Consider the following 72089-nt stretch of genomic DNA (forward strand, 5'->3'; position numbering starts at 1 on the left):
TTGGGATTTTTTTGGTTGACAACTGCATGAAGAACTTTTCTATATACCAGGGTTCAGATATGACCAGACTGCAAGGATAGAAGGAACAAACTGAAAAGAAACGCTAAATACTATGATGACACAAACTTTCTGGGATGCTGACCGTAATTCTCTCCACCAGTGACTTAGCGGTTATAGAAAATTCACATTAGGAAGTATTGCCAACACTAAGTTTTCAAAAAGTGCCAGTCCCAATGTAAAGAAGCAATTTTCCAGTCTCTTGGCATTTTACTGAGCAACAGCAAACCCGAATTTGGCACAAGACGGGCTGACTCAATGCTGCAGCAGTGAATCTATTTCAGTGCATTTAATGTATATTCATATTTTTGTAGTTGCTTGAAGTAGCTGCACTTCCTTCGCTAGCAGCAAATTTCATGGTATACCCTTTCACGTCACATCCCTCAGAACCCCATTCACCAGAATCTATGGCTGTCCTACAAACACTCTGTCCTTAAAACCCTTATCTTTCAAACTCGGTTTCAAATGAAAGAGAAGGTTCCGGAAAAGTCCCGGTACCCAACACGAGAGCGATTCGGAAATGAGCAGAATCTCAGAGTCACTTTGGCCAGAGATCCAAACCCCCCCCGCCGCCGCCGCTCCCTTCCTCCGAGACCGCGGCAGCGGCACCAACGGCCGAGACAGGCCGCCTGACGGGGGTGGAGCTCGCGCTCTAACGGCCTCCCCGCCCTCCCGGGGCATTCTGGGACTTGTAGTCTTCCCCCACTGGGGCGGGGCCAGTGCCCTGAGCGCGCGCTGCTTGAAAGCCCCGAGCGGCTGCCACGCGCCACGACCGAGTGGAGCGGAGCGCAGTCGGCGCGCGGGCCTCCTCTTCCTCCCCCAGCGAGGTACTGGCGCGCGGCGTTCCGCGGCGGTTGATGATCGTGTTCCCCCTTCCCCCAGCCCCTCTCTCGCTCTCTTCCCCGCGCACTGGCGGCCCGGGCCGAGGTAGAGGCGGCGGCGGCGGCGCCATGGGGGAGATGGCCCCAGGCGGGGAGCGCTGCCTTAGACCCTCTCACCCTCGGACAGCTACAATTGCCGGTGTCGGTACGTACGTGCCTTGAGGAACGGCGCGTGGGGTGTCGCTGAGGCCCCGCCGGCCCCTGAGCCCCTGACTGAGGCGGGTGGAGGGGGCCGTGCCCGGCGCCCCTTGCGCTCCTTCCCGGCCCTGCTGTCTGTCGGGGAGTGTGCGCGGGTCCTGCTCCCCCCGTGCTGCGGGCCCGCCGACGGTGGGGAGCCCCGTCCCCGCGGGCTGCACGCACCGCCGGCTTAAAAGTTTTGCATCTCTTTGGACGGCGGGAAGGAGCTCCGGCTGCGCACGGGTCATGGTGGCACTAGCAGGAGCTTCTCGTAGTTCTCTGGTTCAGCCCTGCACCCTGTTTTCAACCTGACCTGGCGTTCCTTGTGCAAAGATCGACGCTCAACTTTGTGCTCACGCTTTTCCTTTTCCCGACTGCAGTTTAAGCAACATCATGGGGATTCAGGGCCTACTGCAATTTATCAAGGAGGCTGCTGAACCTACCCACGTGAAGAAATACAAAGGGCAGATGGTAGCTGTGGACACCTACTGCTGGCTGCACAAAGGCGCTTATGCTTGTGCTGAAAAGCTGGCCCGAGGAGAGCCAACAGATCTGTAAGTCTTTGTTACGTTGCCCTCTCGGCCCTCTTACAAATTCAAGTTTTGTTAGCTTGACACTTCTTGAGCTAAAAAAATAGGTTAAAGCAGTTTCACTTCTTACTGTTGCTTCTGAATTCTCAGTCCCAGTTGTACTTTTTGGAAATTGAAATGTTGGCTATAAGTAAATAGCTTTCCAACTGTGCAAAATAAATATTGAAGTATATATTGGGGGGAAAAAGCTCTCTAAAATATTTTCTGTTAAAACACCAACGGTTAGGTGCAGTTTTTTCCAGCTTGTCTCGCTCTGAATTATAATCTAATCCCCCTGATGAGATTCAGTAGATGCCATTCATATGTTTCAAATTTAGTATTATTTTCAGGAGCCTTGTTTGTATGAAGTGATAGTTTGTAAATACTGCTGTGACAAGTTATAATGATACTGAAGAATTCTGACAGATGTGTTGTGCTCTGAATAAGATGTAAGTTTGTTTGCTTAAAATACTATATTTTTAGTAACAGCAGCTTTTCTAATGTAACATGGATTTTTCAATTACACAGTTATATTCCTAAAGTAGAAAACAAACAGAAATTGTGGTCGTATTTCAAGTTCAGTTTTGGAGCTTAGATCAGATTTCCGTAAGTTCTTGCCCATCTCTGGAAAACTGGGCTGAACTCTTGTTTTAGCTTGAATATAGTTTTCAATTTAGCTTAATCTTTATCTTTTCGGAAATAAAGCTACAGTGATTAGTCTAGATCAAACGTCACTCAGGAAATTTTGATTAAATTTTTGATTGGAGGCAAGAAAGTGTTGGTGGTTTGCAAATGGGTTCAAATCTTTAGTTCCTGCTTCTGTTGGTGTGAAGAACTGTGGAGTTTCACCCAACCCTGCTAACCTCCCTTTGAAGGTAGTGGATATCCCTCAGAGTCCTGAGAATAGGATACACTTCAGTTGAGAAAGAAATTGACTGCCAGCAGAAACACTAATAGTTATAGGAAACTTTGGAATGCTTGAATTTAACTACATGGATACTTTATGACCAGGTCTTGTTTCCATACACATATGATTACTATCTTAGACTGGCACTTTAACTATAGTGTACAGAGTCCTTTCACACTTTAAAATTGATCTGAATTGAGCTATTATATAGCTACAATCCTATTCACTCCTGTCTTTCAAAAATCATCGTTATCTTTTGGTTTATAATTTGTAGCTCTAAATCCAGTTTCTTCAGTGCTCATATCTTTAGATTCTAAGTGCTCCTAAGTCCCACTCTCCCTCCTCTCCCAGTTCCCTGACAGAAAGGTTGTTCTCCCTGTTTTAAATGGTGTCCTTAAAAGCAAAAGAGAAAACAAACTTGATTTTTTTTTCTCTTTTTTAATTCATTGAATGTCATTGTAATACACTTAGTGTTTACAGCAGCTATTAGATTTTAGTTCTGCACTGCTGATGAAATGATCCCATACAGATCTGTAGAAATAACAGGTGAAGAGATCAGAAGTCTGAGGGAAAAGTCTGGAATTCCCTACAAATATTTTATTAAGGATGGGCTTGGAAGGCAGTGCAGGATTGCCTCCTGGTCCATACACCATTGTCACTGTTAGTACAGTTTGGGGAGCAATCCTGTCCTTTGGAATATTTTTAGTATGGAAACGTATGTGCATGTCTGTCCATAGCATGTATCCACCATCTGGAGGGAAGAGTGGATAGTTCCACAGAGAGAGGTTTAATACCCCATTGCTCCTCCAACTCGACAAAAGTGCATTTAGTCTGCTTTTCATGAGGCTTTGGGGAAAGATAATGAACAGTGCTCATCTGTCTCCTTTTTCCCTGGCCAGGAATTGCTGAAACTAAAAAGATGATCCATGTTTTGACTAGTAAAGTTTTTGACAGTATTGAATCCTAGTGTATCAAAATCAAACTGAATTGTACTCGAGTTCTTATTTTATTTTGTGTAGGATTAGGGAGCAGTGAGTCCAGTTCTGAGTTGGGAGGCGGAGCATTTCTCTTGTTTAAAAACAAACAAACAACAACAAAAAAACCTCAAAAATGGCATTCAAGTGTTTTTATTCTTTTTGTGATGCTGGGAAAATACATAGCCCGTTAAGATCCTTGAACAGTAGTTAATCCTAAACTTACAGTTCTCCTTTCCTGCAAACAGAAAATATGCAATAGACTTGTGCTTAACAATAAAAGTTTTCTTTTCTTTCTTTTGTTATTGTTGATACAGTTATGTAGCTTTCTGTATGAAACTTGTTGATATGCTCCTCTCATTTGGAATTAAACCAATTTTGGTGTTTGATGGATGCACCCTACCATCTAAGAAGGAAGTGGAAAAGGCCCGACGAGAGTAAGTACTGAACTGTATTTATTTGCAGGCAATGCAGTATGTTTAACATTACAATTCATTTTCGAAGTTGAAAAACCTCAAACTTCAGCTAGGTAGTAATCTCTGGTAAATTTTCCTGCAATGTAGGTTATTACATTTAATTTACATTTAAAAATCATACAAACCTCTTCTTAGAGGTTTTATTCCAAAAATAGAAATGCACTTCATAAATGAAAGCACTTTTATAGAGGAAGGAAGTAAACCTCTGAGCGTTAGTTCCTGTAATGTATTAAAGACTGTTACCTACCCTTGTGACCTCTGGACAAAAATATTTCTTCCCAATATGATTTTATTTAAATATAACACCACCTTCCTCATCTTTCTCTACAAACAATGAGATAAACTTGTTTCAGGTTTGGATTCAAGTCCCTATATAATGGGACTTCTCACTGAAGCAGTGAGAATTTTTAACTAGTGTTTTTTATTTATAAATTCTCATGGGACATATGCTTCCTTTCACGTGGAGCGAACAATTTCCGGTATTTGAAATGAAGTAAATGATGCCTTCTGTCCTCTAAACCAATAAGCCTCTAAGGTCAGATACACCCAAATTCCATTAAATCTATTTTACTGCAACCTGAGAGTGGGTTCATCTCCTCTTTTACACTGCTGATTTCAGTTCCTGTGTTGTCACTGTTTTCTGAGAAAACATTATAAATTTCAACATGTCAATCTCATTGTCCTTGTCAATACAATGACTTAGTTATTCTTATATTTATAAAAATTGCACAGTAGAACAGATTTGGGAAATGTTCATTCTGTGTCCAGCTCTGGAGCCCTCAGCACAGGAAAGACATGGACCTGTTGGAGCAGGTGCAGAGGAGGGCCACAAAAATGCTCAGAGGGATGGAACACCTCTCCTGTGAAAAAAGGCTGAGAGAGTTGGGGTTGTTCAGCCTGGAGAAGAGAAGGCTCCAGGGGGACCTTACTGCAGCCTTCCAGTACTTAAAGGGGGCTTATAAGAAAGGTGGGGACAGACTTTTTAGCAGGGCCTGTTGTGACAGGACAAAGGGTAATGGTTTTAAACTAAAAGAGGGTAGATTTAGACTAGCTGTAAGGAAGCACTGTTTCACCATGAGAGTGGTGAAACCCTGGCACAGGTTTCCCAGAGAGGTTTTGGATGCCCCATCTCTGGAAATATTCAGGGTCAGGTTGGACGGGGCTCTGAGCAACCTGATCTAGTTGAAGACGTCCCTGGTCATTGCAGGGGGCTTGGACTAGATGACCTTTAAAGGTTCCTTCCAACCCAAAGAGTCTATGATTCTATGAAATCTGCAAAATAATTATTTCTTGCCCTTTCCTACCTGTCTCTCTTAGTCCTTTCTGCTACTTGTTCTTTTAAGTGCAAAATAATCTGAAATTGGTGGATGTTTTTGTTTACCTTTCAGGAAGCGTCAAGCCAGTCTTCTGAAGGGGAAACAACTGTTGCAGGAAGGGAGACTGTCAGAAGCTAGGGAATGTTTTGGGCGCAGCATAAATGTTACCCATGTTATGGCTCATGAAGTTATTAAAGTAAGTTGTCAATGCTGTTGATACTGACAGTTTTAAAAAAAATCTACGCAATAGGTAGCGTGTCTTACTCTGCTTTTGTATGGCTACATCACTACCTCTTCTGTGTAGGCAAGGAATATATTCCCCTCTTCTTAGCCCCTAATTGTCCTGCATATATTGGATTATGTTAGGCACAGTTAACAAACTTTAACTTCACTTGAAGTTTATTATGCCCAGTCGTATAAATAATGATCATGTGTCAATTGAATTGCATATCTCCTTACTGCTATGAACTGACTCTAACACCAACAGTTTTACTTTTGCTGCACAAAAACTAAACACAGTTGGTTATTTTTTTTTTTTCTCTTCCGCTAGTTCCTAAGAATAGAGCACAGAAAAAATTTTGGCTGCTTAAAAATGTTTCTAGTAGCTTTTTACTATCTTTCCACTGCTGTCACAGGATCTTTATCAAGAGTATTACATTTGTTCTAGTGCTGTTTTCCTTTGTCCAGAATATACCTTGCATGAGTTTGAAGCTGGCATCTGTGGTCACATGCAGTGAGCATAGTGTTACGGGTCAACACAGGAAAGGTTGGTTTTGTAAACTAGTCTATACAGGTCTAAACTGCTTGAAACTTTGAGTTTTGAGTATGAAATATTGGGCTATAATGGGGGGGGGTGTTGATTAAAAAGATCACAGTTACAGTTTTTTAAGGCAGAGGTTGTTATGCTTTCAGATGTCTTAAGGTAATTGTCGAAAACTGATGCAAAGCACTTGTATGCTGCTTCTTTATGTACAGGCTGCACGAGGCCGGGGAGTTGATTGCATTGTTGCTCCTTACGAAGCTGATGCTCAGTTGGCTTATCTCAATAAGACCGGCATGGTTCAAGCTATAATTACAGAAGACTCTGATCTTTTAGCTTTTGGATGTAAAAAGGTATGGAAGAAAATACTAATAGCCTTTACCTCTGCTGATATCTTAAAAGCAGAGTTGAAGTTTCCAAATGTGTTTGATGTATGGATTTACTCTTCTACAGTAAGTGGGGGAAACAAGAGAGATGAGAATAGCACTCAGCCTCTGTTGTTTCCACCAAGCGCAACAAACTAGCTATATGGGTGAAAGTTATTGTTTTAACTTCCTCTTAATTCCCAGGTGTTTCTGAAAATTGACAAGTTTGGAAATGGACTAGAGATAGATCAAGCTCGACTAGGAAACTGCAAGCAGCTTGGAAATGTGTTTACAGAAGAGAAATTCCGCTACATGTGTATTCTTTCTGGTTGTGACTACCTCCCATCAATTCACGGAATTGGGTTAGCTAAAGCGTGCAAGTTACTAAAATTAGCCAACAATCCAGATATTATAAAGGTAAACCTGGTTTTGCTTTGTGTGTGGGCTTTTGGGAGCCCATATCAGTATATATGAAATTAACACTGAATTAAAAATATAAGGGTTTCTTTACTTTCTCCATTTTGAGAAGAATAACAGTAGTGATTTTCACCTGTGCTTTAGATTAGCTCAGCATCTTTCTTACTCAAGTGTTGAAGCTATTATGTATTTAATAAAATACACTGAACTAAACTTAAATAAAGAATTATTCTAATCCTTTAAGGGTATATTCTATTTGAGGAAAGACTTGATTTTTTTGTAAGGCTCTGGATTTTTTTTTTTTCCCCTTCATAATGAATCTGCAAAATCAGAAGAGCAGGTAGTTAGAACTGATAATTGAACTCTGTCACTTTTGCATAAGTGCATTTTTGTCTGTGTGGGGGAGGGACCAGGATTGGGAATCTTATCTGATTCCCTTTTTGCATCTGATTACATAGATATGGGTACAGGCATTTATATATTAAAAACATTATGGAAGAAAAGTTTGGTATGGTGCAAAACAAAAAAATAAGGTAGGTCATTTTTTTCTTATCCAATGTATGAAATGAAAACATTAGGAAATACAGAGGCTAAGAGAATGGGAAAAACTTCTGTGTGGATAGTAGAGGAGAGGAGAGGTTTTTTTAAGAGCTAATAAGAAAAATATCTTATGTGGCTGTCCTTGGAGGCAGGTAAATCTAATCCAGAAAAACATTTAAATATGCAGTCTAATTAACTTTACTGTACAGTCTTCTTTCTTAAGTTACTTGTATGCTTTAGTATCTTTTCTCTCACAGGCTGATTTTTATGATTCTTACTTTTAAAATGTTTTGTATTATGTAAAGCAGGCATCAAAGCAACTGGTTTGGGTGGCTTTTGCAGAAGTGAAGAGGGAACTTTGAACTTTTCCTATATGAACCATGACTTTCTTTTTGAAAGATTAAATGTATCTTTTTGAGCAAAATATCAGGATTTAATAATTTGAAAAACTTTTCACTTAGTAATTTGTCATGTGATTCAACAATATTCTCTTCCGACAGCGTTGGAAAGTCACGAGTGAGTCAAAAGATATGAAGGAGTCCAACAGTGCCTGTTCAAACTCTTACTACTTAAATACAGGCAAAATTTACTCATTGCATTAGGATGCATGGCCAATACATGGCTGATGTTTTATTTAGAGAGGAGAAACTCTCGCCTCTAGCGGTACGATAAACTTGGTCTTCGAAAGAACGTAATCTGCCTTCTGTGAAACTGGAAGAGCATAGAGGTCAATGAATTATGAGGAACTTCTTTGAGTGGTGCAGTAACAATGTATAGGAGGAGCTACCAGATCAATATGTAGTCTTTGGTGATGAGTAAAGGCAGGGGGAGAAGTCTGATTAGTTTTGCTTTTTTTCTTTCCTAAAAACACCCATGTATTGCTTATCTGTTCTGGTAATATGAATGATAAAATTTTATATTAGTTTTAACAAATATACTTTAAGGAGATGCTCTGTTTTTCTGTTGGGATTTTGTGTTTATTTACTGGACAAGAAGCATTTAAAAAAAGTTGAATTGTGTTACTTATGTGATTGTGAACAACTTGAGAATGGGAAAAGAACATATAAAACTTCTTTTTTCCTTCCCCTGTTTAAGTTGAATCTGCTTGTTGTAACAGGACACACATTCTACATTTAATTACAAGCAAAGATACTTAACAATTGAAATGTATTTAACCTTTTGTGTAACCTGTTTAAATGAAACAATTAAGCAATTTTTTTTTTTGCAGGTTATTAAGAAAATGGGGCAGTACTTGAAGATGAATATAACAGTACCAGAAGAATACATACAGGGTTTTACACGAGCCAATAATACATTCCTTTATCAGTTAGTTTTTGATCCTGTCAACAGAAAATTAGTTCCTCTGAATGCATATGGGGATGATATTGATCCAGAAACTCTAATTTATGCAGGACGGTATCCTTTGTGTTATAACAGCAAAGTGGGGAAATAAGAGTGAGCAGATGTGGTGTCTTATACTTTTCGTTGCATCTGTGGTGCACTTGCAATGAAAAATATATCTGCTATTGACTAAAGCCTGGCTTTTCTGCAATCTTAGAAAGGTTTTTAATTTTCTTTTGGTCTGATTTTAATTAATAAAAAAATATGCAGGGAGTAATGGAGTGACCTATCATTGACATATTGTTTTAGGCAGAAGTTATTGATTTATTTTTTTCTGCTTAGAAAACAACTCATTGTGTTCTAAAACAACTTAACATACGGGTTATATTTAAATTCTTTGAATCACTTTTCAACTGCCTTTAATTTCTGCCTCTGAAGTGTGTTATAATCTCTGTAATTCTTGCAATCTGTGTTCAACTCATTCCCTTAATCTAAGCATTTCATGTTCTACCAGGTATCTCTTCCTATAGAAGTAGTATCAATTTGCCACATTTGTGCAGTGTAAATTTCAGCATGGAAGATTAGGAAAATGAGGAAAGGCAACTGTTGAAGTAGTTACTAGCTTTGTATGTTCCTCAATCCACCTAATCTCTGGCATTTCCAGAAATTAGGAAGGAGAAAGATAACAACTTTCCTGCTTGTGATTGAAGGTTTTCCTTTTGACTTTTGTGATTTGCCAAGCACTGCAGTTCTATTATAATTGCTGTTGCATTAGACTGAGACATGAGTAGTAGTATTAATGCTTTTGGTTAATATTCTAGCAATGCTTTTTAGCACGAGAATGAGAAACAGCTAACTTTTCATGCTACAGTTCTCTAAATATAATCTAATATTCAGATATTTTCCTTTAATATGATGGAAACAGACATTTTGGTGATGGTACTGCTTTTCAAATTGCCATTGGCAACATTGATGTTGATACAATGAAACAAATTGATAATTATAACCCAGACACTGCACAGGTAACATCTTTTTTCTGAAGTTATATATTAAGATTTTGATGTGGGTCTAAACTTTCATGGAAAAATATGATTGAATGTTATCTGCAGCTGACTTGGCAGTGAAAGCTATTCTGCTATTACAGAGACTTTATGTTCCCACACATATATTTCTCATTCTTTGTACAGGTAAAATCTACTTTTCATGGTATTTGGCTTTAATGTTTGTTTTTCTTTCAGACTTTTTTGATAGGTTCTTAATACTATTGACAGAAGTAACTGATTTAAAAAAAAACTCTCACAGATTTTGATTTCTTCCAAGTATATAACTCTGAGGAAAGCATTTTCCCAAATCAGGTTTTCTGAATAGAAACAAAATTTAAACTCTTAATTTTGTCTGAGATGAGCAGTTAGTCACTGCTCCATATTGGAATGAAGAAGTCATGGCACCACAAAAGAAAAAGAATTTGTATGAACAGTGTGAGAAATGTGGGAATGAAAAAGATGTTTATGTAAAGTATGCCACTAGTTGTGCAAATGTCAAAATGCCCTTATAAAGCAGGAAATCATATGTAGAAGGTAAAACTATAAACCTATATCTTGGGTTTTTTAAATTTTTTTTCTGTAGCCTGTGCAGCAGAGAAGTTGTGGCTGGAATGACAGACTTGCTAATCATGTAAATAGCATTTGGAGCAGAGACTACAAGCTTGGCCCTAATGCAGATACGGTTCCTCATAAAATGCATTTACTAGAGAAACCAACAACCAAAGGAATGGAGAAGATAATTAGTGTTAAAGGGCTAAAACTTCCAGACAAAGAGCTCTTGGCAAAAAGGCCAAGGAGTGGTATGTTTTTATTAAAATAAGTGTATAAATAACAGTAGAAGGCTGTGGGGAAAGAAAGGATTTTATCTTGTGTTGATGGCATGAGATTTTAGAGGCCTAGGTCTAACTTTTATTGTCTGTATTCTGTTTTCAACAAACTGCAAGGCTAATGAGCCATAATATTAAAGCCTACGTAACAATTAAGGGTGGCAGCAAACTTGATTTTAACTTCCTTTAATTTGCTATAAAACTTTGTTTTCAGTTATAAGTTGTCATGTTTAATACCTTCTGTTCTTTTTTTAGATACTTTTGTTTTAATTGCCATCTTATAATGGCTTGTGAAGAAATGAAAATAGCCTATTTCTCCTAGAGTTGATATTTAGCCAGACAGAAAATTTAAAGAATGTTTTCTGTACTCTTCTAACACTATGCTGCCTGTATCCCTTGTATAGATATTCTTTACTCCAACTTCCTCACTTTCTCTACTAAATCTGCTATCTTGTCTTATACACCACCTAAGTTATATGTGCTGAAAATAAACTGTGGGCTTTTAATAGAAGGATTACTTCTTTGTTCCCATTGTGCTTTATCTGATGTGTTAAGTATTTTCTCTTCCTCTGCTTCCTTTGCTTTCTGATTATGCTACTAGGGCTCCTCTTTTGCCTTTTGCTCCTGATATCTTCCTAGTCCCTGGTTTATCAAAATTTGTAGCTAGTTTAGCAGCTTGCCTTTAAGTCAAATTTAGTTCTGCTTTCAAAGTGTTTAAAAAACAAAACCAAGAAATAAGCATCATGTTTCAGCTGTTCTGCCTTCACTCCCTCTACTTTTTCATAGAAAGTTACTTTTAAGGCCATGTACTAGAAAACAGCTGTGTTTAAACTTCTAAACTGTAATGTCAAGAATGTTCCTACCAGACCTTACTAATGTTTTTAAGCCTGTGAGAGTAAATATGTAATGCTCAATTCTCTCATAACTGGTTAATTCTAGAATATGCTTCTACAGTGATGCTTAAATTGTCTTTAGATTTAGAAGAAATCTCAGATGGAGATCTGTTGAACCAATATTCATTTTCAAAAGCAAAAAAATTCAAGAAGGAGAGTGATCATGATGGTCAAGCACAAAAGAGTGTCTCAGCAATACAAAGCCTTGATTCTTCAGGGAATTCTGTCACTCAAAGCTCTAACTCCATTCCCAGAGTTAGAAATAAATTTGCTTCCTTTCTACAAAGGAAAAACAAAGAGAAGGATGCTGTAATTGTTCCAGGAACAAGAAGCAGGTATGCTTGCATCATGTGTTTTAACAAGTAGCAAAATACTGTTCGCTGTCCTGATTGCTGAAATAACCTGAATACTGAAAATGAGACAAATGCTACCTCACACTTTCTTATGCAATTGTATCAATACGCGTGTAGTCCTGAGCTGAGATGGAGAACCCTTTGTGCTAGGCTATGTATGTGTGACATAGATAAATAATGTTAATTCTTTTACTGCAGAAATGAAGACCTTGAGACTATTCAATACAGTCTAGCCTCTGGGCATCAAAATTAACTGGCAGTTGGCCATATTTTTTTTCCATACCTCAATAAAAAAAAAGTAGCTGTTTTGTACCAAATATGTAAGCAGTTAGTGAATATATTGACTTATGTTGACAGGGCTTTTTGGTTTTTTCAGTAAAGCCAAACCTGGTCATACTGTATGACAAATACCTATTGTTATCCCATCCCATTCAGTTGAGGCTCCTGATCTCTGCAGCAGCACTTTAAGAAGAAGGATTTTGGGTTTGTTTGGCTTTTTTTTTAATTGCCTGTGTGTTATGGGTTTTTTGGTCGCAGCTACTTGAATTGGTTTTACAAAGCATTATCACAATTATGTCTTTTACTGTGTAATTTTTATCTTAAATAACTTGAATATCTTTGAGAACTGTAATTTTACAGAACAGTCTTAATACTGATGTTCTCTAGCTTTAACATGCACCTTCCTGAGCTGAAAGATTTGTTATGTTGCATCAAAAATTAAGAGTTGTCAATGATGGTAGGTTACTGATGCTTAGTTTCTTAAAAAGCTCTGACTTGTACGTACTCTTAGGAGCTGCTGCTATAGCACGGAAAAGAACTAGATAGGTTCTAGTTTCTTTGATAAGAGGCGCTGAAGTGTTCACTACAGTTTAGTTTTATGATAATGAATATATCCTTAAATTTTTTGGGATTCCTAGATGTTTTTCTTTTTCAGATGAATACCCTTATTAGTATTTCAATCAATGAATGACATATTTACAGATGCTTTTTCTTCCCCCGCCCCCCCTATCTTTTACTGTTATCTGTTAAGTGCCTCCCAGAGGGACTAAGACTTTGCCCATTGTCAAAATAATTCCTGTCTGCAAGTGCACTTCAAAAAAACTGATGGATAGAGACAACTACTGGATTTTGGAGATGACATACTCATTTGCAGTATATTTCTTCTCCCTTGCCTTCACCTTTTTTACTTTTTTAGGTTCTTCTGCAATGATGCAATTATAATTGACAGTAGAGCGAAGAAGGATGACAGTGATCTAACTCAAGATGCTAAGCAGGATTGCCAGGAACAGGAAGCAAAACCTGTAGCAGAAGATGTTTCTTGGTTTTCAGAAACTGAAAAATCAACAAGGACTATTTCTACACCTCCTGGAGAAACACAGAAAAACTGCTTCCGGTGGTTTAGCAGCCTTGTAAATAATTCAGGAAACCCTCGTCTATCTCATACTATATTTTCACAGCAGTTTCAGCAACAGAGAAGCAACTGTGTGGTATCCCAGGAAGATCAGATTAATAGGGTACAAATAGAGAGTGGGGCAGTGTGTGGAGGATTGGAGGAAGAATCCTCCCCCTTAACAGAACTACAACAGTCATCACAGTCTCAAAGGTCATGTGAGCCATCAGAATGCAGTTTGGAGTCTTCAGAAGTACGGCGAGTGTCTAACAACAGTTCTGATGCAGAAGTAAGAAAATTAAACATTGTTTCAGCCTTTGTTTTCACTTTAAATTATGATAAATTATTTAAACTAGGCAGCAAATTCTTCTCTTCAAAAGTATACCCTGCAGATTATGTAGCTTGTGCTAACAAAACTTGTCAATGCTTAACGTAGTTTTGTAGAATGGATTTACTTTCTAGATTAAATCAAGTCTGTTCTCTGGTTTTAGTTTGTCTTCAGTCGTTCCCCTGCTACCCCTACAGTGGGTCATAAACACCTTGGTAGGCTAGCTTTTGTTCTCTGCTTTTGTTAGTCCCTGAAGAAATCCTTTCAGAAAGTATATGTGTGTCACCGTGGTGTTGCTTGCTGAAAATAAGTCCAGGTTTTTGTATAAGTTCTTAGAATTCCTGAGAACATTATACCTTGTATATATGTAGATATAAAAATATACATTGGGACTGCTTCCCCTGCCCCCCCAAAAAAAAAACACAAACAAACCACAAACCAACCTGTTTTAAAACCAAATTAATCTTTTCTTCATGAAGGAATCTGACTCCAATTCAAAACTGGCTAATCATCAATGTACTCCATCTCCAGTGTTTTCTGCTAGTCAAACTGACAGACAAAATATGATCATAAAGACCAAGGTAAGAATTGTCTAACTATACTAAACTCTGAAATTCAGTTTTTGCTTTCTACTAGTTCATCCTCTTAGGGAAAGAATCTTTAGCAATGCACATGTTGGGAAGAGAAAACAATATTCTTGTTCATCTGTATCAGAGCTGAGGTGAACTATAACTAGGCCACCTGTGATTGATATCACAGTTTTAACTTGTCTGGGGATTTTAAATACTTTGGTATAAAATAAGAAGCCAAGCAACAGAAAAAAAACCCACTTCTTGATTTTCCTCAGGCTTGCTAAATACACAGGTTTTATGATTCAAATTGCAGTTGTGTTCATAATCCAGTTACAGTCACAAGACACAACCTCATTTCACTGCTTGTCTTGATAAATCTACTAGTGTAGCAGTCTTCTTCCTCTTTGACTAGAAAAAGTGTGATTAAATTTCAAAATCTTGTTTTAGTTAAAAGCCTTATTAGACACTAACAAATCGTATGGAGGGACAGTCAATTTTCTTTCAGAGCCTGCATTTCAGTTATTTTTCCTATTGGTTGGGCACCAGTAATTTGACTTCTATATTGTTTCTTAGATGTCTAAGAATAAACTTATGTCCCTTGTCTTTGACATTTCTAAGAGCTTTACCCATTTGTCTAGTTTTATAAATTTTCAAAGACCTTAACAGCTAAAAGTGCTCTAACTCCTTAGGCATTGTCATTAGAGTTGGCCAAAAGGTTCATAAGTCAAAGGAAGACCCTTTCATCCTTTCATGTGCACACCTACTATCTTCTTTCGCGTAGACAGGCTAAAAATCACAAGCCCTATCAAACATGAATATGGTGTGTGTTTTGTATAATAGTGACATCTTGTGGTTATTTTAACTTCTGCGTTCAGCTAGAATTTACATCTTTAGTCTGTAACGCCTGATACAAAAACTGATTAGATTAACATTTTGCACACTTCTCCTCAACAAGATGGAGAAATGAAATTAAATCATCCTGGGATTCTGAATTTTATTACTTTGTTTCTAAGAATGTATTTAATATGTTTTGCTTAACGTTTTTTCACCTTAAAGGTATATTGGGAGAACAAGTATACCAAGTATTGGGGAATACACAATTTGGAAGTACTGAGATAGTAAAAGCATCATATATAAACAAATTTTCAGGATGCTTGGAGCTCTTCAGACAATAGGAATCTGCTGAGAATCTGCGAGGACAATAGGGTTAGTTTAAACTCTAGGTCTCCTCTAGGACCTCAGTTTTTTCTGTGGTAGTATTCCAGCTGTGGTTTTTATTGCTAATTATTTTCCACAATTGCTATGAGCTCAGTGAAGAGGCTAATATTGACAAAAGAGAGCAATCTACTCTGGTTTTAAGTTTCTTAGTGGGTGTTTGACATGCAGCTTTGCCTACTTTTGGGTTAGTTAAGTTATAAGTCTGATGTAATTCAGTACCATAAAGAAATGTAGGATTGTGGATGACTTCACACGTTACAAAATGGCTGAGGTGAGAGATAAACTACAAAACTCTATAAAACAGGAAGTTTTAGGATTTTTTTTTATTCTTCCTAGTATTCTTGATCCAATGTTTAGCCTACATTTTAAACACTTTTTTCAAATTTCATTCAATATTCCAAGATCTGCTTAATCTGTTCCGGTAGAAACAATGGTGTGTGGCAGGGAGATGATAAAATGCAATGTAGTTTTGGAAACAACTGAGGTATGAGCTCTCTTTGAAGAAGAGGCTGCCAACATCCTTTAGTTTAAGGAAAAAAAAGTCTTAGGTGATCAAAATGCTTTATTCTTAACGTTATCCAAATGGGTAATATGAGCGTTATTTACAACTTAGGTGTCCCAAACTAATATTATGTAGCCAACTGTAAAATAAGAACTTCTTACAACTATAGACAGTCGCCATCTCTTCTGCAGGTATTCTATTTAGATAATTATGTTTTAATCCTCATAATGGCCGACAAAAGCTAAAATAGCAGGCTAGGAGTGAGTGATCACTTAGAAGCTGGTAACTGTGAGTAGTTCATATTCTACAATGAAGTGGCAGAATGGCTCAAACAGTAAAACATTCTAGTGCTTTGAAATGGCTACTTCCCAAAAAATTGGGGAAAACAGTAAGCCTATGTAAGACACAAGAAAATGATGGAAAATATGAATAAGCCATTTGTGGCCTTTTGCCACTTGTGTGCTTGACAAATAAAGTTTTAACTTTGTCTAAACGTACATTATGTGTATTTAATTGTGCTATGTTTAATATATGCATATTGTGCTATGATTACGTACATATGGTACAAATGGGAAGAGTGATTAAATAGATAGTAATAGGTATAACTTTTAATTTATGAAGTGTGGTAAGCTACTTGCAGGAAAAAAAAAATCCTGCAGATTGGGATTTAGTGTTTCTTCAGTTAAAATAAACTTAATATTTTTCATGCATGAAGTTCGAGAATGCAAAAATGATCAACAATGTTGTATCAGTATTAGAAATCATGATGGCAGCAGTCTGAGTGTAGCTATCAGTCAGTTAGCCTGATATTGACCCCAAAAAAATGACAGTAATAGAAGAGATTGTGGTTGGGGATGAGCATGTGAAATGTAAAAATCACACTGAGGACATAATTATAGGAATTGGGTCATGTCAAAATGAGTTTCATGTACTTGTAGATATGAAAAAACAGATTCAGTGCTTGGAAACTGCTAAGTGAATTGAAAATGAGGCACAGTTGTTTGTTTTTTTTTTTTTTTAATAATGGGGTGGTGACTAGCTAGAATAAATTATATAATGAGGCCATGTGTTTTTCTTTTGATTGGTGTGTTCAAACTTAAGACTGGTTGCATTTGAGAGAGAGATTCTGGCATAGCTGTCTTGAGTTCCAGGTACAGAAACTGCATAAGGAGGTCACTAGAGGTTTATTCTTGGCATAATCGTACTGATACCTGTGCTCTGCTTAAATTTAATGAAAAATAGTCGTAGGTATTAGAGTGATACCGAAGAGTAGCTTCTCTTAAAATTCTGAGAGCTGACATTTGAAGAGCTTTTGTTGTGCCTTCATGTAAACAGATGAGAAAATAAATATACAGTAGACTTCAAAAACTGCATTCAAAAGAAATATATATTTGCAACCTCTTAGAATACAAAGACCTATGGAAGCTGGTTTGCCAGTTCTTACAGCTACATTATGTCTAATGTGTTTGATATGCCAGTCTTATAGAAGCTATCTAAATACACCTTGCTGTGGCAATTCAGACTGTGTTATTTCAAGACAATGTAAAGCACTTTATTTTTTTATTACAAGGTTTACAGCATAATATCTGTTGCTTACAGGTTGTCATTTTAACCATTTGTGCTGTAATATTGAAATCTCACAGGTTCCTGGTTTACATAAATCCAGTTGTATAGGGTCACGTATTGTAACAAAGCTCAAGCCATTGATACCAGCTAAAGTAAGCGGATTAAGCAGGAAACTGTCACCTGTGCAGAAGAGAAATCACTGTGATGCTGAAAATAAGCTGGGATTGCAAGCCACCATTAGTGAACTCCGGAAAAACTTCCAGTTTAAAAGGTGAGTTGCTTTAACCCTTTACTTAGCACCCTGTATACGTTTTTTTTTCCCAAAGAAACAATTTTCAAAGCAGACTCTACACACCTCCTCCACACAAATCAGTAAAGATAATAGCTTAAGATAGATATTTTCTACATACAATTTTTAATTTCCTAAGCTTTATATAAAAATGAAGTATGATTTATGGTAAATACGTTCTTCTAATTACTTTTTTCTTTCTAACCAGGAAAAACTGTCAGCTAAAATTCATTTATTGAAGTTAGTTTAACATAATTTATATGAAATTTATTACCATTGTTTGACACCAAATACCAAAAGGCATTTCTTAGTCTAAATGCAAAAGCTGCATAAAAGTTGCCAAACTTAATTGAACTCAAGGGAAAAAAGAAAAAAACAAAAACCGGAAAGTGTAGGTATTCTAACTTACACTATTTCCATGAGCTCAGGTAAAAAATTCTGGTGGTAAACTTTTCCCAGCTCCAAGTAGCAATCTCAACTTTATTTAAATAAGACTTATTTATTCAAAATTATTATTCTTATTAACCTCAAACCAAATGTGAGTAGGACAGAAGTATTCTCTTTTCACTGAGTAGTAAATGTGAGACTGGTAAGCATGTGTTAAGTCAGATAAATATATTTTAGTAAGTTTGGGCCTTGCGGTAAGCTATTATAAATGTACAGCTGATTTCTATTAAAAAATATTACTTGCGGTATTAACATTCTTAGAAATCTTAGTTTTTATTATCTTGTTGATGTGCCTTAAGAATGACAGTTTCAAAGAAGAAGTGTTTGTGTATGTATTGCTTGACCTTTAATTAGGAATGTTTGACCAGGGTTGTTCACAAGGAAAAGGATTCATGTATCTTGATTTATCAGAATACAGGCAGAGAGAAAAACATATTTGTGAAATAAATTTAAGAAAAGAATCCCCTAAAAGCTGATAAACAAGTACTTCATTTACATAGAAGTAATATATACAAAAATATATATCCCCAGTATATACCCAGAAGTTACAGACCAACCAAAACTGGATGGATAAAATGTGGATGTTGGGAGCTGTCTTGCAACCATCAGCAGAGAAAAGGAATAGAGTGCCATCTAGGCTCATTTTGTTCTAACTGCCAGAAATTGGTTAACTCTGAGTATTCTGTTTATTTTTTCAGATTCTAAAATGTTTGTAAATTAGCCTTATGTCTTAAGAATTATACTGTCTGATGGCAAACAAATAATGTGGCGCACTACTCTGTTCTGTCCTAATGTCAAGACTCATTGGATATATATATATGAAACCAGAGTTACTCAGAACACTTGAATGTTAAGGAAGCATATACAACCCTGAGTAGAATGGGGTACATACAGTCTTTCTGATACAAAGCTAATAGCTATCATTCTGTCACAGGATAGCTGGAACAGTTGAGATCACTTTCAGTGAAGTTATTCAGCTGTAGTGAAATTGAAATTAAAACTTTCCATTACAAATTTTTATTTTGGGCTCATTAATAGATGAGTGGGTAATTAGGTCAGGGGTCTTGCTGTGTTTTAACCCATATGTTCTTACAGGCCTGTGTGTAGAAACATGTAATATCATAACATTATTGGGTTTTGCTTTGTCTTTTTTGTGCAGAGAGTACGAAAAACTTCCTTCTTGTAAAAAGTCAGATCCATTGTCTCCAATCAAAGATAATATACAGCTCACTCCAGAAACAGAAGAAGAAATCTTTAATCATCTGGAACGTAGTCATGTTCAGAGAGCTATATTCCAATGAACTGTATGTTGTGCACAATAGGATACATTTTTAATCATTGTCAAAATTTACCTTCTGGATATATCATCAATACAGAAAAGATGCTTTGAAAACCAACTATATATTTTGGTCTGACTAGTGATTTGTCATCTTTTTTATAAAAACATTAATTGAAAGGTACAGTTCTATACTAAGCAGAATAAAATCCTTCAGATGCCTGTGTTCTCTTCTTCAAAGGACCATGCTAAACGTTTGTCCAAACCTTTTTCAGCTGCCCCTGGTCACTTTATGTAGGTCACAGATGCAGTCCAAGTTTCTACACCAGCTATGGCTTTGCCTGTGCACAACAGCAGCAGAACAAGTTTGTGTCTTAATTTTTAAAAGTTGATCAATTTTTACATCTTCCTTTCCTCTTGAGCTTAATCTGGCTCCAAGACGGGAGTAAAACTGCTGTTCAGTGTTCATAATAGCCTTCGCTATACTTTTCCAGCATTCTGATAACTATTTCTTCTCCCTCTAAGGTAAGGTCTGCTCTCTCAACAGTCAGCTTTCTGTTTTGATACAATCATGTTATTGGAGAGAATAACTTGGGGACTGCCGAAAGGAATATCACAAATATTTGGTCCCCAAACTTTCACATTAATAGAATGATCTCTGAAGAAATACTGTGTGTTCCTCTCTTACCTGCTCTTTCCACATTTGTAGTCTTATCCAACAACAGACACACAAAAGAGCAGTTGTCAGAGCTAAAGTTTTACAAAAGAGAATTGTCCTCACAACAAATTAAGCTTCAGTTTTCAACAGCAAATCAACTAAAGGGAAAGGATCTGGGATGACTAGGGTCCCTGCTTTAGATGACTGAATTATCATGAAAAAATACGGGATTTCAGATTTCTACCTTTAAAATCGGGATCTGAGTCAATGTAAAGGTATGTCTAAATTTATTTCCTTTTTTTAGGAAAGGATAGGATCGCTTTCTGCAGCAGATGAAGGTACAAATGGATATTTTAACCCGTGAAATGTATCCTTTCCATTACTGAGATGAATACTTGCCTCCATCTTTGCATTTTTTTGCAAAAATGTAAAGTTTGAAATTGACCTATGAGAGGCAGGGTTTTTTTTAATTGCAATGTATTTTTTCTTTTTAAGAGACTTTGCATCCGTGAAATGGTGACCGGTTGCATTAAATTACAAAGCAGCTGCTTACAAGAGTAGGTTAGGTTTTACATTTGTGGGAGCAGTCTTTATATCCCATGCCTTAACACAAATGTAGAAATAAGGAATTGAAGCCACAATGCTCTGGGACAGGTTTCCTCTCATATGTGCACCACTAGAAAATCCCTACTCCTGAAAAACAGGGTTTTTAACATTTATCTTCAATGAGAATTTTTGAAGGCCAGGGATAAATGTTTCTGTGTTTCCAGTCATAGAACTATTGCCTAGGATGAATTTTTGTGTTGCCACAAATATATCAATAATAACAGAATGAATCTTTGAAGGGAAAACATAAAAATAATTCATTTTTCTCCATTGCTTATTTATCAGTGTGGGAGTTGCAAGGTTACTTTGTACACTCCATCCTTCCCTGTTGCCTGCCTCTTCAGTCAGAGCCACTTGTTCCTGCTACAGTGGATCATCAGAAGAGCCAAACTACTTGTGTTTGTATTTTCAAGGACAGGTAATTTTAGGGGAGTATAGGACATCTTACATGCAAGCTACATGTGTGAAAGCAGTACTGCCTCTTAATTCTGTTGCCTGCAAATACTGCCTTACTTCTTGCAGTTCATTTGTTGAAAATACCATCATTTGTTTTACTCTAGCCTCTTTGAAAAGAGAATCAGAGGAAATAAAGAAAATGTTATGTTATACATACATCCATATTGACACTATTTTGTCACAAATGGGTGCCCTGTTGTTTTTTTCCTGTATGGACAGGAGAGTAAAAATATAATTGATAATACCTTAAAAAACATAGGGCATGTAATAAATTGCTGGATTGCTATTTCAATGGTAGGTGTTAGAGGAATTATTCATAGAAAAGTGTTGGTTGATTGTTACACTGTATAGTCTTAAAGTAGATTTCTTTAAAATATTTCTGTCTAATTTCTGGTTTTGTGCTTTGGAGGTCTTGGGTTCTGACTTCAGATTATAGAGGATTCTTTTCAGAAAGCAGCTAATAGAGGTCTCTATTGCATTACATACAAGTATGTAATACATGGAAGCATATAACTGCATCTAAGCTTTATAGTTAAGTGTGGAATTCTCGGTTGGTGTTTGTTTTATGAAAGTTAGGGTAACATATATGCAAATGAATTTGTGCAAGACTTTATTCATGAGTTAAAATTGACTCTGGGTAGGGTAATATTCCATAGTAAAAAGTATTCAGTATCAAAATAAGAGAAACTTTTACAGGTTATGGGGGCGGGGGTGGTAAAAGAAAACGTCCTAATGAGAAAGGAAAAAAAAAAAAAAAAATACTTGGAGAGAAGGAGGGAGAGTTTGGTGGTTTTAAAAAGCAGGCATTTGAAAGCTGGAGGATATGATAGTGGTTGGAAAACAAGAAATAAGTAGGAAGAAATGAAAGCAGATGGCAACTTGGAGGCATATGTCATTGTGTGGTGGTTTACTCTAATATCATTTCTACTTTTTCAGTTTCTATAACTAATCTCTAATTTTATCAGCAGGACTTCAAAGTGTTTTACAAAGTGGATGGCATTGCTAATATCCTATTAAAAGGGTGAATCTGGCCTGGAAAACCTAAATTTACTAATGGTGGTCTAATCAAACTTCACTTTTTAAAATTCTAACTAGCCATTCCTTCATCAGAATGGTCAAAAGAACTGCAAATATTCAGTATCACAGAGAATTAATACGAGAGCCTGTGATCATCCAAATCAAGTAATGGTTTTGAAACTGTGGATACGTGACTTGTCCGAATTAGAGTCTTTCTGCTTGGATCTTTTTGTTCTGAATAGAAGTTTGTATTAACCACATGTTCCCTCTCACACAAATCAATACAGTAGTTAGTCATTTTTATAGGACTGAAGAATATTGAAGGACCATCGGGCTTTACAAATAGGTTGTAAAAACAGTTGTTACATTTGAATAATAGTATTTTAATAGAATTTGCAATACTGTTGTAAAAACAGTTGTTACATTTGAATAATAGTATTTTAATAGAATTTGCAATACTGAGGCTTTTTTTTTTTACATTAGTGACATATTGTTACTTTATGAAGTATTAGAAGCTCACGGTATTCGGATTTTATGTATCAGTGTGTTGGTAACAAAAAAGGTTACAGTTCTGAGGTGGTGAAGCTAAGAGTTCTTTGCTCTTACTACTTGCATCAAAGAATAACTACCAGCTGATTGTTTCAAAAATGTCTTAGTCCAGTAATGATATGGTACCAAATTAAAATTATCGATATAGAAGGGAAGAAAAAGGAGGGAATCCCCTTCTGAACAGTAGAGGTCATGTTATAAAAGGCCTGAATCTGTCTGCAGCAACCCTGGATTTGATTGTAACAGTCTAGGCATGAATATACTTGTTGCTCTTATGGCTTTCTCATGTTATTACATACCTTTGAGTTTGTCAGTGAAATGACAGGGTGTCTGAATATTTATGCCAGCTGGGTAAGTAATGCAGAAACCAGGCAGTGTAGTTTCAAGAGCAGAATCAGGAAGAGCTTTAAGCTGATAGCAAGAGGACAGGAGAGAGGAGGTGTGGAGAGGGGAAGGCAAGACTAAAAACAGTTCCTGAATTTGTTAGCTCAGAAGTGCTATACGGTTATAGTTACATGATAAGCGAGCATTGAATTACCACTTCTCACTAGAGTACCTAGATTTAAGTACTGTTAAAGAGCAACCATCACAACTACAGGTTTCAAGCCTCTCTATTGTAAAATACTGATGACATATCTTCGGAATTACAGATGGCAAAACCAGATCATACCGAGAATATTAGAAAGAGCTCTAGATGATGAAGCACTGGATCTTGAGCCCTTTATCTACTTTTTTGGTTGTATTTGGTAAGTCATGCCAGCTCATATGGCATAGAGCTGGCAGGGAATACAAGACAGAGACTATGGCTCTACAGAAACTGTGTCTGCACTGTGCCAGAAAGATTAATTTTGCACACAAGAAAAAGTTGTACTGGATGATGAAAAAATAAAGGTGACAGGGAAGAGGTGAGATATAAAAGAACTTAGCATAAAAAGGAAAAACATCAGGGAGAATTTATAACAAAACATCTCTTCTCAGGAACAGGATTGAGGGGGTGTTGGATATCAGAAGAGGTGGAGAATACATGTAGCAGCAGGTGACTGTGCTGGAGAAATGTGCCCATACATCTGTACATATCTATAGACATTTAAAACTTGTCTCCTTCAAGCTCAGGTAGAAAAGTAACTTTTCAGAAGTTTAAAAACAATTACTTTTGCCTGAAGTGGTAACATTTGCTTTGAATGATAGACTTGAGAAAGGGTTGCCTCTCCTGATGTGTTTGCACAGTGAAGTATTAAGTATAGAGGGGATTCTTCTGGTACTACTGCAGGAGAGGTATTAAGTAGGTATTTTTCTTACTATTACAAATGCTATATAATAATCTCAATTCAAGAATTTTAGTACAGACTGAGGAGTTCTATGGTTAAGGCATGTATTAAACTTTTTACATCCTCATTGTTTCTGCAGAATGCATATTCTAGGCATGGAATGAACTTTGTCAGATTTTACAAGAACATATTAATGTAAAGTTAAATTCATTTGAGGTACAATTAATGACTTCTGTAAGAAACAGATTGGGATACCTCTACTGTGCCCTGCATAGTCTATGTAATACAATGAAATATACCATTCTGTCTGTTTAAAATCCGATGCTCTATGTATTTGCTGCATCTAAATTACTTGTTATGATTATTTTAATCAACTTTGATACTTCTTAAAATCAAATTTTCATCTTCACTTTTGACTGAAGAATAATGTTCTGTGGTGAATGACTTGAGTTACTGTCCCATTTGGAATAGAACCTTATTCCTTGTTTTCCTTGCTGAGTTCAGCTTATGCATCCCAAAATGCACCATTTGAGAGTACTGCTGATCTCTAGTTCTTCGCAGTTAAGACTGAGCCTACATATTTTCTTCCTTCATATAGGAGACTGTAGGAAACATTAGTAGAATAAAAATATTTGTCAGGGAGACTCTCTTTGTGTGCAGGATTAGTTTCTGTTCTAATAGCTCTCATTCTCCCCAGACTCCTGTGCTACAGGCAAAATCTTACTTTTAACAGATGTAAAATTCTGGATTTGGAACATAGCATATACCTGTGAGGCCCTGTTTTGGGAAGGATTCTTCAGTGGCTTCAAAGTAACTGTGTTTAGTGTTACAAATTTATGTATGATCTGGAAGAAGGCATTCTAAATATTTGGGGTCCTTAGAGAATGTACCAATAAGACAGACAAGACTGATTTTGGGAAGATGAGAAGTTTTGTTCTTTGCATTGTTTTAAAAACAGGAGTTAATATGAACTACTGTACAGCCTGTGTCAAACTTTGCTTAGCTTGTTGCAAGTCCAGTACCTCAGGGAGCACCAGAGTTTGTTTTTTAGAAAACATCCAGTTTAAGTACTTGCAGTGAAGGAGAAACCATTGCAACACTTGTAATAGCACAAGCACTCAGATGACGGATTTGCTTTTTAGTTTAAGTCTAGCTTGTCTTTCATCCGTTGGCTTGTGTTATTTTTGTCTGCTCTATTAAAGGAGCTCAGTTCAACAATATTTATATTAGTTACCTCATTTTAGAAAAGCAAATCAAGGGAGTGACTAAATGTATTTCTTCTAAGCTCATACTAATTGAATTTAATTATATTATTGATTTCTCTGAAATTATTATTATCTTTCCTCATTAACAATTTCTGTTAGTACTCAGCAGAACTTAATATTAAACTCTGAGTGAGAGAGCTTCCAGAAATATAGTAGAGCTTACCACTTTGAAGCCAAATTAATTTTATTTTTGGCAGTTCTTTACAGCTGGAAGTGGATCAGAAGGTCTTGTCTGGCCACCTTGCTCACTGCCAGAAGGTGTCAGTACCTCCACAGTAGCAAAGGAAAGAAACACCGCTTAGATCCTAGAATATTTCATGGGGGTTTTTTGTTTTTTCATTTAATTAGTTGGTATTTGTTTCTTTAAAATAAACTACTTATCTTGGTAGTAACAAAAAACAGTGCAGCTTGCCCCTTATAAAATCATATTTATGCCAATTCAGAACTCATTATGAATGAGATTAATGAATTAATTAACTTTACACAGACCGCTAAACTTTTTGGCTGTCAATAGAAGAGAAGTTTCCTACTTTCTCATTTTTACAAAAAACTTTGAACAATTAAAAAAAAAAATTGTTACCATATTCTTACTGATTGGCATTCTCCAAACAATTTTAAAATGCTGTCAAGTGAGAGGAAAACAGAGTTGCACTTGAAAATGTGTGGGATGTGTTATTTTGTTTAACAGAGCTTTCAAACTTATGGCTAATAAGACCACTTCCTAGAAACTTAAAAATTCAGATGATACATTTTAAATTCCTACAGTGCTTGCAGTTAACTGTTACAGCATTATGGTGGTAGTTTTTTTTTTTTAAGAAACAGTTACCTTTCCTGCTCCCTGCATTTGAAAAGCCTTCATGTTTAATCTTGTTTTTAGAGAAGGAGGTACACAAAAGCTTTTTTCATATACTCTAAAGGCTGAAAATTGCAAGCAGTAAACAGAAAATAAATTACATCTTAACTTGGTTAACTCACTATGAAATATTATCAAGAATAGCATTGGCTAGGGTATTTTTCAAATGTTTACTCCAGATGTTTACGGCTTCTCTTAAAAGCTGGACAAATTGGAACAGTTTTGTATATGAGCATATTTAAGTCGCTCATGTGTCTGCAGAAGTCCATAGGAATTCCTGCCTTGCTGAGGTCACCTGTCACCTTGTACAGACTTCATTATTTCCTATGCTTTTCTTTGCAGTTTCTGTAATGACAATAAGAAATGTTCTAGTCCTACTTTCTAAGGATAAGTCCTCAGAGATTTGAAGAGTGTTTGTGTCTAGAGACAAAGAATTTGAGGAATGTTCCAAATCCTAGCCTCATTACTTAGTTACTTGTTTGTAACTCTTTGTAATATGGAGCCTAAATTTCTTATCCAAAAGTGACCCAGTTTTGAACTGCAATTAAGTGTTATTCTGGTAGGTGAGTTATCCTTGTTTATGCTACAAGCAATTGAGTTGAAGAGATGCAAAAAACAAAATTGAAATTGTCCTTGTCCACATCATTTTTCTGTTCTTTCTAGCTCAGAGAGAAGCTGCAAGAATTAGGATAAATACATATGAAACTTACTAAAATACAACCATGCAACTGGGAGAGTACCAGTTCAAGACTAATGCAAAAAAAAATTAAAAATTATATGTTTAGTGGCATGATTATATGTGCTGCTGTGAGTTATGATAAAGTATACTAAGATAATTAATACATCTAAATTCATATAGGATACAGTGGAACACGTGAGGCAACTCATTGTGGTTATTTAATGGAGAGGCCCACTTTTCAGGAGGTCCGGTTATGGTTCACCACAAATCTCAGGACAAGGATGATTCACTTATCTCACAATTTTTTTCCTTCTCATCACCTCACATGTTGAGATCCCACTTGTAGAAATCAGATTATTCTTTTCTTTAAAAGAGAAAAGGCTGATATATGGAGCCTTTTGATACCATTGTATTTTTACAATAGTTAAGGACTTGCTTAAATGCTTGTTTATATCAATGGCAGTATTTACTACATAATCAGTATTATGTTGGTGCAAAGCCAAGTGGTAGACAGGGGAGATTCTGCTCTCTTGTACTTGGATTGAGGCTTAATTCTCCCATTCACTTCTGAATGTAAATGCTCAAACATAAGGAATTTGGAATTCTGCTACTCAGAAAGCCAAGAACCAGAATCTTAGGGAGGTTCAGCATCTTCTAGTGTTGATTCTCTACTATTCATTCAACTGGAGATGGCACATTTATTGTGTAATAATCATTTAATTAGTGATTGTGATTCTTTATAGTCAAGGAAAAAAAAGATATTTCTGTCATATTTAGGTTTAAACCAATCGGACAAAGAGGGAACTCTTAACCTGAATAAATATGCTTTCTGTGTGTAGAGTTGTAGGGGCTTGATTTAGGCAGATTCTGGGAATCAAGAATGCAGTACCAACTTGATTTGGTTAATTGGCATTGTCACACCTGTAACTGCTGAAACAGTTGTTGCTGTATAGGGGCTAGTAATACTGGCTAAAAATAGTATTAAATTTTAGTACAGAAGGTAATGTTACTGAAAGTCCAGACCATAGCTGTCTTGTTCATTATTTTCTTGTTTAGAATTTATGACCAAACTGGGAAAAATTCCTGTCCCAGAAACCATTCATGTGACACAAATAGAAATATTTCTAAGTAGAATAGTTGGCAAATATGCTTTCAGCAGATAATTGTTCATTCAAGGCATTCAGTGAATGCATATGAATGTTTTGAGGTCAATTGGCAGCCATGTTTATATTATTAGCATCATTGTTTTAACAATTAGCTAATTTGGCTAAACTAAATACAGTTTTAGTTATCTCACCTCTCAAATTTTTCTCCAAGCAAGACCATTTGAAATTAGTTAATGCTAACATTAGTATATTAAAACCGTTCTTTATTAGCAAATACAATGACCTTCAATGTTCACCTGAATTATAACGGACATTTTAAAAAACTTTTTAGCTAGAACTAAACAACCTAAGTATTAATTTATAAATTGTTTCTAGAGTAAATATAGAGAACACTGACTTCTGAGATTATGGCTGCCAAGTGTAAGAAACCATTGAACATTCTTTGTTTCGTTTTTTACAAAGTAACAGGTATAAAAAATAATTAAAATTATTAAAAAAAAAAAAAAAACAAACCTGTTTTCCTGTTCTGGAGTTGCTAAGTAAAGTAAAGATTGGTTAATGGTCTAAAAAGTTGATCAAAAGTAATCGGGATTGTCCTGTGTATAATATTATATGAAAGTTCAGAGACTTAAAAAATAAGCTAATATTTGTATTGGCTTAAAAATCTAGTTCTTGGAGGTCAGTCACAGTGAGAACATCCATCTTCTCACTAAACTATAAAAAGGATACAATTTTGGAGGCTTCTGTGGTTTGTCTTATTTTTCTCGGTTTCCTGTGTCTGGCATGCACATTTTGCCAATGCCAGAGTCCTGAAACTGTATCACCCATAACTTACCAGTGGAATATGTGTGCTCACAGGAACCTGAACTCTGTTACCACTTTCCAACAGACTTCTTGCAGATCTGAGGGAAGTACTTGATCTTGGTGGGATGATTGCAACTTCCATTTTTAATATAGAAAGAGAGGGGCTTATATTAAACTGGAATGTAAAGAGCAGAGGATGTTTTTAATCTTTCAGAAATGTGCCAGTAAGGGAATGTTCTGGGTGCATGGAGTCTTGGATTGCAGTTAAGTACATTTACATCCATTAGTGTACATTGCAACTAAGTAACATTCACATTAATTTCAGTATAGTAACATATAAAACCAGGGTATGGTTAGAAAAAAGAATATTTAGAATCATATCGCCTACCTTTCTGGGACTTATCAGAGCTGCCTGCCACTAGGGAGTGTTGAGAGGGGAAATACAATTTGATTTTTACCCTCCCGCCCTGCCCCAAATCCATTGCACAATGACCACATTAAGAAAAAGCTTTTTTAAATGACGTTCTATAGTCTCAAACCATAAGATCGCAGATGATGACAGAGGTCTGGCTCCTACACTAAGACTGACTGTCGTCTTCAGTCTTTCTGATCAGGCCACCTTATCACCAGCAACTCAATAGGTTTTCCTCTGTTTTTTTCTAAGAACTGTCAAGATGCAGGAAGGAAGAAGAGACGAGGATCAAACCATGCAATCCCTGCAATGGTATCATGGCTCGTTATCTTCTGGGATGCTCTTATCTAGTCAAGGATGAGATAGGTGAGAAATAAAAAAAAAATAAAAATAATAATAATAAAAAAAAAAAAAAACAAAAAACACAAAACACCTAATCCTCTTTCTTTTGGAAATCTGCTCTTATAGCCAAGGAGCATCCCTTGTCAAAGGCAGCAAGGGTTAAACAATATAAAAAGCTATACATGGAACAGCCAGGGTTTCTATTTCTGTGAGAGACAGTACTTTTTGGTAGTAGGTCTAAGCAGTTTCAGGTTCAAAAGACAATAAATTGCATTTTGAGCAAATTAATTGTGTTTCAGAATGCATTGTGTTGGATGTTGATTGCTGATTCAACTTACCTATTCTAATGCTCAAGTAGTCTCTATTTTCTGTGTTCCAGGATAAATGAGCTGCAGTCTCTGCCTTTTCCATCCCTTTAAATTTAGCATAAAACAACATCAGGATGAGAAAAGAATTTGAATGGAACAGAGCTTGTGTGTCCTTTCTTCTATGGGGAAGGTGGATGGCCAGGAGACTGGATATGTTTTCAGGCAGGTACTGCTGCTGGAAATGTAGGGAAATGAATGTGACCCCAAATTAATAAACTCTAAGCTAGGGATCATTGCAATTGTCACTGTCAGTGCTGCATGACTAGACAGGGCCCTCTACTGTATGACTCCTACTAACGTGTGCTCTACCACAGCCAGCTGTCTTCTAGGAAAAGATTTAAACCACATGGAATTTGAATTACACAAATCTGTAATGTCTGGAGATAAAGAATTTCTGACATAGACAAACTAGTGTTTAAAAACTTATGCTCAGGTTTGAGGAGATGGTACAATCATGTTTAGCTGAGAGGTACAGAATGCAGATCAAGGGGTGACTAGAGCTAAGCTGTGGTGTACTCTGTCATGTTCATTCACAATTTTGTTCTGAATTTGATGATGCTGCATTACTGAATGCACACTATCACACATACAATTTCAAGTGAGTGTTATATAACAAAAAATAGTTGTGGTTAAATGGAAAAAAAAAATTAACCTAAGTCCACATTAAAACTCCATACCTGCAAATGGATTTGGCGGGACAGAAGAGGCTGGCTTAATAGCAACCCTGCATGGCCAGCCATGTCTGAGGACTAAGGCCCCTTATCCTTCATCCTATTCAGGTGCATAAAGGATGATAAGTAGAGACAAAAGTAGGGAAAAAAATATTACTTATATCCATTGGCATAAAATAAAAAGCAATGGTTTTAAGCTGCAACAAGAAGAATTTGCATTAAGCCATAGAAAATGTTTGAGAATCCACAAGCTTTCTCAGCAGCCTCCAGAAATTGTTAGCAGATACAGTCCTTAGCTACTACATATTCTGAGTATTCCAGTGATATTCCAGTGATTGCCTGTAGCTCTATGGTATTCAACTGTGCAAGCCTGAAGTATTTTAAATACAATAAGGAAATAGATGTGAATAAAAACTTTTATTTTTAACTCTTTTTTTCTTCAAATGTTGCATGTCACATTTAACACATAATAGTTATATTTATTGCTGCTGCTCAATTATTATCCAGAGGTCAAGGATCTATTACACTTGGTACTGGTCAAACATTAAATAACTTCAGCATGTGGGGCTGGTGTTTTTAAAGACCTGTGTCAATTCACAGAAGTCAGTGAATCTCAGGTAAAGCTGAATTTTCTCAGGCATCTAGTCTCACAGTTTCTTAGTGCGTATTACAGATGTAGGACTACATGGGGAAAATAAAAGTGGGACTGCAGGTCAGATCTTTTTCTTTGCTATAGCAGAGGAAAGCTAGAATAAGTATACTTGAAATTGTTATTCCACTTTTATACCAGCTCTAGTAAGCAAGTCTACAATTTGAAAGAAAAGAATGAATGAAATAGCTGTGGATTTCAATCAGCAGTGTTTTTTTGCTGTGAAGACAAACAATGACATCAATGAACTAACTTCAAGCTTGGGTAAATAAGATTAGAATAATAATTTATAGCCTTGGAAATTACAGAAATCTTCAGTGGACTGCATTGAAGACATATCAAACAATAATTCGTTTTGGGGAAATTGCTACTGCGGGCTATTGTAACTTTTCCAGAAAATTCACAACATTCCTTTTCTCCACTTGCCACTGCTGGCTCAAAAAGCAGATAAGAAGCAAGAGAAATTCTGATGCTTTAATATATAAATAAATTAAAATGCGGGTTGAGGGAAGCCTTCCGTGTTATTTTTGATGAGAAAATACCAGAATGCCAGCCAAATCATAAATTTTATCTATAATTGCCTTAAAACTTTGACTACTCTAACTTATCTGTTACCCAAACCTTTTATGTGTTTTAACCCATTGTTTAACAAAAGAATCTGAAAGTATGCAAAAGTTACACTGGTACAAATATGGTGGTATTTATCTGTGGTTTTTATTGATTCAGCTAAGCACTGCCACTGGGTATGCGCTTTTTTTCCCCCTTCTTTAAAGCAAATTGAAATTTGGCTTCAGAATACTGACCAGAACACATGAGCAGAATTCTTTTGCACTCCTGAAGGTGTTAATGTCTCAAAATCAAAGTGGGTATAATCCACTTTAACATGAAGATAACTAACAATGTCTCTTGATCTTTTGCTATTGTCAGACAGAAATTTGTCCAACAATAAACAGAAGAAAAAAAAAATGTTTGCTTTGGAAGGAAAATGAGCTATTTCAGAAAAACATTCTTATGAAAGACAAGGAGAGACATGATAGTTAAGTCACTTGCTCATGCCATGCAAGAACTCTGTGGAAGAATGAGTAAGTTATCTACGATTAGGACATTTTTACTGCTGTTCTACATCCTTCCTACCTTCTTTCATATCAGGAAATAATCCTCATTCTTTGGTAGCAAAACCCATTAAGATCTGTCCTAAATCCCCTTTGTAAAATACTATGCAATTTAAGGCAACACAATGAAGTAATAGTAGGGGACTTTTTTATTGATTATTAGAATAAATATTTATATTTTTCTCTATAGAGCATTAACTAAGACTATTTTGGTAGACCAATTGTAAATACTAAACAACAAATTGCTACCTGTAAGGTCTTAAAGCTAATGGTGAAATCCAAGTTAACAAAAATGCAATTGACTTTCATGAAACAGTGTTTCAGCTTAAAGGTACATAAAGATAACAAGGCCTTATACTTCATAACAGTGTGTATACCTCAGAAGGTGCTCTGATGTTCCTTGTAAGCAAAGCTCTTCTCAAATTCAACTCATTACCTGTGTCTAGAAAGCTAGGTAATATTTGTTGCTATTTTAATAAAACACAAAATAGGACAGCTGCCATCCATTACGGAAAACCATGTGTGCCTGCTAGAGGATCTATAAATAAGGGACTGTTTTCTACAGTAAATCAGAGCTAACTTCTGGTTTACTGGCATGCCCTGTAATAAAGTAAAACAAATATTTACAATTTTCTGGCCTTAAGACTCATCACAAAACTATACCTGAAACCAACTTTCACAAGGAAAGATTCTCTCTGAACATACGTTTTCAGTTTAATAAATAGAGAAGCTCCCAACACTTACCAAGTGTTACCAAATTTAAGCAAAATAAAGTGATCTTGGAGTACAAATGTTCTACATAAGGTGTGTGAAGTAATTCTCCCACTCTCCTTGACACTAGAGAGTGTCAAGGAGCACTGTTTTGGGCACCATACTTCAAGAACAATGTAGATGCACTGGAGACAATCCAGAAAGGAGTAAAAAGAATGAGCAACAGTCTAGAGGGAGCATGAGGGAGGGTGGAAGGAATTGGCATTGTTTAGTCTAGAGAAAAGAAGACTTAGGAAAGATGGGATGTCAGCCCATAACCATGAAAAATGCTTTTGCAAAGAAGAAAATATAAACTATAGATGGGACTAGAAGTAATGAAAAAATAACAGCAGGGGAGATTTGATATTATTGCTAAAAGTAACTTTCCTTGAATAGATTGGTTAAGGTCTTAAGTGAAGTTTTCTGCCTAAATTTTGTTTTCAATTTAAAAATTAAGTAAGTGCCAATATCTGGCAAAGATAGGAAGCTCAAGTTAGCTCTGTATACAAGTTGTAACTTCTAGGCAGATTCTGAAAACTTAACAATAAACTCTTTAGGATATCTTGAAGATTTTATATTAAACAACTGTCTGCAGTAGGTCATGCCCACTTGGGATGATAGGATGCTAGTTGCTGAATGCAACTGAGTTGAAGCTGAACATAATTAGTGTCAACTTTATGCATAACAGCACTCTACTTTCATTTAGATTTTCATTTCATTTTTCAGACTGGTGAGAAAATCTCATAGGGTGGTAATGTTTCCAGCCTAAATTTGTATTGACTTTTGTCTTTGTGTGGGCCACTGAACAGAAGCATGAGTTTTGCTCACAGTCATAGTTGTTAATTCTGTGTAAGATCTGGGCCTCTTTCTATTCCTAGTCTATTAATATTTTGCAAATTGAAATGTGGCTTTAGAGACTTTCAAACTAGTTGTTCTGAATCTTTCTATGCTTAATAAGGAAACTGATTTTTCCTTTATCAAAGCTGAGTTTTCAGCCCAATCTTCCTGCTCCATTCCTATTTCTTTCTAGAGATATAAATAGTAAATTAACTGAAGAGTACCCACCGTAGCTATAAGCAAGCTATAAGCAATACAGGAAATTATGTGTAGATATGCACATTAAAAGTGCATAAAGAGTAAAGGATGTTTTAGTTTTTATATCCTTCTGAACTGGAAATTGGAACTTTATACTTCCTGTGTCGAGAGGACATTATAGTATGTGTATTAGTCACATTTACTTTGTGCTTCTAGAGACCCGATATCTAGGAAGAGACCATTTACCAGTGATTCACAAATACACCTAGTCAGAAAAGATGAACAAGCTGAGCTTCCCTATTCAGAGCGCTACTAGAAATCATCAGACACGGCAGGTAGATGAAGTTACCCCATCGCAATCGTATTTTACCTAAGTTGTTATATTGCGCCACACCTTCTTATCTCCTTAAGGATGTAAGTTTTCTGGAGTATTTACCTGCTTGACAGAATGCAATACTTGTGGCACGTACAATTGTAGCAAGAGTAACTTCTGAATTGAAGTCAATTCTAGCTTTTATAGTTTTCAGTAGGAGATCTCAAAGCAACGGAGGTCAGCAGCACTGTCCTAATTTAAAAAAAAAAACACAACAACCAAACAGAAACTGTAAGATTGGAGCTGGGAGGATTACCCACTATTCTCCTGTTAACCAGTGACAGAGTCAAAAATAGCTCTTCAGTACCTTAAATCCCAATCCTGCACTGTAACAAGAAGGCAATCCTGAAATCACCTGAAAGCACCTTGAAAATTATATCAGCAATGAAACCTGGCTATAAGACTATTAATGGGACCCTCTGCAATGGGTCACAGATGGTCAGAAAGCAACGGTATAAACGTATAAGTCCAAAAACTTCGATTCATAAGGATGACTATAAACTTACCATTACTCACCTTTTAGGCGGTCTGGGAACACCATTGGCTCTCGACTATTTTAGGTTCTGCACCAGAAAAACTAAAAAGAGGGGGATCGAATAATAGAGATGTATAAAAGAAAGCAGGAGGGGTGTCCAACCAATTAGAACTCACCCCAGCCCTAATTCCAGGAATAAACATTCATCTCATTACCCCTCTCTCCTGGCCCTGAGAGTTTTCTGCATATAACTTTGAGTGATAAAACAATGTTCTTGGAAAACAGTTGCATTTCAGCAGGAGACCAAAGATGCATGTTTATTCTGTACAATACTAAATGAATGGACGACACACAAGAATGCATCAGTCCAGTGAGTTATATGTCTAAGCCTCCATTGTCTGGAGCATAACTTACAAAACTGCTTCTGCACTTGAGACGCGTACCTAATGCTATCCTAATATGGCTGTGGTTGAGATCGTCTGAACATTCCTCAGCTGCGCCTGCAGGAGAATGAGTGCAAAAATGTTAAATCTCCCACATCTATATCTGTTGTGAAATGCTGGCACACTAGCAATCAGCATTAATACTTGATTTGGTTTTGTGGGTTTCTTGTTTAAATGCCACTAATTTAAGTTTGGAAAACTTCCATCTCCCGTATATGATATGGATTTCACATGTAAGTGTGTATATGTCTGTATGTGTTTTGGAAATGAAGAGGTTGAAATAGCCTTAGGAGTCTTCTGTAATTCTTAAATACCTGTGGATCAACCTCTAAATATTGCATATATATATAATTAACTTCTCCAGTTATTATTATTATGCAGCTTCTCCAGCTGCATTTCTGGACAACTACATGGGCGTGTAGGTACAAACACAGTTGATTTCTGAGGGTTTCTGTAATACCACTGAAATCACACACACTGAAGTTTAAACATAAAGAAAAATACTATAGGTTAATTAAAAAGAAAACAAAGATGACTTCCGAAGTGATGTAATGCAGTGTATTTTCATGTATGTGGTAAACTATTTCAGAGAAATTAGTAGCCAGTGAGATCACTCAATTGGATCCATTTGTGCTTTTCCAAAAATAGATGTGGCATTGTGCATTGAGAGGTCTGTTCCAGTTGTGCTGCAGGAGAATCCATTACTTATAGATCTCATCTGAAAAAACATACTTTTTTTTTAGGACAGAGTAAATGTTTGGACTTCAGGACTGTGGGAAACCAAGCATCAGTTAGAGCACCAGCTGTTCTTTAATCCAGGGATTGGCATGTATCCTGAGCAGCTGAAGCACCTGGGGACTTCAAATGTCATTTAAACCCACCTTAGCTCTACCCATCAGGCTTGCCTAGAACCCGGCTTGACTGGACCAGAGATTCTCAAAGCTCATGAATTGCCTGTTGCAGGTAGTGTGAGGCAAAATAATCCCTGAAAAGCATGGTAAGAATGATGGATTACTGGGGGCTCTTTTTTGTTTGCATGCATGTGGCCCACTGAAAGTGGACCCATTTTGCTGGAAAATGGTTGAATCTGGCAGATTTGTCTTCAGTCAGAAAAAAATATCTTATTTTCTTTTTTTTTCCTTAGTGACTACATTTTTTCAAAATGTATTTTGAAAAATTATTATTTTTAATTGTTCCATGTTTGAAATTCACAAGAAATTTTTCTTTGAACATGTAGCATCAAAGCTAGACATTTCAAAAATGTTTAGAAAAGGTGACATCTCTTGGATAACAAGGCAGGTAAGTGCTCAAACCAATGCATTCTAGCAATGTTATCTAGCACATGTAATATAAGAAGGAGAGATCTAGAGAAGGACCTTTTGCCTCAGCTTGACCAGACTGTAAATGTCTGGCCTCATTAAGCCAGAATGATTAGCCTTTGTTAGCGTTTGTTCTAAACTCCCTACACTGCATAAGAAGGTATCCTAGGCCATTGTTATGTGGTTACCTTAATCAAGCAGTTGTCTGTACTGCTGCTAGAAAAGATTGGTCTTGTCTTTTCTTCTCCTCTCCAGTAAACCACTGCCTTTTCCCTGCTGCTTTCTGTGTCCTACCTCTAGTGTGCACATAGAAACCCTTTGAATTGGGCCAAGAAACATTATCTGTCTGAAAACTAATGTCAAGGAAACAAAAAACCCCACAAACTAACAGTGCTCTTACAAGGAAGCAGGAATGTGCACGGGTGCAGAGGTGGGTAGGACTGTGCCTTTATGGAGCAGTGTAGATTTTTACTGAGTGGAAGTGACCACATAACCATGCTCTCAGGGTTTCATAAAAAATAGAACCTAGAGCTGAAGAGACACCAGCTTATCAGAAAATGGGAGGAGCTATCATAAATCCCAAGTTCTGTGTGAAGATCACTTATGATCTCTTCCAAAATTTCATGGTTAAAGGTGAGATGGATACCTATCATATATGGTACATCAGTAATCAGGGCACACAAAAAAAGATCAGGATATACATCTGCCATCTTTGTTGAAAGTGCTTTTGCCACCAGCCCATAGAACTATTCTAAAGTTGATGTAGGGAAGTCCTTCCATTGTGGCTGAAGGTGCAATAACCCTGTGAAGGAAGGCATTCCAAATGGCCTGGGACAGAGCTGGGTATGAGAAGGAGCATGACGCTTTTGTCAGCTGATTGGGATGGTTGCCTGGGAAGAGAGGCTGGAGTTCTGCTCTGGCACAAAGCTTACATGTTTCATAGTATATCGGAAGTGGTGAGAGCAAGAATAAACAGTAGACGTGAAGACAATAGGAACCTGTTTAAGTTCACACTGTCAAAGGCCAAGTGTGCATAAAAACTTCCTTACTGCAAACTGCACCTGAGACATTTTAAAATCCTTTGTAAATAACTCAATAAGATATCTTAAGGAAAACCAGACAGCCATCTTAATTGAGGGACTGCGACAACATTTTTATGATTATTGCCCTCTACACCAGCAAAAATTGGCATTGGAACAGGAAGAGAAACAACAATAGGTCAAAATCTTGTAGACATCAGCAATTAAATCCAGAGATATGTTTGACATTGCCCCTGTAATTAACATGCACAAACCCAACCTAATTCTGTTATACTTTAAAGATATGTCTACCCTGACTCTTAGGTAATCTAGGCTGGGAAAGCTCATTCCACATCAGTTAGAATTTCTTTTAATTTGCATCACTTTTTCAATCACAGCAATGCACAACTGACACTTATGATCTTATTTATGCTATGTAACCACGTTAATGTTCTTATTACTCTGCTGCATATCCCACAACACCTTTGCAGGAGGGATGATTCATCTCAACAGTCTTAGCTAGTGAAACTCTTTAAATAACTATACGTGAAATATACGGTTCAAGACAGAAAATGTTTTAAGAGTGGAATAAGGCCAGGAATAGCAGCTGCCACTAATACAGTATAGTGACATTTGATGTCTCATAGAGGGCAAACCAAACCAAACTTTAATTTCCAAGAATCTTTGAGTCTACAGACCAGGTAAAAAATAAAGGGCTACAAAGCATATACTACTTTTAGGTTAAAATTGACTTGTCTTTTCTACCATGGCTCCATTAAAATATTTTGCTTTGTAAGTAGGGCAAAGTTTCCATTTGTAGACAGGCAGAGACACCTGGGAGTTATCCAGAAGATTCAGAAGAGAGGAAAGCTGGCAGGAAGGAGATGAGATGTGTGATAGCAGATCAGCTTCAGGACTCAGAGGGGCAGGGTGGGTATTCTGATAATTCATTGCTGGGGCTTAGGTTGGCGGTCAGAGCAAGTGAGACTGGTGTTTGTTCTACTCTAGCTAGTCCAAGTTTTTGTGTCCCTCACTCTGCTTTGGGGAATCCAGTGCCATCAGGGAGTGATATGTGTTTGAAAGTAGCAAGAATATTATAAAGAGAAATCCATAGGTATGATCAAAACAGATGTTAAGGCAAACGTGAGGAATTACAGTTGTAGTTGACGAGAGTGATGGATCAGAACTTCAATGGAGAAGCTGCTTCAGAGACAGGTGTGTTTTTTTTCTGGTCCCATTTGTTCAAGGTGAAAATTCTCCCTACATTATTCCATTTTGTGTATTTTCTAAATGACAGTATCTGAGATAACGAGACTAGTTGAGTGGTCTTTTCTAGGGGTGCAAGAGACACTTGCATCAGGAGCATCAAAGCACAGTACCTGTCCTTTAATCCCTTCCTCAATCTTCCTTCTGTGAAAGGATGAGGTTAATGCTTCTCTGTTTCAGCTGATGACGCAGTGGCTTGTGAGGAATTCATGCCATGCAACTGTAAGACTCAGCCACACTGAAACTGTCAGAGAAAAAGGAACAAAGCATACGTCTGTGGCTATGTGTGGACTTGCATATTTAAAAGGTGATAAAGAGCATGGCAGAGATAAGACCATGGACACAGGATTGTCATGAATGGAAAAAGACTACATTTTCCTTTGGACATTTTATATTTGCTGGTTTTGTCTGAAAGAGAAATCATCTTACACAAAAGTAACATGTGCTGCTCTTTGTAGAAATCAACACTTTTACCATCTCTCACATTTCAGCAGCCACAGGCTGTTGAGTAGGAAAAATACAGAACATGTCCCTTCAGTTTGTCTGTCCAACCCATGTATTTTTCCATGCCATGTCAGTCACAGTCTCTGGAGTTGGAATGGGAAAACAGAAATATTAAATGACATATGCCCATTTCTGGATGACCCCAAGGTCATCCTAAACATGAAGGCAAACGATTCTTTGTTTCCTCTCTTAGCTTTCAAATGTGGGTGCATCTGGGCAGTAGGAGAGTGAGTCACCCTCTAGGGCCATGACTGGAAGAGAATGCCAAGTCATACCTCAAATTATACCAACAGGACACAAAGAGTGGGCCCGTCTGATGCAGCTAGCTGTGTGTTTGAACCCTTTCTGCTCTTTGACATTGTACAATAATGTTGCATGTTGGCACAAGAGAGGAAATGAAAGATACCATTAAAGCTACAGTGGATAGAGAGACCTTTATCAAAACAGGCAATTCAAGAATCTGAATAAATGCAATAAACCTCTGTATTTATATTCATTCTTCCTTTTTACCCCTCCCTTCTTCCATCTCCTCCTTCCATTTTCTTCTTGCTGGTTTTCACATAGGTGTAAACATAATACAAGGTCTTCAACAGTCCTGTTATCTTACTGTAGAACAGCTGTAAGACTTCATTAACACTAACTGAGGGTTTGAACTAAAGATCACTTTTCAATAACACCCAATCTTGATTTAAAAATTCCTAGAGAGAAAAAATCCACTGTTGCTTTTAATAGATTGTTCCTGTGTTCATTACACTCACCAAAGAGAAAAATCTCTCTCTCTATAGTCTTGCCTCATTTAATTCCAAGGCCTACCTACTGGATCTTGCCATAGGTTTATCTGCTGGACTGAAGAATGCGTTATCAATGCTTCCTGCCTAAATTATTAAGGATTTTAAAAGAGTAGTTTAGCCATCTATTGTCCATGTCCTAGGTAAGGCAAATAAGTTGAGTTTGTGGAATCTCTCTCTATGTTGTCAGGGGTTTTTTTCTAACACTTAAATTATTCTCTTGGAAATTCTCTAAACTTTCTCCAGATTGCAACATCAATCTTGAATTGTACGCATTAGACTAGACGTAGCAGCAGTCATTCCAGGTGCAGAAGTAAGATTAAAATTATTTTCCCTGTACACATGTCCAAGGATTGTATTATCCTTTTTTGACAATTGGTGACCCATGGTGGCTACCATAATGTGCTTATTCTCATGTTCTTCTACAAGACAAGGCCCAGTATAATTTCCTGTAATTAGAACCCTAGTTGGACTTCATATGTGGCTGTTCTGTTACCATTGTATGTGCTCACCTTCACATCACCCAGTAGCAGTGACCTGCCCTTTGCTTTTTATCACTGTTCTTTGAGACATCTGCAGGCTTTATCAGTGATAAATTTGTGGTGGGGAAGATTGATTTGTTTTTCTTTTAGGTTATTCGTTAAAATGCTGTGCTAAAAATAGCATAGGCCTAGAAACATGGTTATACAGAACTGAATTAGAAGTACAATTACTTGGTGATGATTTCCCAATTTTCAAGAGTTTTTTGAGATCTATTTACAAGCTAGTACATTTTTCTAGCTCCTTTAGTCAAAATGCTATGTAATACCAAGGCAGACATCTGACAGATTAAGTGGAAGTCTTAATATGTTAATACCAATACCTGTTTAATCTTAAACTGTAATCTTATTGAATATTCCAATAGACAAGATGTATTTTCAATAAGCACATGTTAGCATTCATATTCATCTCCTTTTAAACTCTCAGTTAATCAAGTACTTGATATGCCCTACCATGACTGATGTTAGGCTGGAGGGTGTGTGTTTGCCTTTGCTAATTCATTTACTCTTTCAAAATACTGTCACAATATTAGCTTTCAGTTAGTCCTTTCTGAGTTTTCAAGTGTCTTAAGTGATATCAACAACGACTCTTTTATGGTCTAGCAATGGTAATTTCCATTTGACTCTTGGGAAGTCAGAGGCTAACTTCATTCTTCAACTTTACTTCTTTAATAGGGATATAATACTTGCCTTAATCGTAGGATTCACTCGCATGAGTGGCCAAGCGATCAAAGATATTCCTCAGTTGTAGGGGCCCTGCTAACCTCGTGAGGACAGCTGGACCTGGAGTTTGTCAGGTTAGTTTCAAGCATTAACACTTTCAGGAGCAGCACGGATTTAAATCACCTCATGCTGTTGTGAAATCATACCCATACACTTACATCAGTATAAACTTTTTGAAAGCAAATCTATAAAATTAACTGCATGAAAGTAAGGTAGCCTGTGCATCTTTCATGTGTGGTAAGTAGGTGACATGTAAAGAAAAACTGGGTTTGGTTAACGTGTGTTTTCAGCCTAATGATTGTAAAGAAATTTTAGGCATCAGAGAGATGCACACACAGGCACACACACACGGCCATAAAACTTGACCCACCATGTCTCTACTTTATGACAAGTAACAGAGGATGAAATTCCTCTTAGAAATGTAAATTGAAAAGTGGGAAAAAAATGTTATGATATATAATGTAGTTGAGATACTAGGCAGATACCAAACTGGAGACCAGACATAAAGTTGTGGAGGTCTGAGGCGACAGTGGAGGAAGCTGATTTTTTGATGAAACGGCTGAAAATCATTTAGATAATCTGTGCTGCTCATGAATTTACTCCCTGTCTGTTGCCCTGTAAAATATTAACAGTCTGGTACATCTCAGCCATTGTTACTCTGATTGCAGTTGTGTTATTGTGTTTCTTTCTAAATATTTTTACAATCCAGATAAAGATGTTCCATATTTCAGATGAAGCACAGAATGGGGAGGTGCGCAGGGTCTAGAAAGCCCCTTTCTAATATGTAAGTAATCTATGGCACATTGGCATTAACATTCTATTTTAACAATGTTTTGTCAATTTGGCATGGAGGGACTGGTCATGACAGGAGTTGCTTTCATGGTGTCACAAACCTTTTCTCAGGCACCCCTCTCAACTTTTGCTTGGCTTATACACACATGCAGAATTATTTGAGTGGCAACCTTGATTAGGGCACTGTTGCAAGTGAAAAATATAGTATAGCTGCACATGGTTGTGCCAGTGAAATATAAAGTGTAACAGAGGCAGGCAGAAGCTGTGGAGCTAGAGCAGCTAAGCCCCTTTGTCCCCAAAGTTGAAGTCTCAGTGTGGTGGGACTTGATTGTCGTCTGTCCGTATACCCTGCACAGGTCTTCATCCCTTCCATTGTGATTACACAAGTATGTGCAGTTCAGGAGTATAATCTATATAACTACCAAGAAAAATGTTTTCATGTCTAAGGAACAAAGATGTTTTCATAGAAAACATAGAATTGAAGGAAATAAGGACCAGGAAAGGGCCTCCAGAAATATTCTCCTTGCCTCATGGTAGGATTAATTTAGACTCATCTTCCAGAGATGGCCAATCCCCGACTTTCCAGGCAAGTCATCACAGCATTTCACCACCATTTTCAGTAGGAAGCTTTCCTAGCTTTTTCTTGCTGCAATTTAAGCCTATTATCTCTTGTAATAGCCAATGTAAACACGAGAAAAAGATTCTTCCTCATCCTTTTCAAAGATCCTGTTGTTTTTGAGGAATATCATGTCCCTTTTCCAGCCTTTTCTTTTTGAGGCTAAAACCACCTCAGCTCTTGCATCTTTTGTCATAGGACACAGTCTAAATCTCTGCTCGTCGTCATTACTCTCTGAATTCTCAGCTAGTTCATATTCTTCTTGGAGCACAGTGCCTAAACTACATACAATATTTCAGCTAAAGCCCTACCATTGTTGAGTACAGCAGAAGGCTTACTTCACACATCTTGTAGGCTTTACTCCTGTTTAGAAATCCCAGTGTGGTGTTTGCTTTTTTCACAACAGCATGATAGCATTGACTCATGCTTAGCTTGTGATTCAGTATATCCCATGGACTCTTTTAAGAAGAAATGCCACCAGCCAGTTGTTTTCCATCCTGTGCAGCTGATTATTCCTGTCCAAATAAAGTATTCTGCATTTATCCCTCTTGAATAGTGCCCAGGCAGTGATGAGAGCCCTCTTCACCCTTCCTGTAAAACCTTTGCTAATATTTTTTATGTTTCTTATTGCAAAACCCACAAGATAGATACACAGGACCAGCTATTACATGGAATTTTTTGCCTTTGGATTTATGTCTTTATTTGTTTAGAAAGCATAGTGAATAAGGGCGTTAGATGAGCACCAACTCTATTAGCAAATACTTTGTATGTGGACAAGGAGATAAGAGAAGAAACTCTTCAATTTGTGTGGTAAACTCCATAAATTCTGATTTGTTTAACCAGAGATTAAACCCAGATGTGAAGCAAACAGCTTTAAGAAGAAAAAGGCAGGAGCTGACATTGATTAAACCTTTGTAAAGTTCCATGACGTCAAGCAGATGATGAAAATTTTAGTCAGGAGAAAGATCTCCATCATGTATAGCTTTCCTTTGTGTTCTCTTGTGATGCAATCATAGCTTCTGTTGCGAAGTAAAGTAATCAGGAGTTAGTTACAAAGAAAACATCTCTTCCAAATATTTTGTAAAAATAGGTCTTTATAAAGTGCTTAGCTCACACTTAATAACCAAAATTAAAAAAACAGATCTTCAGCTATTTATTCTGGAGCCAAAACTGGTGCTGAACACTCCTGAGAATATGACAGAAATAAGAAAATGTGCATAAATAAAAGTATCATTAAGTGTGATTCTGAGCACATTTTTTATATCACTAATTCTTTTACTGGTACACATAAGTATTCAGCTGTAGTAGCAAATATGATGTAAGATGCTAGGCTGATTAGGTTTAGCATATTCACTTCAAACCACAAACCAGCAGGATTTTTTCTGACCTCACTTCTACAGTTTTGGAATCACTGTTCAACTATTCTCTGTTTAAAATTACTAAAAGAGAAACTGGGCCAGATTCATTAATTGGAAAGACACTTATATGTTGAGCACTGAGATCTGAGCCTTGAATTCTGGCCTTATGTAGATATTTGTTGTTAATCATATGATTTATTTCCTCTAGTGTCCCAGAATTAGACCAAGAATAAGTTTGAAGCACCTATTTTTCTTATTTGAATCTAGCATTGCTCAAAAAATCTTAAACAATTATTGATTAAGGATGTGTTGCAGACTTCAGTGTAGCATTAACTTTGATAACTACATAAATACAACAAACAGTACTCATGGGCCTAGTCAAAGGGTCAGAAAATACAAGTGTAAAGAAAAATCCTGGCCTGTCCAAAGGATTTTATTTTCAAATGTCCTGAACATAGGTGCTGTCCCTCCTATCTGTACTCCTCATACTATTAATCTCACAAAAACAAAAGGTTTGTTAACAGATTTCCAGAAGGGTAGGCCCTACATCAAAATGAGAAGCTATATACATACAGCCTTCATTCAGTTTGCAGCATGACTGTCTCTCTCAACTTCAGTTTGACTATAACATCCCCCAGAGAGTTTACAATGACCTACTGAGCTTCACAGTCTATGCATAGACAAGTTATGTTGTACTCTTGCTCCTCTGTTTACAAACATACTGAACATAACCTTGATTTAGTATTTTCTTACTTCAGTAGTATTCTGCTGAGATTCATAGATAAATCTACTGATGGGCAAAGTAATTCTCAAAACTATTTTTTGTGAATCTATAAAATTGGCTAATTGCTTGGTGCTGTGGCTTTTCCTAGTTTGCATTTGCCAAAGTGCTTTCAAACTTTCCCTCATGCTACAGTTTAAGTTTTGGCTCTAGTTACATAGAAAAGATGGAGCAGGACACAGTTTCTGTATCTCTGTATAAGAACAAGGAGAACTAAGAGGTAATTGCTTATTAAAGAAGTATTTGATTTAGCTACCAAACAGTGGACTGCTGCATCAAGAAAATAATTATCAAGAAGCAGTCAGGATGTGTGGTTTCTGCTGCACACACACATTGGGATGGATTTTTCCTATAACTCTGTTTCAGCCATTCATCCTCATTCTCCTCTGTCCCATCCCGTGATAAGAAGTGTTGAAGGATACCTTGAAGCGCATTCTCATGGCACTTTCAATAACAAGAGCTTCACTCCATTGCGTACTTTGGGGTATTCCCTTTCCCCTCCTCACATGAAGCTGTGTTTCAGCAGTATATAATGTGTGTGTAGGTTTTGTGTGTTTCACAAATGAAGTGCTTTAGCAACAATTGTGGAAGGAGCCTGGCATGGGAGCAGGGGAGCTTACCACTAGAATCTCCTTCCAGAGTTTTTCCTTAATCACCAAATGAGGTAGTCATCTAATCATGCAGTAGTCAAGTTAGACAGGAAATGTGGGAAGTTGAGACTAAATCTAAGATGGGCTTATTCCTCTAAATAAGAACCCAAACAAACATATTTTTTCAGCTCTGTTGAGTACACAATCCTATGAGTAGACAAAGCTCTGAAAAAGGCATCACAGCCTCAGCCTGCAGAAGCTGTGCTGACTTGTTTACAGCACTTTTGGATAGACATTTGGTTAAACTACATCTTTTCTAACTGTTCACCTTCTTCAGTTTCTCATTTCTTGTTCTCTTTGACAAAAATACACGTAAGATGTCCACTCTGCAAATTACTGTTGGCCAGTTCTGCATCTTACACATGCAAAATATTATGAATTATTACAGATTTATTTCCTCCATGTGCTGGCAAACTGCTCCCTGCTGCACCTCTATGCTCTGTTTTTCGTAACGTGACATATAGATACTCCACTATAGCTTGTTATGCAGTACTGCAGTTAACAAATCATTCGCTAGTAAAAGATCATAAAGCATAGCCTGACCAAAAGTGTGTGGATCTCCTTTCTATGTAACCAAAACACATCCAAAAAAAAAACCAGAAAACACAAAACTTCCTATGCTGAGAATTAGCAGAAAGCTCCACCTCATTTTAAAATGCGGAGACATGTCTAGAATAGAATAACCCCTGTTTTGGCTCTTCAGTGTTACCCGAGTGCCTGTTCCCATACACATTGCAAATTTTTATGGCAGTCACACAGGTGTAACTGTATAATCACCAAGCATTTTCTTTAATACATCTTTTCCCCCATATAATAATAAGCTGAGATTTGGATTTTCCCTCCTGGCAAACCAATATAAGTAAAATTAATCTAATGGGGAAAAAATACAGCAGTTTGAATCAGGAAACAAGATACTTGGCGAAACCATATTTTGAAGAAAAACTTTCCAGAAAATTAAACATAAAACCTTTCATGTCTGCTACAGTGCTTGACCTTTCCTTTTTCTCTCCACCTCCTGTGGATAAGTGCTTCCTCCCATGAACTGTAACATGGTAGCTTCAGCTCCGCAGCATTTATGGCTCCAGGCAGTAATTTCAGTGCATGCTCCAGCTTCTACTGGAATTGCTTCATTTACTTTATAAGGTTTTGCCTAAATTTTCCACTAGTAAAACTGAAGCCTCTCACAGATCTTGCAGTTGGGTAGTTATTTTCAGAAAGGAAAGGTAGGCTGGGGGTCTGGTTCAGGAGCTGGGTTCAAGCCCCTTATTCACACACCTCTGCTGTCACTCTGGGCTTTACCTACAAAGACCCTAGCTTCTATCTGTGGAAAGTTAATTTTCTGTGCTGGGAGCAGGGAGACAGCAGCTATTGGGGGTGCACATGTGGAGTGTGTCTTAGCCTCTTCAGGGAGAAAAGGGAATCATAGCACCGTCTCCCCTACTCTTTATCCCTTGAGTTATAAAGGATGCTCCTCTGTGAAGCACATGACACTAATCTGGCTCAACACTTGCCTAATGGGCCAGCTGCCTTGGATGTCAGAGCCAAAGGAAACCTTCCTTTAAAGTCCTGACATGGCCTAGCCTGCAGACCCGTATCACCTTCGAGATCTACCTATACCAGTAGCAGTTCCCCCCCTCAGTTTCTTGTAACATCCCCCTTCTCCCTTTCCTGGAGACTGTCACCTCTCACCAGCCTGCCACTGGATGAGCTCATGTGAGGCATCCTCCTTCTGTAGCAAAATCAGCTGGATGAGCTGGGGCATGAAATTAAGCTGCTACATTAACCTACCTTGTTGTGCCTGTAGCAAAAATAGTTCACACCGACGAGCAAGGTTAAAACACACAACTGTTCTTCAGCTGATTCAAGAAAGGATGTGACACTTTTTCTGTCCCAACCAAATTCACTGGAAGGGGGTAGCTACGTAAATAGCAGTAACAGCCTCAGCCATCCCATTAAACTGCTGTTCCAGACCTGACAGAGGCTTACAAGTCTGAGAGAAACTAAGGCATAGCCAGATTTTGTGGCTCCAACATAGGCTGAATTGCAATAACAGAACAGCTGTGAATTCTCATGCAAGTTTGTCACATGGCAACTGAGGGCATATTATTTATAGTTTTCAGCAATCTTGGAATCTGTACCCAGGTTCTGCAAACTCAGGAGGCTTGGTCCCATTCCAAAAAAAGAATGGGAACAAAAGTCAGTGAGCATGAGGATGGCTGGGAAGAGCTGAGGGTTAAACCAAATCCAGCTGCCTCCTAGGAAAATGCAGTATTTCTCCTGTGGCCTCTTTTGACAGTTTTGACAGGTTTATATCAGAGCCAATATAGTTTTGAATAGCAAAATTATCATTGTAAGCCCTGCAATGCTTGGTTTACCCTGACAGTCTAGACAGCACAGATGTATCTGCCCTAAGCTGGTGATCCTGCCCTCACCTGTAGCACAGCAGCTGTTTTTCCTATTGATAGTCCTTTTATTTTAATGACGACTAATGCATCGAACTGCTGGAAAATGAATTACTCTTCCTCAGCCAGTCAGCATTCAAACATGCAGCTCATATCTCGATCTGACTTTCAATTTTTGACCACAGATGCAGCATTTTAGGGGAAGAGGGTCAGACAGAGACCATAATCATACCTCTCACTTGACATTAAGTTTTTAAGTTCTCCAAGTGAGGGCCAAGTTGCCTGTGAAGTAGTGCCAGCACCAAGAATAGAATTTCTTTACTTGCCATGTCTTCCTTTCAGCACCCTCCTGTGTGGTTTTTTCCATTGACAGAGTTTGCTTTTTGTTCAGGAAATGCATATATCCACCCTCCATCTGTGAGCATGTGTGTGCATGTTTTCTTTCTCATAATTTCTCTTTGTGAGCTAATGGGTGTAATAGTTGCCTTAGTGAGGTCATACTGAGGCTCAGGCTTTCCAGTCAGTCACAGGCAGGTTTGTGTAGGATACGTGGCTGCAGCTGCTTTGGGTGGAATCACCAATACATGCTTAACCCCCTGCCCCACTCTGTCCCCTTCTCCTCCCCCACTGGTTGGCTGACCTAAAGATTTCCCTGCAAATCCATCTGGAAGGCCATAAAGTCTTGGCTTTGTGCTTGAGAACAGGAAATAAGCTTTGGGTCTAGAGGGATCTATTGATCAATAGCAGATGAACCTGGTTCTTTTTGCATTATCTCAAGGACTGCGCAACCAATAGCTTTCTCACCTTTCTGACATACAACAGACTTGGGCTGAAGGCCTGATTAGGATCCAGACCATAGTGTTACACACAGAAAGTGAACTGCAGGATCTTGGAGTATTTGCAAAAATAAACACCACCAGCCAAGCCCACCCTGCAACAAATCATACACAGCCTTATAAAGGCCCTTTACAGTCCCTGCTGGACATGATGTAAGTGTTGAGTGGCCTGCACAGCCCCTCCTCAGTCCTTGCCTGCTCTGGAAACTCCATGTGCACCCGGTCAGGCACACTCCCTCCTTCCCAAGAGTCTGTTGCTGGGGTGGAAGGGACAGTGCTGCTTTTCAAACTCTTGCATCAATACTTGCTATACGTTCTTCAAAAGCCACATGGACTATGCTGCTACAGTTGTGTGGCACAGGAACATTACAGCCGCCAGAGGTGCATCAGGTGGAAAACAAGAGGCAGGGAGCAATAGGTTTATGACTTTCTGGAGGGGAGCCTTAAGGGCATCAGCCACCTTCATTAAAATTATATTCATGTTCCTCTAAACTAGGGTCAGACTTATTTATTATAGGATGTAACTGCCTTTGCACATTGTGGACTGTATAGGAACAAATAGCAAATACCTAAGAAACTTTTGCTCTTAAGAAGCATCCTAAAAACATCAAGGGAAAAAAGTGGGTATAGCTGCCATTACAAAGCATCTTAAGAAAGCTAAAGAAACTATAGCCAGAACTTTTTTTTTTTTGCTACAATTTGACAAGGTTACTCAAAACTGTATGAAAAGAATGGGATATTTTAAAATTCAGGAGAGTTGTCTAGAAATCTTTCTGGAACATTGATCCTTAAGGCAAGTGTGTGCACCATTAGAAGTTTTGTTTATAGGTTGTACTATAACATATATGCAATTGCATTTCTCAATCACCTTTCAGGGATCCCTTGGAAGTCTTCCACAGAAAGCTTCCTTCTCTCCCCCTCCATTTCATAGGCCATAAGTTAAAAACCAGTGTTCTAAAAATAGTTCCTCTCTTGGTTAGGTCTTTTGGGTTTCTCCCCGTAGTTTCTATAGGGGCTTTCTTTAAAGGGGAATACAGCAGTGCAATTTGATGCTGAAGGTTATATTCTGTCCTGTTAATTAATTTGACCCTCTTAATTTGCTGTATCTTATGTAAACAAAACAAAACACCCCATTTGAAGAGGAGGATACAGTCCGTTACTTAGTGTGTTTAACAGTGTATCTTAAATATTTTTACCCTGAAGCTACCACCATCTGGAAGTAGTTAGCACAGGAAAACCATAAAAAAGCCCATCTAAATTCACAAAACTTGTTGCCTGCAGTACTTGAGCAAGAAGATTAGTATCCCCATTCATTCATTTATACTACCCACACACAATGTTAAGTAATTTTTAAATCCAAACAGTTTGGAAAGCTCCTGCTGTTGCTTATGTGCTAGAGCCCAAGCTGAGGTTATGATGTTTGACTTGCAGCAACAAATGACAATTTGCACCCCATAAAGCATGAAACAGTTTGTAGCTGTGTTTCTGGATGGCTGTAGGATATCATCTGTGGCAAGGAAAGCACAGACAGCTGAATCTCTAAGTCTTAGCAGGCACAGAAGAAAAAATTGATTTCTACCCACTTGAAATTCAAATGCATTGGTAAGACTTTAGGGTTTTTTAATAATAAACACAAGAGCTTATGGTTTGTTTGGTTTTTTTAATTGCTACCATGTTCTTCTCCAGTTGCCCTTATGAGTATTCAGAGCCCACAGCATGTGCCTCAGGAGTGAAGTTTGCTCAGGTCTTTTGAAAACAAGAAAATCATCCTATTCCCAGAGGAGTCACTGTGCAGAGGCACACATTACAGACATGAATGGCATGTTTCATTAAAATACAATTTTTGTGTATCAAGGTTACAGCCTCAGCTTTTAGCTGCTTTTGTATTCCCCTTTTAATAACTCCAGCAGTATCTGTGGTTAACATCAGAGCTTTTTTAGTACCTTGGTGAAGCTGTAAAAAACAGAGCTTAACAGGTTTTTTTCCCCTGTATGATTCAACTTGACCATGTTAAAGTCAAAACTCCCCCAATACTGTTTCACATAATATTACACAATACTCAAAAAAAGGACTTCAACAGCAAGAGCAATTTCAGCCCTCATCCCACACTTAGGTTGTGTCCTTTCAGTTTGATTGGTTTTACAGTTGAAGATGGGACACGGTGCTTGATCTTACACGGGGCCAAGTGCTGCGGACCCAATCTAACAAGTTACTTCAGCAGAGCATATACATACCTAAGTGCTTTGAAGCCAGAGCACTGACCACCTTTCAGGATTTAGTTGGTAGTCTATGGCAGAAGCATAAGTATCCTCAGAATGTTTTCTTTTCTCTGGTGGATATTTTGGATATTAAATAACACAAGTCCATATGGTAATTCAGAAATGAAGATACTTTCACAAGAAAAGGGGCATCTCTGCCTTCCCTTTTTACTTTGAGGTTATGTTGGAAAGAACTATAAAATTTACTTACCACAGCATGGTGTCCTTCATTGGAAAAAAAAGTATGTGTGTCTGATCAATAGGTATTTGCTTAGGCAAATATTAGCTCTTCAAACAGCAGCTTCATTGGAGGCAGCTGCTGTTATCTCAGTTGCTTATGTCAGAGCAAAGTTTTTCTGTTTGCTTCTTTTCTAATCCTTGTTCCTTGCACTTCAAGAGACAATAGGTTGAATCCAAAGCTTCTAGTTACACCAAAGCAACTCCACCAGCAGGATAACCTATTTATTGGGGCACCTAACTCTTAGTTTATTATTTTAAGACTTTTTGAAAACTGTCTTTGGTGGTTAACCCTATCTGCGTTAACACCTGGTAGAAGAGCAAGTCTATTAGTACTACTCAATGATGAAGTTTTCCCAGGTCACAGGACCTCTCTCTAGGTTCAGCAGGCCAGTTTAAACAGGTTTATAATGATGCTCTTTACCTGCAACTGACCTTCTACTTGTGTAACTTTTTTTGGCTCGATCTGTGACTCTGCCTGTTAGACACCATAGCCTAATGTCAATAAGTGCTGGAGGGATCAACACTTACACCTCAGCCATTACATTACAAACCAAAGAAAGTTGGCTGTCAGACAAAATTGCTCCAGCCAAGAATCTGTAGTGCTTTTCTCTTCACGTACCAAGTATCACGCAAGACCGGAAGACAAACAGAGGAGCCAAGGAAGCAAAATATTAGCCCAACTCTTAGACTGGCAAGAGAGCTTGAACATAGAGAGACTTCCCCTTACTCCCCCCACCCCAAGGTTCCTACAGCTGTTCAACATTGCTGTGTGGTGCTCCTGCCAAACAGGTGTTTCTGCCTCCCTGAGGGCTGGTAACAAATGACTATTTGAGTTCAATTTGTGCAATGGAAACTGTTTCCATTACAAGCATAAGTGAAATCTATCCAAGCAACAGACTCTGGGATCCCAAAGCCCGCATGTTTTCATAACCTATACTGACACAGCCTTAGCCTTTCCACTGAGTTGGTCAGGTCAATGATTTCTTTGTTCCTCAGCTCATGAAACATGAGTTGGCAAACACCACCTTCAATAAGGCAGGTACCCCTCTAAACCCACTGGTTTAGTCTTGAACCCAGGTCTGCTCAGAGCTTTAAGTTCAAGCAATTATTAATGCAAGAGAACCACCACAAAAAGCTTACACACACATTCCTTCCTTATGCATAATTTAAATACTGTCAACACTTCTTTCTTTGCAGTCTAGTAATTCCTACATTAATCATTCTGCAAATCAGTTTGGTACTGAACAGAAGAATTGCATCATATTGTAACAATTTGACTGTCCTAAGCTGAGGCTGCCAGAGGTTGATTAATTAACTGCACACTGTAACAGACTTTGAAATGATCTGGTGTTTTAAGTTGATTATATGTGATCAGAACATTTACAACTTTCCAATACATTCCTCACATATGAGAAGTCCAGGAAAGCTAGCTTGAGCTATACTTCAGACTAAGCCTCATGTCAAGTGTTCCTTTAATACATGTTTGGGAACCAAACCATTGGTGTGTTAGATGAATCAGCATCTCACTACCAAACAGTTTTGACATTTTCTAGAGACATTGGTATATCTCTTAATCACAAGGTATATCACATAGCAATATCCATCCTTGAAAGAAGCCTCAGTAAAGTCCTTCAGGGGAACGGACAAGCAGGTGCCTGTAGGGGATGAATATGACTGTCTATCTACAGAGACTAGACTAGCAGAATTCAGTGATAATAACAGATTCTTGAACACTTGATTAAACTACAGTTCAAGTCATGCTATCCACACTTAGGTTGTGCTGACTAGCAATCAGTTTTGCTTGTTTAAACAAGTAATCATCTATATCACAGGTACTCACAGTGTTTTCTGTAACAGCTGACAGTAGTTTATCCAGGTGTTAACACTGCATTTGAACCCAGCTCTGGCACTAGTACAGTCTGCTTCATCTTGCAGCTCAGACCTCTAGTTTAATGAACCATTTATAGGTATGGTTTTGCTCCCATGTGACCTGACTTAAGCTTTGTTACACCATTCAAAAATTCAGAGTGGCTGTGCAGGCAATGCTTCATTTAAGAGGCATTAGCTCAAATTCCCAGAATTATTCCAGGACCCTCTCCTAGACAGACTCTTACAGTCTTTTCTCAGATTAAAACTAACATTAAACTCAATACTTAAAAGCTTCTTTATTTTACTGTTAGGCTTAGGCTTTAAGGACACCTTAAAAATTAGTTACATAACAAAGATTGATATTGAAGAAGAGTGGAGGTGCAGTTCCAAAAAAATCCCATAGTGTCTTCAAATATAAAAATATATATCCAAATTATTATCTAGGAAGTGTGTTACACCATTTCTGCCTTAAGCTGGTCCTGCCAGCTTTTGGGTCATAACTCCCTGCTACAGAGCTCAAGAGCTCATATCAGAAGGAGCATCTCCGAGGTTCACGTCACTGGCATGGTTCATAGCAAACTGCTTCACTGCAGCGCATGGACTCAACCTTATGTTTTTTGAAGGCATTCCATAGTTTTCCCTTGAGCAGCAGGTAAAAAGCATCCAAACATCTCCTGGGAAGCATATGTCATATACACAAAGCCATCTTCATCTTTGTAGTCCCTGTACACTTCTGCCATTGTCAAGGACATACTGGCTAGGCTTTTGTTGTTCACCAGCAGGTAGAAAGCTTGTGTAGCAGTTAGAGCCATCCTGCTTCTAATTGAAGAAGGGAGGAGAAATAGAGGATTAAGCATTAGCGACTTTAAGAAGGTTTCAACTCTAGTCTATGAAATACATTAAGCAGAGCAGTTGCATGAACTATGTAGAAGAAATGCTGTGTGAAGTCATTATGTGGTTTAACGTCTTCATCAGCAGGAAGTTAACCGTACGCTTGGAAGCTGAGAGGCTTACATTGCTGAGGAAAGGCTTACATTGTTAGACCATGAGTGCTACTGAGCCTGGGCTTTGGAGTTCCCAGTTACCAGAGAGAAGTGCTGAGTAGAAACCAAAAGCTTCTGCAGTACAGCTGTAGTAAAGGATTCTAGCAAGGTCTGTTACACTTATTTTAAAGCCTACCTTCAAAAGAAGAGTCCTTCTCAGAGACATTACATATGAGGATCAGGACCTAAGTTGTCCAAGAGCCAAAAGCATCTTTTACAGAAGGTCAACATCTAGACAGATCTTTTCCATACTTTAAAAAGTGTGCTGGAAAGCACATAGCTTTCCTACTTTGTCAGAGGACATCACTAAATACTTTGGGAGACTTCTTCCCTGTGGTGTTTTATAAAGAAGAATTTAAAAGCACATTCCATGCCACTCATACCTAAGAGTTGCTTTGAACTTGAGCAAATTCAGCAAGGTGCAGTAAGAGAGCAGCTATAAGCAGAACGAACCACAGAGCCCCAGTACCAAGTTCATCAAGCAAGACAAAAGCAGAACAGGAGTCTGATATAACCTTTACTCACTACAGTTAGGAGGAAAGAGAGATGACTTTATGAATCCAAAAAGCATAGACCACAGTTTTTCCCCCAATGCACCTGGGAAAACATCTGTTGATTTTCTTTAAACACTTGAAAGAAAGGGAAGCCGTTACTAATACCTTCATCCTCCTCCCCACTGAAGAAAGCAAGACGTTGCAGCACAGCACTGGAAGATCCCAGCTCAGAGAGCAGCAGCAAGCCACAGCACAGACCCGCAGGTGCTCACTACCTACCTGATGATGGTTATGAACTGCGTCATGGTCAGCTCCTCGGGAACAAGAAACTTCGTTTTGTCCAGGAGAGGAAGGTATTTCTCTTTATGGTACCTCTCAACAATTACCTGTTTTAATACGAGTCACACTTAGCAAAACCTAAAACATTCATGTCCCTTCGCCCCCTCTCTCCCCCCCGCTTTAGTGAGAGGCTCCCAATATTTCTTTTTGAATAGCAGCAATGACCTCCGATAACAAAACAGAGATTTACCGGGATTTTTGTGGGGAACTTCGCCCGGATTCCTGCTACTTCTTCCAGCCGGGTGGCTGCGCGGGAGAGAGTAGAAGCGTTACGCGTGCTCGCAGCCCCACCGCCGCGCAGCGCCCCCGCCGCCGCCGCCCTTACCGAAACTCTTCCTCAGTTTGAACGGCCTGGCCGCCTGCGCCCCGGGCATCGCCTGCATCCTCCCTTCGCGGTGCTCCCGGTGCTGGGGATGCTGCTGCCGCCGGCGCTGCCGCTGCTGCCACCCAAGCCCCGCCCCGCCCCTCTTATGGGGGCGGTGCGGGCCCCGCCCCGCCCCGCCGCGCCCGGCGCTGCGGGCAGCGCCCGCCCCGCGCCGCGCCGCGCCGCTGGTGGCGAAGGGCGGCGGACGGGCGGTCTTGTCTCCCCTCGCACGTTTTCCTCTCCCCGCGCCACCGCCAACGGGGCGCAAAGGAGACGTGAAACGCGCTGCTGGTGAGCCTGCCTCTCTCGCCTGTCCTAGCTGCACCCTTTCTGTGCTCTGCTTTCTTTGACGTCAGTCATCCAAACTGCGAGATATTTGCACGCGAGACAATATGATACTTTGTGAGAGGTCTTTGACTCCCCTACGGGGTGGTTGAAGGGTGCAGCTCAAGGCTGGACTGTCTCCATCCGTCTTCCCTTTCCAGATGGCCAGTCCTGAAGGTCTGTTACTTTCTTTATGCTTACAAACTTCCAACTATTTATTTGGTTTTAGAAAAAAACACCTGACAGCTTTCATATCCTCAGGCTACCAGATTGTTTATTTTCTGAATGACCCGGGAGGTGAGCTTTAACTCTGTTTTTGTCTCTAAGGCATGGTTGTGATTTTAAGGGTTTCCATGTAGACTTCAGGTCCACCTATTTGCCACATATGATGAGAGAGATTCCCCGCCTTTTGGATTGCTTGTTCACCTGCTTCTACTTCAGCTGGCAAGATGGCTTCACAGCCAGACATGGCTCAGCAAGGAGTAGAGTTAACTCAAGGCTGGTTGTTGTGTATGTAAGTTATCTTAGTGGATTGCTGGAATTGATTCCCCATTACTCATTGGTTTGCTTATGCCTTTAAAACACAGTCATTTTCATTTTATTTGATCTACAAGGCTAAGGGCAACTGGAAGTTTCTAAGGTTTATGAGTTACAGTTTATGAGTTATGGGTTTGGCTCCTTTTTCAAGGCAAAATCAATGACTGTCACCTAAGATCATTTTGAAAAGAAACATTTTTATTATTGTCTGTGTGCACTGTGTATGCATATGTCATGATTTTCAACCAGCCTTTCCAGAACAGTTTCCAGTCGTTAGTACTACTGAGCTGTCCTTTTCTCTTGATCTGGAATTCATGAGCTTTAGTCACAGCACAAGCTCCCCGACGTGGCACTATGAATTTAATTGCGCAGAGAAGACAAGCTCTTTGTTTTGAGGGGCTCATGAGCAAGGGCTCTGAACTTGGAGACAGGACTGGAGCCTATGCTGTAATGGTCTGAATGCAGCTCCTCCTCATGTGCAGATGTCAGCACCAGGGTGGGTAAGCCCAGGCATTTGCTTATGAAGCTGGGACTAGCTTAAATTCTTTTGAGTAGAGGTGGGGTGACAGACTGGGGAAGCGTGAATGGAGGAGGATGTGTGGCACAGAACTAACATGATACCATAATTCAGCCTGGTGAGACGTGTTTAAGAAGATGAAAAAACAGAAGAATAACTTGAAGGGTAAAGAAAACAGCGTAGACTGACATGCAGCACAGGAACAAAGCCTGCAGGAGGCAGAAGGATGTGTGGAGATCACAGACTGTGTCTTTGGAGTTGTGGTCAGCGTGGGGCTTCCCGAAAGCTCTTCAGGAAGTGGACCAGTTCTTCCACACACTCCTGCTGGTTTCTGACCAGTAGATCCAGTAGAAAGATCCGTGGTCTGCCCACTCTGTGTAGAGAAGAGGGAACCTGCCACACCAGTGCTCTGCTTTCTGCGTCACCTCTCACAAAGTACAAAAGCATGGCTCCATACAGACATCAGCAGCCCTGCTTCCAGAGAGAGGTGGCTTCTCTTCACAACCATAAGCTCCTACAGCAGCTGCTAGAGAGAAAAATGAACACCTAATATGAGGGTGAGCCAAAGAAGAAGAATTCCCAGCGAACCTGGTGATCAGTTACAGCTCTAATGTCTGTTAGAACTAAGAGTGAGCACAAACCCAGGCTTTAGTTAGCAGGTGCTAACTAATAATGTGATGTGTTACATTTTCTGGAGGCAGAGAGAATGGGATATCTAATGTATGTCTGCATGGCACCTGCCCTTGCTCTTGCACCGAAATACCCAGTTTCCGACCTAAATGTGGAATTTATTCCTTCTTCTCTCCTTTCCCTTGGAAGTTTTTCTCGCATGCGCATAATCAATGAACTGGTAGAACAATTTTGTGAGGAGTATGGAGTACCCATGGGACCCTACTGAAACAGAAATGGAAGGACCAAAGGGAATTGTTATTCCATTTTTACCCACTTGAATGTCCAAAGATTACACTCATAGGAGTACTGTAAGTAAATCACAAACTTGGAGTTGCATATCTTATCTAGTCCAGTTTCATTGCCACATTCATAGCCTCTTCCAAAGTCTCAGGGTTGCAGCTGTGTAACTGAATTCTGATATATCTGTTGTCCCTATACTGAAGTGATCCGAGCTTTGTGGACCTAGTCATATAGAGCCTGGCTCAAAAGAAGTAAAAGCAGCAAAGAAACAGCACATCCTTCACATTGTCCCATTCAACCTGAAGACATTAAAAAACTTGTCTCATAGCCCCAAGGTGTCTTAGTAAGGGATTTATTTTCCCTGTGCAGGAGACTACAGGGTGTCCAAAATTTGAGGATTCTGTAAGAGTTTTACTTTCAGTAGGAATGAGGGAGCCCCTGTGAAAGACAAAATTACAGTATGTGAAGAAAGTCTGAAATAAGCTGCTAGGAGCTTTTGGGGAAAGAACAAACAATTTGGTTTGTCTGAGAAGTATGGCTGAAGTCCGAATGCGTGATACTGCTGCCGGGGAGAAGTGAGTCAGCCAGTGACTGCGCAAATGACTGAGGGCTTTGCTTCCTGACCAGGTGAGAAGGTGCTTCTTTCATAGACTTTTTAGCATACGTGAGTTCTCCGTCCTAGAACTTGACTGCTTTGCCTGCCAGTTCATTTTACGTTTTCAGGAGTTTTCACTGCTTATCTTGTTTCCTGCACTTTTTCATCCCAAATTCCTACATTTTTTGGAAGTTGGGTAGGGAAGCAGGGGGAGAGTAATGGTTGGGCTCTAATGTAAGGCCTTTTACTTAGACTGTTCTGTTTTATTCATGCTTATCTTGTTCAGAAAAAGGTCTTCATTGGTGTTAGAGAAAAGGCCTGAGTTGTTAAAAAAGTACATTTCCTCAGATTGTTCATGTTTGGTAGTTATCCATCATTCAAATCATATAAGACTCTGTGGATATGCAAGTCCCCCTGTGCTAAGCAAAATATAAGCATCTCATAAAAAAAACAAGCCTGCTCAGAAGAACTTGAAATCTGAATTCCCAAGACAAGATAAATTGAGGTAGAAATAATTACGACAGCTGGAAAAACAAAAAATGTGTACAACATTCTGAACACAATTTCATGAGGAAGGCTATGGTACAAATGACAACTGGTTCCACAATTTGGAGCACAAACGCATTAAGCAAGGACCACCTTGCCACTTACAGAATTAAAAAACAAAAAAAAAGCAGACAAATAAACATCAATATTTTATATATGATTGTATTTAAAAACTATAGAATCCCTGACCAGCTGCCTTTACACAGCTGAATGCTGCACGCTAAAATCACACTTCCAAAGCTTTCCAGTAACTGCTGCAAGAATTAAAATGAGATATAAAGTACAGAGTGTTTAAGCAGAGAGGGCCAAGTGGTTCTGAAAGGGTCTAGCCCTGACAGAGCACAAAGGCAGGATAACACCATAATGTTAACCTGTCCAGCGTGGCTGTGTATGTACATCCAGTTGCCATCTAGTGGATCTGTTACTTAGTATTTCCTTGGAGAGAAATGATCTTTGAATGGTGAATTCTCCTTGAGCTTTGTGAATTCTCCTCTGTTGTTTCCTGCTCTGAAGCAGAAGTTTTGAGTTACATTTCTGTAGCATCTATGAAAGTTTGACTGACACTATCTGTGATCCACTGTGGCTTGGGTTGGTTATAATAAGCTCTATAACAACAATAACAACAACAAAAAGGTGTAATAGATACTGAGGTTTTTGCATCAGTGTATTGGAGTCTCTTCCTCCACTCCGCAAGTGCTTTTGAATACTCAGGTGTGTCACAGAGGCACAACGACGTACTCAAAAGCAGGCATCTGCTTTTATCCAAGCACTGAGATGAACAGCGCTGCTTTCAGGAGGATCTGTGAGCTATTGTGGAGCTGATGATCAAGAGCTGCCTACATTAACCGGAGGACCGAGGTGCTCTGATCAGACTGCTGGAGTAGCATGTGTGAGTGCTGAGAGGCTCTAGCCAAGATTTTGCCCGTGGTAGGAAGGACACAGCTACAATCCGGTAACTGTACTGCATTCTTCCTTCAGAAGCTTCCCCAGTGCTCTCTGGTGCTCCCGCACCCTCCTGGTTAAAAGCCCTGTGAGGCTGAAAGAATAGGAGTGATTAGAGGGCTCTGACTCCTGAGCGTGGGGAATTTAAGCCATGGTAGTTTAAAACTAACCACCTGGCTGCCTGTCCCTCCTCATGGCTGGAGGCTGGAGCAGGAGCCCCAGCAGGCGCAGCTTCTGCCAGTGCCCGAGAGCTGATCCCCGGCTTGGTTAATGTGCAGTACAGTGGCGAAGGGCAGGCAAGGCTTCAGCACCCATCCGGGCCTGCCAGCCCTGCCGCCAGGGCAGTGACATCCAGCACAGCGGTAGGGTGGGGGCAGTGACCTTTTAAATTGCCAGAGTTTTATCTGCCAGCGCTCAGGAGGCAGGGCTCCCAGCTTGAAACTGGACTGAAGCTTGTTAGTCTGTTCTGCCAAGCTAGCTGAACGTTATGACACCTAATGAAGGCAAACCCAAGGGTCAGACTCAGTCAAGAGAAAAAATCAATAAATGTAAAAACATGGATGGCTTTAGAAGTGATTCTTGTTCCAGTGGAAGAGACTTGCTCCACTGTTACATGGTGAAAAACACTCTAGTATGCCATAAACTGAGATTAGCTTTTCTTCATAAGTCAGTATGCAGGTGCTACCGAGTTAATTCCAGTGTAGCAAAACTTGGATGACAAACGGGGCTTCGCTCTGGCTATAAATTCCATCCAGCACTTAATAATCCTGAACACAAGCAGATATGTAAGCAAGAGAGGCTGAGGGATTAAATGCAGAAGGCACAAAACAGTTATGTGTAGACTAACAATTTAAATATGAATGATACAGTGCTAGAGGGACCGAGATTTATTTATTTAAGCAGCCGAACTGAATAGGAAGAGAAACTGCAGCATGATGTTCTAGGGAAAAAATGTGACTTGGCAGAATGAAGGCTTATTTCTTGCACTGAGAAAGCCTATGAAGTTCTACAGTATTATGCACGGTTACGTTAAATACGTGTTTTCATGAGGGTTGTCTATAAGTGAAAACAAAATGGTCGAGTCAAGAGGGGTTTGAAATGTCCTCAAGCAGTCAGACTCAGTCAGCCAATTTAATGGGTTTTAAAAGAGCCATCCTGAATATTTGCACGCTCCCTGAACATGGCTAGTTACAGATCAGGGATCTTTTGCCTGCTTCTTCCCTTCGGCAACTCTGAACATGCCTATTTCTCCTCCTGTGACACAGAAGCAAACCCACACTCGTGGGTAAGCCTGAAGTAATTGTGTGCCAGTAACTAACTTTCTGAATTCATAAGTCTTTATACCAAAAAGCTAACTGGAGTATTCTTATGTTTTAGGGGACACTTAGTCCTGTATCTCAGATTTATGGTACAAACTCATCTGCTAGTAAGACTCAGATCACAAACTGAGCCCCTTTCAAAACACTAAGTTTAGAAGCCACCAGTGGTATTTCTGGGCTGATTGGCTAGTGTTTATATGTACTTTGGGGTTTTTTAATTTGTCTCCTGATTTTTTAACCCTTATATTGAACCTAGATCATCTCTCTGATGGCTTTTTGGTGTAGCTACAAGGATTAGAAATGAGTTCTGTTACTTTAAAATGAGAGTCTACATGACTGTTTTGCAACAGAGCTTGGGATTCTGAGCTTAAAATTTCTCTTCTGCAAAAAGAAACTTCAGTTAGGACTTATTTCATCTCTTCTCTCTTTAACTCCTACTGGTGTTCAGCTCATTTCTCTACTGGGTTGTAGACATCATTAGGTTAAAATGCTGCTGTCTGTATAAGCAAAAGTAGCATCCTAGAGTTGGCAGAATTCAAAGGGTATTTTATTGTGATGGAGTAATTTCTTTATGCTAGTTTTTGGTTTCAAGTGCACTAATCATGCTTTTTTTCAGTGCTTTATCTTCATTTCAAGACCTCTCTCAGCATTAATTCATTAAATTTTCAACTGTATTGAGACAGCTGAGTAAGCTGAGGTGTAGTGAGGTATCCTTAGTAATTTTTAAGTTGTTCCACATAGTAAGTGCTTCTGTATTAGCATTTTAAATTTGAGAAGAATTTGAGACTTAGGTTCTCAGTAATTTTCTGCAAGTTTTGCTCAAATTGGAGATTCTAACTAGATGTAAAAAAAATCAGTGGCTCTTTTTGAGGAACGGTGGAATAAGTTGGCAAACTGTTGGTCAAGGTCCCTGCAAGTACATCTTTGATTTTCTGTTTCCTGCTACACCAGCGGTTCATCAGCTTTCTGTCAGGGACTGAGCTCAAAGTCTAGAAAGATGCTAAAAAGGGAAAAACTCATTAGATCCTTCTTTTCCATCATCTGCTCTCTTGTTATCATTTCTAAGATGCAATATATTATGTTTTCTATCTACAGAAGAAACAGAATTGATGTTGTTCTTGCTAGCAATTTTCCTTCATCATCTTTTTGAGAAACCCAAAACATGTTCCCCTGCATGGACAAGATACTTAGTTTTCCCTTGAGGTACAGTGCTTCAGTTCATGGATTTCATTTTGTAAAATATCATAACCTTCTGTAGTCACAGCTGCTTTACAGCTAGCAATAATTGAATAATGCTGTTCAGAGTTCCATGATAACAAGGCCCTTCTGTGGGCCTGAACCTGATTAATAAGTGCTGCTGCTGAATCATTGGCATTTTAAGGAGAGCGTGCGTATTTGTTCATTATCAGGGACTGCTGGTACTTCCCATGCATACCAGCAACAGTTAATGTAAAGGCATGATAAAAAGGGAAAAGCTTCACGTTTAACTCTGATTACAATTTACTGAGCATTTGTTTGAATAAATCTGATTTTTTGGATATCTATTATGGTCTGGAATTCTGGGAACACAATTTCCCTCTTCCATTAATGTGTATGCTGTTTGACTTCGTAGCACATTTGCATTCTGACTTGCTGGTTTTAGTAGTGCTCCTACTATGAGTACAGATCTCAGTGCTTGTGCCTTGGAAAGAGGGAACAGCATCACGTGCTCTGCAAAAATGGGTTTAAAAGTCACACTTTGTCCATATCTGATGATAATCTTTTTTGAAGAGGTTTTCCTTTCGACTAGGGTTTTAAAGCATTTTCTCCAGTAGGGCTGAGTTGTTTTCAGATAGGATGCCAGTTGCTTTATGTCCAGCCTGTTCCTGGCCTCCCTGTTGAGACTGCCAAGAATGTGTCAGATGGTGCCAAAAGTAACTATTGGGCTTTGGTTTGTAAATGCTGGAAACTGGTTTCTATTTTAACCTTCAGAAAGGGTGTTATAACTGACAGAGAGCAGAGGATTTTAAATATATCTTTAGCATGTCCCTATGAAGCTGGCAGCTTTGTTGTCATCCTGCTGGAATGCCTGACAGAAGGGTCAAGAGAGCTGAGCTATCTTTCAGGGTCGAAAGCATGCCTCACCAGGACAGCAATGCACAGCGCTTCCAAGAGTGGCTGGGACCCTTGGATACCTCCCTTTTCAGGTGCATGTTAAAGAGGCCTGATCCCTACCGGGAAATTGCTCTGCACTTAATGAAAATCTCGACTCCTAAGGTGCCCACATTAGGTACTCAGAAAGTGTCGCTCTCAAGACTTCAAGTCCCTTTAACTGCTTTCAGCAGAAATGTGTAAGGCTTAGGCAGGTCCAAACCCCAAAACCACAGAAAAAAAGGTCTAAGTGTAAAGGGAACATCGAGTTCTTGCTCTACAAATTCAAGACTGTTGCTTTGTCTTAGAAATCCTTTTTTAGGGAATTTTGCAAGATGTCAGGAAAAATGCCAAAATTAATGGATGTGAGAGAGACGGATGTTGCTTAGCTATTTTAGAAGGGGGACCCTAGATTCCCAGTGTCTCTACTGAATTGTGTGATCTTAAACAAGCCCTGGAACCACGGCCAAGCCCCTGAGCCATATCATATACTTAGCTGCGTAACAAATGCATTGCGTAGCTCAGTTAATACTCATGTGCCATGAAAAAAGTTCTGTAAAAATGCCAACAATTTACTGAATATGAAAATGCTGACAAGTGCTTTAGACTGATATGGGATTACTGCAAATCATAGCCCAAACGTGTACATTAGCAGATATTCAAAATCGTCTACTTCAGGAATCTAACTAGAGATGACTAAGTCCAGAGTCCAGTCTTCTCAGGTTCTGTATACGGTCAACAGAGAGAAACTTGCAGAGGGTCCATTCAGTGTCTGTGCTGTGAACTGTCCTCTGCAGGAGTCCTTCCCTTTATGTCAGCCACACTAAGTTCTTGATTTGAGTACCTGAAGTAGGTACTATGAATACTTAGGAGAGCGTTTGAGTTCTGCTCTAGTTCTCTTTCAGCCTAACAATAAATTTCCTTTGCCTAACAACACGTAGGTTTGCTCAGTTCCTTAGTGCTATCAAGTGAATTGTCACAATATATTATGCCAGTGTAATCCAGCCTATCTATTTTGTGTCTTTAACCTGAGTTTTCATTAGAACTGTTATACCGAGTGAGCCTATATAGCTTAGAGGAAAAAAAATAGCCTTATACTGCTGACTATCTATGGGAAATGGATTTATAATGAAGCACTGAGGAGTAGTATGTGTAAGATACAGGTGGGATGGGAGACACTTAACAGAGGTCAGAGTGGCAAACCCGAAAGTGAAAAACACTGGCTTCTTGCACAATTTATAGGCTTCAGTTTGTGTAACTAATATGTATGCAGTAGATAAGCCAATTCTTCCCGGCCTTTGCAGTACTGTGGTTGCAGTGGGCAATCTTTACAAAGGGATGAATTGTTCTTAAACCACAAATGGAATATATTGCATATTTGACTATGCAAAACCTGTGCCAGTGTCCTGCCTTTTGTCTTCTTGAGCAGACCTAGCCGCTTTGGAAAGCTGAAGGCTTTCATCACCTATTTGCTTTCAGGTTCCCTATCCTCTTTCAAATAGTATCTTAAAAGCAATGCAATCCTAGTTTCACAGTGTAGCAGACAAGAGCTGAAGGCAGGAATAGATCTACAATTGTTACTGTTGGTGACTGTGGCCATACAGCGCTCACCAGCAACAGAAAATGGCCTTTGTCCAGACACCCCTGTGACTGTAAGGGGAGACTCTCAGAAGAATAAGAATCCTGCACAGGAAATACTAATCGAGAAGATTTTTTACATGTTTTAAATAAAAGACGAAGTAAAGCAGATCTGAGACCTGGTGAAAGTCCCACCCTATATAAACACATAGATAAATGGGATAGATGTGATAGATGGCAATTGTGGAGTATTTGAATGGCTCCTGTTGGTAACCTCAGGGAGCCCCTACGTAAGGATCAAATGACTCACAGAATTTGTATTTGGGCTGTTCAGTACTAGGTTCCTGATATGGATCTTGCTTATTGTCAATATCTTGTATCAGTTTGTCAGTGATGAAGACTACTGGAACAAATCCATAGGATAATGCCACTTTAGTTTCTACTGTGCAGTTTTCCCTGAATAGCATCATTTTTGATAGAGAGGGCAAGCACCAAGTGTAAATTTGCCTCTAGTTTTAAAGAGGATCTGTCAAACACAAGGTTGAACCACACTTAGAAAATAGTGGTCCTTCACAAGAGACAACCTTATCCTAAATTTCAAGAGGGGACCACTGGCATTGCCTGCTAGTGGTTGTGGACAAACATTAGATCCATGGAGCCTTATGGCAAATGTAAATCCTCTCCCCTCACATGTACACCTGACTGTCTGCACCAGCATGATGGATGTTTTATGCTGCTACTTAAAACACTGGTAGTCTCTTGAGCTCACTAGCCTGGCGTGTTCATCTTTAAAACTGGCTCTGCTTGCAGGCTGTGATTTTTCCTTCAAAGCAAACGGCTCCAAGAAGGCTGCGATCAGTCTCTAGAAGGACACACTTTTAGAAATTTTTAGAAAGAAAATGCAAAGGTTGTCCTCCTTACGCTCTTTCAATATATCCTTAAATAGTTCGTCAGGCACTTTTTTATGTTACAATATTCTCTCCTGCAAATAGCTTTACCTTTTCCTTTAGTTCTTCATATACTGGCCTACTTACATTTGTTTGTGTAAGCAGTATCATGCTATGCTGAATTATTTTGAATATTATATTCCTGAAATACAAATACTGACATCTATTTACATATATGAGAGGTTATTGAGAAACCAAGTTAGCTTTGTAACAGCTGAAACATTTACTTGCATCATCTTTTTACTGTGGACAATCAGAATAAATTAGTCAGACTCACTCTTGCTTATTGTCCCTGTCCCTTATGTAGCATTAGCTCCATGCAACTGTTAACTGTAAAAGCTGAAATGTTTTATTAACATAAGAATTATTCTTGCCTTTGAAATTTCAGTGTCCTCAGGGAACTGAGTTAAAAAATTCTGTTCTTGTATTTTCTTTTTTGTAAGAAAACAAAAGACATTAGACATTAGACACTGCGTATATTAGTACATATAAATATGTATTAGTATATATAATTCTAAGTATGTACTTACACACACAGAGACATGTATATATGTATGTTATTTCTTTCTTTTCACTGAAGGTTTGTAGTCAGATATGCACAGTGGATTAAATAAGTTGCTATGGGTGTAAATGATGCTAAATGATTAAACAGCCCAGCTGTCTGTGGTCAAATGCAGCATGTCACCAAATGATTCTCCAAAATAAAAATTCTTCCAAGGAATGATTTATAATTTAGACCTGTAAAAAGATTTCCTGGATAGCATTTGTTTCCCATGTGTAATGTGGTTTGAAATCTACTTTCTGATCCAACTTTCTGCAGTTGTCTCTGAAATGGGCTTGGTGATGGATGGTGGCAAACCGCCTAAAGATGACTAGATATTTTGCTTCTCTAACATATGTCTCCAGAGTGGTGAGTTAGTGTCTAGCATCATGTTAATGTCACAAAGTAAAGGAAGTGGGGTGAGAGAGTCACTAATCAAAAACTACTTGCGCTGGACTCACAGAAGAAAAGCTAGGAAGCCAACTGGCCAGCCTGGTTCCTCTTCTTCTGTGAAGCCTTAAATCTCTTCTCAGAAGAGATCCTCATCAAGCAGAACAACTTTGGAGCTTTTTTTTATTCTGAACAGGAGCAGAATCAAAACATGTTGAAAGCTTTGATGAAAACAGACATGTTGAGAAATCAAAATGTAAGGGTGGGTCAGGGTGAGGTAGATCATCACTGTGGTGATGAGACACTTGGTCTAGAATGTAGAGGGTGCTGGAGCAAGCCTCTGCCCAGCGGAACAAAAGCAGGTGGTTTTCATCCTTTATTATTTTCAGTGTCTCTTTTTCAGAGCCTCAGTCTCCTATGCATAGTTAAGTCCCACTGATCAGGATACAGATACATGAAACCTCCTCTCCTCTGTCATACCAACACAGCCTCCAATGCAGTGCAGTTTGGTAATTCCTGGTAAACATATTCTTACCATTAAACCCCATGGAGATGGGTATCTTGCCACTTTTGTGTGGCGCTCTGTATTAGTTTCCCATAACTGAAAATACAGGTAACTAACCCGGGCCAGTCTCAGCCTGCTGTCTGTGAGATGGCTGTAGCATTCTGGCACTATGCCATGATCATTATAAAATCATATGTCTTCTATCGATGGAGAATTTCTCCAAGAAAGGTTTGCCTTGTGTGAAGGCTCAACTCTGGAACTCTGGATTAAAGTCCTAGCTGTGCCACAGCCCTCCTAAATGCCTTAGGAGCCTCATTCTCTTCTGGTGGAATTTTCAACCTATCTACAGGAAAGAGGTCCCAAATTCCTCATTTCCACTTTGTGCAGTGATTAGCACAGTACTATTGTTTCCTCATTTGGAATATGCTTGATATCTTGAAATACGGAGATAAAGAAGTAGATAGTATTACTTACTATGCCTAGAATTGGGGATATCCTATGAATATTCTCTATAGAAAACTGATTTTGAGAAGGCTATGTCTCCATTAAAAAACAGAATTGCACACCGTGACTTGTGCATGTACTTTTACATTATGGACTAAGTAATTTTTGTCAGATTGCTTTGAATAATGAATAAATTCAAGGAGACTGAAATCTATTCAGACACCTAATAAAGATAAAAGAGCAAAATTCATCAAGTTAAAGGTTTACAATACGTTGCTTTTTGTGTTACAACCCAATGTTTCATTTACATCCCCAGTGATCAGAAGGTCTTCCACCCTGATATGAGAGCTGTGTGAATCTCACACACCAGTGATGCTCCTGGCTGGCCTACAGTCAATTCAGTGCAGATGGCAGGTTCGTGTCTCTCTCCCTGAGGTGTGTTGCCAGTGGTAGCAGTAGCCTTCATGCAGCAAGGCCTGAGTCTGAGTCCAGCCCCCCTATTCTGTTTCTAGTTGTGGCCAGTATAAATGGCCATATGTAGCTAGTACAAAACCACTGTATTTAAATTATGCATCCACTACTGACCAAAGTGGAGGACAGACTATGGGGTTAAATGGACCTTTGGTCTGACCTGACCTTTTTTGTCCTAAAATTACTACAATGTCTAAGGAAGAATATAAGTACATGAAATGATATTTGTCCATCCTCTGCTATTTGAAGTGCAATAATCTACCAAGCTGGGGATAGTACTTAATAGCCTCAGATGTACTTTATTCCATCAATCTGTCCAGTAGCCTTTTGAATTCATACTGGTATAAACTTAAGTATCTGTAATAACATGCTAGCAATGATTCCTACAACCTAGCTACATGTAGTGTGAGGAACCATCTCCATTTGTTTATTCTGAACCTTCTGGCTGTTAGTAGTTTCATCCAATGATCCTCCATTCTGGTACTGAAGGAAAAGACAATCATCACCTGTTCACCTAGTCTGACATACTGCTCATCTTTATAAATGCTCCTGCAGTGTGAAAACAAAACACTGATTTTATTTTTAGGTATAGCAGATTAAAACCAGTATTTTCTAACTTGGATGACCAAAATAAGCAACAAGAATTGGCCTGCCTTTTCGCAGCATGCCCTGCTGTTCTGCAGCTTCCAGATAAGACTGTTCATTTAGGTACAAGGTGTTGTCTCTATTTTCTAAATTTCAGTGACCAAGTTAAAAGATTTTTGTGCACTCTTTGGCCTTTCAGCATTATTTAAAGAAAAAAGGAGGGGTTGGTGTTTCCATAACATTAGCAGCACTGACTCAGGCACACAAGGAGCATGTCTGCAGAGGGAGAAGGTTTAGTTTTTCATATAATCTGTTTTCTCACTATAACCACATTGTGACAGATTGGAATGAAAGCTCCAAAAACTTCAGTCAGCCTCTGGCTCTGTGCAGAAAGTCTTGCCCTGTCAAACCTACAGGGGACATTTGTTTGTTTGCCTGATAGGCAGAAGACCATTTAGAGGCTGGGAGTTTATTCCCTGTGGTCATTGCACCTCCAGAAAGATATGAACAAAATGTGAATGTGCTCCAGACTGATTTGGGCTCCAAACATGCAATGAGTAATATTTTTCTTCTACCAGCTGACAATAGAAAGTAGAGCCGTAGAAGGTCTGCCTAGCAGAGGATTATATGAAGGTCTTTAAAAGACATAGCACAAAACAATTTTTGCACAATACAGCATGTCAGATGTAAGTTCAAACAATCCAGGATGAATGTGCTGCAGCCTAAGGTTCAGGCATGGTTTATTTAGGATAATTGCCCAGCAGGGTAGTCGTCCCTTTCCAGAACACACTGGAAAGTCCAAAAGCACTAGAAGTATCATCTTGCAATATTTCTGAGTACCTCTATCAAGACAACAAATGCCTTCAATTTTCCCTGGCTTCATTTCTGTGTAAGGAGAAGTCAGCAATCTGTAGGACCTCATTCTCATACTAAAGGGCAAATATTCTTACCACAGAGCAGCTGGACTGCTAATTAAATAAAAAATCCTTTACATCTCCAAAAGTAATACAGCTGAAAAACCACTTGTTAGAGAATCATGTATTTTGATAATGATTTTAATGAGGGGGAGGTATTATTTGTATTCGTTTGCGTTAGCGGAGTACTGGAGACCCTTCTTGTGCTGGGTGCTATACACACACTATACAAAAGGAGTATCTTGCTGTAAAGAGTTTCCAGCCTGAGCAGTGGAGAAGACACTTGTATTTGTAAGGGGGCAAAAGAAACTGTAGGATGACTCTGGGCAATATGAGGGATGGGGGTTTTGGAGCACAGCCAGCTGAAGCTCAGCCACTCTCTCTAGACATCACACTTGAAGAGAGACCAGAAAAAGTTCCCTGATACTCGGGTATGTTATGGGAGTTTCCATAAATTGAAACTTCAGTTCCCATTGTTGTTAGTGCTATTGCAACTCCATGACATGTGGTCCTGTGCCCACTTTCTCTTTCATGTTGTTAAAACCAATGCCTTAGACAGAGCTTCCAGATTAAGAGATTAGGTTTAAAGTTTTCTGATGGAACAAATTTTATTTGGTAGATTCTACATTTTAGAGACTAAAATTTGTTGCACTCGGTGAACTTTTGCTGAATGTCCAGAGTCCTGAGGTAACCCTGTCTCCCTCTCCACAGATGTCTGCCCACAGCCATCCCCTGGGAGACGGGCCAGGGAGTCAGGGAGTCTGGGAAGCCCCAGCCCTCAGTGACCCTGATACCTGGCTTTGCTGTTGGTATTAGGACAGAGGCAGTTTAGCTGAGCTTTTCCAGTGTCTGAGCAGCTTCCTGCTGACTGGAGGACTGGGAAGAAAAAAATATTTAATCTGATTCAAACTGAAACCCAATTCTGAAAAAGATGAAGTTTCCTGTTAGGAGGAAACCCCCTTTCCTGGCTGTCCTCAGTTCTATCTTGGATCCTTAGATTCTCTCATCTGAACTTGGGATGCCTGTGCTTCTTGACTTCTGTAGTTTCAGTAAGCAAAGGAGATGTATAAAGACAGTTGATTATAATGATTGATGCTAATGGGAAGTGCAGAAGGGAATTATCTGCATTAAAATTACTAATGTGTCTTCTAACACTGTTTCTCTCTCAATCACCAGGAAAGTCAGACTAGATTTTAACAGATGGTGTTACACAGTTCCAGAAACAAATAATCTGGCTGCTGTGGTTGGAAAAGAATTTACTCTTTCAAAGCCTAGATAGGTTTTCAAGTCAACAAAATATATGTGGCAATTTCATAGATTTATACAATGTGCAGGCCACAAGCAAAGGTTAGGTCTTTCAGTCTGACATCACATGTAACACAGGCTATAGGTTTTCACCTGGTTTCTCCTGTCTTGAGCCTCTTCTTACAGGACAGCAGATTCTACCACATTGTCAGGTAGTTCTTCGGGTCTGTCTTCTCCCTCGCCAAACTTTCAGGTATTCTTGTTTATTACACACTGTGCATGTTTCAAATATCACCACCACAGAGAATGCGGTATAATAGACAGTGCGAGTTTCAAGGAAATAATTCACTCATTCTTCCCAGCACTGCTAATGAGAGTATTAAAGGAGTTTCTCCTCCACCTCTGAACTTCAGACTGGCTGTCAGCTGTTGTACTGTGCTTAATTTGGTTTGAAATAGTAACTGAGTTAAATTTTTATAATGGTAGCTTACAACTCTCTTCTGTTGGGCCTATTAAATGAGTCATGAAGCAATGTCTTTACTATACTTTCCCATTAACATTTAGCACATACTAATTTGAGAACAAAATCGGTAAATTGGTATCAATAATATTTGTTATGTAGCATTTAACTGCCTGTATGCTACTAATTCTCACCCACTTTGACTTTTGTGCCCTAAGTCCCAGGATCATCACATAGGAAAATCCAGAGGAGGCATGAGAGGGATGGTACAGAAGCTCTCATGTCACTTTAGGAGAGAGGAAGGCACCTTTCAATCTTCCATGGCCAAATAGCCTTTTCCTAGCCTTTGTAAAACTTCCCACCCCCAATGTAGATGTTTTCAGCTTCCAAGGCAAAGGACTCTTCCCTCGCTCGCTCTCCCTTCTGAGCTGCACTCCTCACCTTTGCCATCCTCCCAAGCACAGTCAAGATTTCTTGGGTTTCCTGAAGGAGGTCATCATCATGGGCACACAGCAGTATACAAGAAGGCCAAAAAGGGAGCAGAGAGCCAAAGAGGACATTCAGAATAACCATGCTTGTTTAAAGGACAATAGGCTGAATGGCACATATGGG

At 38.7% G+C, this 72089-nt stretch overlaps 2 protein-coding genes across 2 annotated transcripts; one reads left to right on the top strand and one right to left on the bottom strand.

Moving 5' to 3' along the window:
• Positions 1-1508: 1508 nt before the first annotated feature.
• Positions 1509-19509, top strand: EXO1 (exonuclease 1; the record flags this gene model as incomplete). The annotated part of the gene is made up of 13 exons (XM_081997043.1): positions 1509-1669; positions 3883-4002; positions 5430-5553; positions 6333-6470; positions 6687-6899; positions 8668-8855; positions 9706-9802; positions 10407-10623; positions 11626-11878; positions 13092-13548; positions 14094-14195; positions 17550-17743; positions 19368-19509. The coding sequence occupies 13 exons, from the start codon at positions 1509-1511 to the stop codon at positions 19507-19509; spliced, it is 2406 nt and encodes an 801-aa protein (XP_081853169.1).
• A 34434-nt stretch (positions 19510-53943) lies between these two features.
• On the bottom strand, positions 53944-55594 carry MAP1LC3C (microtubule associated protein 1 light chain 3 gamma; the record flags this gene model as incomplete). The annotated part of the gene is made up of 4 exons (XM_081997125.1): positions 53944-54154; positions 55152-55258; positions 55402-55457; positions 55537-55594. 4 exons carry the CDS (start codon positions 55592-55594, stop codon positions 53944-53946), a joined length of 432 nt encoding a protein of 143 aa, XP_081853251.1.
• Between the last annotated feature and the right edge of the window lie 16495 nt (positions 55595-72089).

This window comes from Phaethon aethereus (assembly GCF_964289735.1).
Source record: "Phaethon aethereus genome assembly, chromosome: 3".
Lineage (NCBI taxonomy): Eukaryota > Metazoa > Chordata > Aves > Phaethontiformes > Phaethontidae > Phaethon > Phaethon aethereus.